The sequence below is a fragment of the Carassius auratus genome, chromosome 5, assembly GCF_003368295.1.
Source record: "Carassius auratus strain Wakin chromosome 5, ASM336829v1, whole genome shotgun sequence".
Taxonomy (NCBI): domain Eukaryota; kingdom Metazoa; phylum Chordata; class Actinopteri; order Cypriniformes; family Cyprinidae; genus Carassius; species Carassius auratus.
The window spans coordinates 23,313,977-23,386,065 of NC_039247.1; the positions used below are offsets into that span (position 1 = coordinate 23,313,977).

At 36.1% G+C, this 72,089-nt stretch overlaps 3 protein-coding genes and 1 pseudogene across 8 annotated transcripts; all 4 read right to left on the reverse strand.

Annotated features, from left to right (window-relative positions):
• Positions 1-549: 549 nt before the first annotated feature.
• Positions 550-9,958, reverse strand: LOC113081801 (high affinity cGMP-specific 3',5'-cyclic phosphodiesterase 9A-like; annotated as a pseudogene).
• A 958-nt stretch (positions 9,959-10,916) lies between these two features.
• LOC113081807 (glucose-6-phosphate exchanger SLC37A2-like) lies at positions 10,917-21,517 on the reverse strand. The gene is made up of 18 exons (XM_026253754.1): positions 20,893-21,517; positions 20,106-20,187; positions 19,818-19,908; positions 19,282-19,360; positions 19,058-19,193; positions 18,556-18,632; positions 17,139-17,305; positions 16,791-16,828; positions 15,684-15,821; positions 15,176-15,266; positions 15,000-15,062; positions 14,807-14,892; positions 13,531-13,579; positions 12,926-12,999; positions 12,659-12,737; positions 12,337-12,434; positions 12,120-12,184; positions 10,917-11,278 (listed from the first exon to the last, which is right to left on the reverse strand). The coding sequence occupies exons 1-18, from the start codon at positions 20,946-20,948 to the stop codon at positions 11,263-11,265; spliced, it is 1,485 nt and encodes a 494-aa protein (XP_026109539.1). The 5' UTR covers positions 20,949-21,517; the 3' UTR covers positions 10,917-11,262.
• A 987-nt stretch (positions 21,518-22,504) lies between these two features.
• Positions 22,505-29,995, reverse strand: LOC113081822 (coiled-coil domain-containing protein 15-like). Of its 6 annotated transcripts, none has more exons than XM_026253757.1 (9): positions 29,413-29,994; positions 27,639-27,754; positions 27,421-27,537; positions 27,173-27,331; positions 26,410-26,530; positions 25,639-25,742; positions 24,749-24,943; positions 24,477-24,625; positions 22,505-22,676 (listed from the first exon to the last, which is right to left on the reverse strand). In XM_026253757.1, the coding sequence occupies exons 5-9, from the start codon at positions 26,524-26,526 to the stop codon at positions 22,627-22,629; spliced, it is 615 nt and encodes a 204-aa protein (XP_026109542.1). In that variant the 5' UTR covers positions 26,527-26,530; positions 27,173-27,331; positions 27,421-27,537; positions 27,639-27,754; positions 29,413-29,994; the 3' UTR covers positions 22,505-22,626. The 6 variants fall into 6 exon arrangements, with proteins under 6 accessions (XP_026109542.1, XP_026109541.1, XP_026109557.1 ...); XM_026253756.1 differs by having other exon boundaries at positions 27,639-27,766; positions 29,138-29,994; XM_026253772.1 differs by having other exon boundaries at positions 25,639-25,736; positions 27,421-27,766; positions 29,138-29,995.
• Positions 29,996-33,070: 3,075 nt separating this feature from the next.
• Positions 33,071-39,890, reverse strand: LOC113081874 (hepatocyte cell adhesion molecule-like). Its single transcript, XM_026253779.1, has 7 exons — positions 39,493-39,890; positions 35,639-35,980; positions 35,268-35,549; positions 35,061-35,154; positions 34,884-34,969; positions 34,139-34,209; positions 33,071-33,797 (listed from the first exon to the last, which is right to left on the reverse strand). Exons 1-7 carry the CDS (start codon positions 39,578-39,580, stop codon positions 33,468-33,470), a joined length of 1,293 nt encoding a protein of 430 aa, XP_026109564.1. The 5' UTR covers positions 39,581-39,890; the 3' UTR covers positions 33,071-33,467.
• Positions 39,891-72,089: the final 32,199 nt, after the last annotated feature.

A 72,089-nucleotide genomic window follows, 5' to 3' on the forward strand; every position in this document is an offset into this window, starting at 1 on the left:
TTTTCTGTTGGAGTACATTTTATTAATAGCTGCTCTAGTGAAATCAGTTCCTGCAAAACTCAAAACACCAAAGAATAAATCAATTTGTGTAGTCATATAATGCCATTATCTGATAAAGTATCTTCAAGTTAAATATCTCGACTGCTCATTTCCGAAAGGTGTTTATTTTATTGTAGCCTGTGACAACACAACAATATCTGAGGGTCAAGCACTTCATTTCAATAGTGCAAATATATCTGTGGAAAATAATTTGACCAGCAAAGCCAACAGAATCAGTCATTTTGACGGCCTTTTTACTATAGATGACTGCCTTTTCTGGACATTCTTGATGTTTCCACACATAGTGTGGGGTCCAACACTCTTCTTCGGAAAAAGGGTGCTTGGAGAACCCAAACAGTTCAAAACCTCAGTTTTCAGGAAACTGGGAGCTGCATCAGCCTGAGAACCCTAGAGCAAGAGAATGGGAGAGTGGCTCAAAAAAGTTTTTTTTATTTTTTATTTTTTTTTGTCCATACAATGACATGCCTGGACAAAATCAGTCCTACATTTTTGGAAAAACATGAGGGTAAATGATGAATAAATGATGACAGGATTCTCATTTTCATCTGTTATTCAAGAATACTTGATATGAATGAAGTTTTCATGCAAAGGTCACAAATAACAGGCTCAAATCTGAAGAATCTTAAGTAAGAACGACAATCTTGAAGCTGTTTTGATAAACAACAAGTCTGGTTGTTGTTCCTCCATACCATAAAAGAAGCAGGTTTCCTATTTCTTTTTTCCGCCTATAGACATGCTCTCTGTTTTCTTCTTCTGTGCCTGAAAAGAGAGTACAGCATAATGCAAAGGCAAAATAAAAAAGAATCTTACACCCGCAAAAATAAAGGTCTATGGTTTCACAAATAAACTTTAGCATCCATGGAACCTTTCCTATGAACAAAAGGTTCTTTAGATTCTTTTTACATTCTTCACACTAAGAACAAAAATGGTAGTTTTAAGAACTGTTCACTGAAAGGTTTTTTGGGGAACCCAAAATGGAATCACTTTGAAACCCCCCTTTCAGAACTTAGATTTTTATGAATGTAGTTCTTCTGATTTGTGTTTTGGACACAAGGCCATTTACAAAGTTTTAGGACTTTCTCTACATGCACGGTCTTGTTACCTCTGACATTGCATCATCCATCTGCTTGAGCTCTTCATAGTGATCACGGGAGTCCCTCAAAGGCTGAACCATGATCTCCTCAATCTGTGGAAAGAGCTGAACACAGACACAGGGTCTCTATGTTATGCAATTTCAGTTCACATGTCAGTCTCTATAACGCTTGTACAAACCTTCATGACGGTCTCAAACATTGGGATGAGGACGAATTTAATGAAGCCAATTTGTGCCGTTGGTTTGGTGACTTTGTCACGGTCCATAAATGGAGCCACAGGAAGACCTTCTGTCTTCTCTCGGTCACTCTGCCAAAACAAACCAAAAAGCAAGCCACGCTATATGGCTTCCCAAAGTCTGATCAAATCAAAATCTTCTAGTTCTGTTGGAAATAATCAGAAATTAAATATTTAGGGTGTCCATACTGATTTAAAGAAAAACTAAAAATCGTACTGACCCCAAAACTTTTGAACGGTAGTGTAAGCATATTATGAAATAATAGAAGTGAAATAAGCTTACTACATTTATTTTCAAAGTGCTTTCATGAAACTGCTTGTATTGCAGTACCTGCATGAAGTACTCCTCCAGGAGACAGTCCACCCACGGCTCTGCCACCTCAGTGGGTCTGACCTCATTGGAGATGTCACAACACTTGATCAACACCATCTTCAGCTTCAAAGACACAGAATTGAGTGTGAAGTACAGAGCCAACATGTTTTTAGAATACAGTTTAAATCAAAACATACGCATTTAACATGCTCCTCATTGGTAAAGTCAAAGCGGTCCACTTTCTTTTTGAAGGAGTCCAGTATCTCTCCATGTCTAGCCATATCTGTCCCCAGAATAAGAGTAATGATCGCCTACAACAGATACAAAAAAAAAAAAATGCATGCAGGATTTTTTTTGACTTTTAGTTATAATGCACAGAAGTTACAGTCTATCTATAGAATGCCAACAATTGCAATAATTTGTATATTTGTTTAACATAGACTACCACTCAAAAGTTTCAGTCAGAATTTTTTTTTTTAAATACTTTTGCTCGGCAAGGATGCATTTAACTGATCAAAAGTGAGAGTAAAGATTTGCAGTGCTTTTCAACTTTCTGTTCATCAGAGCAGCAAATAAGCACATTAGAGTGATTTCAGAAGGATCATGTGACGGTGAAGACTGGAGTAATGACTGCTGTGCTATCACATGAATAAATGACAATACATTCAAATAATAAAATGCATGTGCCATATAAAGTGTATGTATGGTGGATCGGAGGTACCTGTCGTATCTGTTTGAAGGAGTCAGGCTCCACATTGGCAAATATGTTGCACTCAGGCATTGAGAGTATCTGGAAGGCCACAGCACAGTGATGGTTCTCCAGAGGAGAGATATCATTATAGCGCACGGCCAGCTCAGTGCGAGCATTAATCTGATACCTGATTACAGAGGGCAAAACCTTTATCAATTCCTATTGTATAAATGACATTTTACATCATAACTGCCCACATACATTCAACTAGTCAGTGGCAAAATAATAACGCAGACAGTGTTGTCAGTGGTATTGTTCTCTCAAAGACTGGATATGTCAGTGATATATACGTACGTGTTGTTGTATCCCGGGTGGTCCAGGTCATGACACACGGCTGCAGTCATCAAAATACACATGTCTGTCATGGTAAGCCTCTCCTAGGGAACAAAAGTAGCATGTTGACCTGACAAATGCATACGAGCGCTCTCTCTGAAGGACAGGTACACGTGTGGCCATGACCTCACCTGAAGGTTACACAGATGGATCATTCCATACATCATCTGGCTAACACAAAAGCAGTGGCGGAAGTTGTGGAAAGGGTTGTCGCGGTAGTTTTCTTGAATCGCAAGCTTTATTTAGCAGGGATACAGCAGGTGAGATAAAAAGCCTCGTACTCCGCATCATTCAGAAATGAAAGGGGTCATATGATGCAATTACAATTTTTCCTTTTCTCTCTGGAGTGTTACAAGCTCTTGGTGCATAAAGAAGATCTGTAAAGTTGCAAAGACTAAAGTCTCAAATCCAAAGAGATATTATTTATCAAAGTTAAGACTCTGCCACGCCCTTCTAAACCGGCTCGTTCAAACACGCCCCCACATGTCTATGTCACTATGTGGAGATATTTGCGTAATGCTGCACAAATGTTTATGCAAAGAAACAAGGCATGGTTTCATTAACCGTGGTAATCAGCCAATCACAATGCACTGGGTCAGTTGGCCAATCAGAGCAGACTGCGCTTGTCGGAAGGAGGGACTTTGTAGAAAATGATGCGTCTGAGAGAGGCAGGGCATGGGGACCTACTATAATGTACAGTATTTGAAAAGTAATATGTTTTTTGAACATTAAAGCATGCCAACATATTCTAATACACAAAATAAAAGCATCATACACCCCCTTTAAATATTCAGGAAAGCTCATCTTACCAGCCATCTTTTGAGAGTTATGGGGTTCATGTTAAACTCCTTAACCAGTCCAAGGTCATGATACATATACTCCAGACAGCTTAGCATCTGTATACACCATTCATTTAATAAAAAAACACAATTAACCACATGACCTGTTTGTCAGATAAACAACTAATGCTGATAACCACACACTTCATTTTTTTACAAAGAGAAATTGCTAATGAGATCTAATTCATATCCCAATTTCTGTGCTAGAAAACACCTCGGTGAAGTGTGTAATTGTATTGATGTGCACAGGTAAAGTACATCAAATCTTAAAATATATATATATATTTAAAAATGTACTTGCAGATAATAGTAATGTTTTAATAATATTTTGTTGTGCTTTAAGAAAGTACACTTATTTTAATGTGTACTTGATCATACTTTCAGTTGTGGTGTGTTTAAGTGTCTTTAAGTGTGATTAAGTGTTTATTATCTGTACTATTTTGGTTGATAAAAAAACAAATAAACAAACAAAAATTCCACAAAAAACTTATACTTAAGTGAAACACAACTAATAACTCCAAGTCTCTTAAGCCATGAAACAGCAATAATACAACATTTAAAAAATCCTGAATATTGCATATGCTGAGGATAAAATTTTCTTCAGGGTCATTGCCCAGAGGATGGCCGTGTTCCTGCAACTAATGCGTACGTCGATACATCTGTACAGAAGGCAGGAATATCAGGATTTTCTGGCTGCTTGGAACATTCCAGCATGACCTGGCACCAGATCCAAATGGCCAAAGTGGAGAAAAGGGATCTCCATGTAGTTTTCCTCGACCTCGCCAATGCATTTGGCTCTGTGCCCCATGAACTCCTGTGGTCTGCCTTCAGATTTTTCCACATACCGGACACCATCACAACCCTGGTGAAGGCATACTACCAGGATCTGCAGTTCTGCTTCACCACTTCAAAGTTCACCACCTCATGGCAGTGCCTGAATGTAGGTATAATGGCGGGATGTACCATTTCTCCGCTGGCATTTATAATGGCAATGGAGGTTATCATTAGATACTTAAAATGTGTTGCTCGTGGAGAGCGAGTCGACTCTGGTTTCCGCCTCCCTCCACTCAGAGCCTACATGGACGATATTACAACACTGACCACCACTGTTCCATGCACCAGGAGACTACTCAGAAAACCTGAGGAGAACATCCGCTGGGCCCGTATGAAGATCAAACCATCCAAGTCACGCAGCATCTCGATTGTGAAGGGAGTACTCTCTGACCTGAAATTCTTCATCAGAGATGACCAAATCCCAACAGTGTCTGAGCAGCCAGTAAAAAGCCTTGGAAGGTGGTATGTTGCAAGCCTGAAGGATAAAGACCAGATGCAACAGCTGCGCAAAGACATCAGTAGTAGCCTACAGTCCATCGACAGCACCCAGCTACCTGGAAAGTTAAAGGCCTGGTGTCTGCAGTTTGGTCTCCTACCCCGGGTGTTGTGGCCCCTAGTAGTGTATGAGGTTCCAATCTCAATAGTGGAGGAGATAGAAAGAGGTGTCACAGCCTACCTAAAGAAGTGGCTCGGAGTTCCACGATGCCTTACCACCATAGGCCTCTATGGAGATGGTCTCCTCAAGCTGCCCCTCACCAGTCTAACAGAGGAATTCAAGTGTGCAAAAACCAGGCTCCAGATGACACTGAATGAATCTCGAGACCCAGTGGTGAGCAACAATGCACCGACCTTGGCAACCGGGCGCAAATGGAGGCCAGGAAAGGCAGTCCAGGTGGCAATAGCAGCCTTCAGACATGCTGACATTGTGGGTCATGTTCAGCAAGGAAGAGGAGGCCTTGGGCTAACTAGTCGTGCTGTTTGGAGTAAGGCCACTGCACCAGAGCGGCGGATGATGGTAGTGCAGGAAGTACGCCATCAGGAGGAGGCTGCAAGGTGGGCCAAGGCAGTCTCTCTTGACAAACAGGGACAGTGGACTCGATGGGACAGTGTGGAAAAGAGGAAGATCAGCTGGAGGGAGCTGTGGGCCATGGAAGCGAAGCGGTTGAGCTTTTCCATCAGAGCAACATATGACGTCCTTCCAACACCAGATAATCTTCACCAATGGTATGGTGAAGATCCGGAATGTGCCCTATGTTCCATGCCAGCTAACCTCAGGCACATTCTCAAAGCGTGTAAAACAAGCCTCACCCAAGGACGCTACACTTGGCGTCACAACCAAGTCCTAAAAAACCTTGCGTCTGCCCTGGAGGACAAGTGAGCTGCCACCAACTCCCTACCACCCCCAGCAGCATCACACCCCTTACAGACGACTTTTGTCCGCGAAGGGGCAAAACCACAGAAGAGCAGCTCTACACCATCAGAGCGAGACCAGCTGCGCTTGGCCCGCGATTGGAAAATGCTAGCTGACATTGGTCGGCAACTTGTGTTTCCTCCAGAGATCGCAACCACCACCCTAAGACCTGACATGGTGCTCTGGTCCCGTTCGCTAAAGAAGGTCTTCATTATTGAGCTCACAGTACCCTGGGAGGACTCGGTAGATGAGGCTTGTGAGCGAAAACATCTGCGCTACGCCGATCTCACTGCCGAAGCACGGCATCATGGCTGGAACACAGAAGTCTGACCAGTGGAGGTGGGCTGCAGAGGTTTTGTGGCAACATCTATGACCAGACTGCTTAGAGACCTGGGAATTAAGGGCCAGAGCCAGCGTTCGGCAGCCAGAGCTGTATCGGAGGCAGCAGAAGGCAGCAGTCAGTGGCTCTGGATGAAGAGGAAAGACCCCAGCTGGGCCCCTAACTGAGATGGTCAGGAGGTATGCGGTCAAGAATGCTTGACTCAGGGAGGAGGACGCCCCTGCCATGCATAGTCCCAAGGGATGTTGGCTATCAACAACAAGGCAACTCCTATGACTAATTGGGTATGGGACGCAAGCGTAGGATTGATCACCCTGTCGCTGGCCGCCTGTGGGAAGGGTGTATAGTGTGAAAGGCCGAAACACCCTAGGAACCAAAGGTACACTACTGATGATGCGTTCTCAAATTTCTTCAGGCTCTCTGTTCATGAACTCTTGGAAATGCTTGCACAAAGGATAGTAACATCTTATCCTGTGTTCTTTGAATCTGTTAGTGGGAGCTTGTGCAAAAATAAAAACATGCATGCCTTAAAATATCTTGACACAAAAAAAGATGACAAACCTCAGTGTTCCCAATGCCATACATCAAAGGTGGGCCTTTTCAGAGTCTCTATGGTTTCCTGAGAAAGTGTGTACTGCAAAAACACAAAACAGAGTGACAAAACACAGAATTACATATGATTGCAACAGCGCTGCAATGATTTTATCTGTTTGCAGTATGTATCCCCCAGAAATGTATTTATTCATTTTACCTTTGGGTAGCTCGGGACATCTCGCCTGGGAGACAGTTTCTTCCCATCATCAGAAAAGTTATATTTGCAATTGCAGTTTGTTCTGTTTGAAAGAGACAAACAACCAATTAAAAAGTAAAGGAACATAGACTCCTAATGAAATTACTGTGCAAAATAAAATTAAATAAAATAAAACAGCTGTTCTTACCTCACTCCTCCTCTAGGGGTCATTTCATCCCTTAATTTCCTCAGATCATTTTTACACTTCTCTATTTCGACCACTTTAAGTCCTTCCACTGTAATGACACAAAGACCTTTAGCTCACAACATCAGGAGTGAGTTCTGACATGCATGAGCCCTCAGAGCATCACTCACGCTCCACTCTCTTCTCCAGCACGGCCAGTCGGTTGGTCACTTCAGTCTTCAGCTCACTGATCCTAAAAGCCCTGAAACAAAAATTGCATTCATTACCATGTATGCATTATGTAATTCCACACACTTATCTGAATCATAACATGACTGATATGACATGGCTCACCTGCTGAATTGCTCTGTCACTTGTGACAAAACGTTCTGGAAAATGTCTTCCTTCTCTTTTGAGAGAATAAAAAATTGTTTGTGTCACTGTCATTTTCCTTATTTCTAATCTAGTTTTACTTAACACATAAAATCAGCAATTTTCTTTTGCCTAATTCTGAACGATTTAATGAATAAAACTTTTTTCATACCTCCTCCTTGGTTTGTGGAGTGAGGCATAACCTTATATAAGTTGCTTGAAACGAAGAAAGAAACGATGCTTCTTAATTATTCATTAAATTACAATAATAAAATAAGTATTGTAATGATAACAAGAAGTTGCATTCTTTTTACTAAGTTGAACTCTTACTTTGGAGAGTTTGCTGGCATGCTGGGATCAATAGAGACCAGTGCTCCTTCTGAGTCGATCAGAAGTATAGCTGTGTTTCTGGAGAGACACAACAAATTCAAGACACATTTGGGACAATAATCTGGACTAGACACTTCATTTATGAGACTGACCTGGCAATATTTGATGATGAGCAAAGAAGCTCCTTAATATCACATGGGCTACAGTGTCGACTGAAAATCACCTAAACACATGAGAGATCATAAATACTAAATAATAACCAGAGGTGTTGACATACGTCATTATAAGACCGTGTCTCTATTTTGCCCTTGGCAGGTATCACAGGTGCTTGTTTGTGTCAAAGGCATCTGTCACTCACTATGACCCTCAACATATTTTTAACACGAGTAGTTATCCTAATAAGGGTGCTTGTCTCAAAACACATTAAACAAATACAGTATGTAAGTATAATAACATTCATATTATTAAAATGTTGTCTCTATTATACAAGTAGAAACACTACTGTTCGAAAATTGTAGGTGGATATTAAGATTTAAGAAATATTTACATTTCAAATAAACACTGTTCTTTTTCACTTTTTTTATTCAAATAATCCTGAAAACTGTATCACAGGCTCAGAAAAATATAAACCGTTTTCAGCTGTTTTCACAAGAAGAAGAAATGTTTCAGATTTCTGAAGGATCATGCGACACTGAAGACTGGAGTAAGTTCATCGCAGGAATAAATGACATTTTAAACTATATTCAAACGGCAAAATAAATCTTATAATTTCATCATAGTTTTATTGTATCAAATATATTCGGCTCCGGTGAGCATAAGAGACTTCCTATGCTCAAAAACAGCACAAATCCCACCGACCTCAAACCTTGGAAAAAACTATTTGGACATTTTTGCCTAAAGGTATTAGACACAAAAATATCACAACAATGGCATTTATCATAATGAAAGCCAGGGCAAGCATACTTTCAACCAGAACTTGACAATATTTTAAGATAAAACAATCAAAACAGTGTTCAAATGTAAGAGAATTTGTGCAGGGACAAGTTCTGTTTGTCAAACCTTGGTGAATCATATCCCTATAATGTGATGAACTACTGTGGCAACTTTTAGAGAATCACTTGAAGTTGTTACCACACCAGTCTATTAGAAATTACTGTAAAAATGATTCCAAAAAAAAAGCTGAAGTAAGTTCAGAGAACCTCTAGCATAATTTATTTTCTAACCCCATCGGTGCATTGCATGCATACATTTGTAGGTGTGCCGCCAAATAGGTTCATTGAATGTTTGGTTGAATACCTGACATACCTAATCATGAATTAGCAAATGCATAAGCAATTAAAATGCATCTTATTTTAGTGGTATCTTAAACATACAGCTCTTATGTTTGACTCACCCTTTGCACTTTTCCATCCACATCCAGATAAATAGTTTTAGGGGCATAAGACGAAGAACTCGACCCCATGATGACCTCTGATGCTTTGGCAATAGATACACAATCTATGGCTAGCTCCTTCTCTGGACCAGCATTTAAACAGAAAATAATTTTTCCTCCTACACAAGTAATATGCAACTACTTATTTCATAGGATATAGCGTAGATTCAAGGCAGTAAAACAGTATTTGTAGGATAAGAGTTGACAGTACAGTGAGAACTGTTGCCTCACCTCAGCATGTGTCATTGAGTCTGTGCAGCCGCTGATTCAGAGATGCTGATGGATGCGGTCCCTTCAGCAGGAGACACAGCTCTGCTCTTTATAGGCTGTCACTCACTCTGAGCGTTGCCAAGGAACTGGAAAAGCAGAGAGCTGACTATGTGCTCCGTGTCATCTTGGAGGTGACACACGTATCCATTACAACCCTGTTCCTTTTGATGAGACGTGCAATATCTACCCAAACCTATTCAATAAAGCATGCTTGTTATGTTGTTAATACAATTATTTTAGTGAATTCAGTCTTCGAATTAAATAATCATAAAGGTACACTACCGTTCGGGATCAGTAAGATGTTTTATGTTTTCGAATGAAGTCTGTTGTTCATTAAGCCTGCAATTATTTATAAAATACAGTCAAGACAGGAATATTATTACAAATTAAAATAACTGTTTTCTATTTGAATATATTTTAGAACATAATTTATTCCTGTGGTGGTAAAGCTGAATTTTCAGCATCATTCCTCCAGTCTTCAGTGTCACATGATCCTTCAGAAATCAGTCTAATATGCTGATTTGCTGCTCAGTAAACATTAATTTGTGCTGCTTCATATTTTTAAGTATATTTTTTCAGGATTCTTTGACGATTAGAAAGTTTAAACGAACAGCATTTATTTGAAATAGAAATCTTTATAACGTTATATCCCCTTATTGTCATTAATTAAATGTGTCCTTGCTAAAAATAAATGTAATTTCTTTCAAAACGAAAAAAAAAAAAAAAAAGCTTACTGACCATAAAGTTTTCAATGATAGTGTAGATTTTAATCAAAAATGATATTTTTCATAAATGTCAGGTCAGGGCAAACTGAAAATGTGTTAATGTATACTGTTACAATTCTTTAACTCTTCCATTAATTACAAAGTTGATTACAATTTCTATTGTTAAAAACAGTGTTTTACTTTTATATGTTGCATTTTTACTGTTTAAAGAGCAGTTTTCAGTGAACTCTGGATTTAGTATCGTGACAACTATAATATGACAACATGACCTTTTCTATAATGAAAAACTGCTTTAAAATAATGGAAAGGAGCTGTGCGCTCAAGCATTACTAAAGTCTCCAGAAATGATTTATCAGAGAGCATTATTCTGCAGAAGACTGTTAGCCTTTCACACACATTCTCATTTTGACATAAGCTGATAATATCTATATACCCTAAAGCCAGAACACCAGCTACCAGTGATGTGCTTCCAGACATACGAACCCTGAGAGAATAAAACCCCAGAGGCTCTCTTGGGATTCTTGGAGCTACTCAGTATTTTAAGGAAGTTAAGAGGGATTAAGTGTGTATTCACATGAACACGACCTCAATATCTACCGAAATACATAACAATAACAAACAGGACATGTGCTTGAACAGGAAACGTACGAATGATCACGCAGATAAAAGGACAGAGCACTGATGGCATATTTTAATGCTAGAAAAAAAAGGTACATTTGTATTGAGCTTCAGTTACTGTATTAAAATGATGATGGTCTTGTGTTTGTCCCACTCAGGCCACGTGTAGACGAGGGTGTGTGTAACTCTCCTCCTCCTTCACTGCAGCAGCTGAGCTTCGTTTCATTATCAGTATAAAAGGATGAAAGTCTCATGTTACAATTTTCATATAAAATAACCCTTGGGCATAAAAAGGCTTGGTGTGTTGGATCAACCCATGTCCCTTTTTTTGTCGTTTTGCTGCAGGGAATTTTCCGTCACAGGTGTGATATTCTCTTGTTCGACGGGCGGCTCAGATCTCTTTGAACCTGAAAGAAAAGAGCAGATGAAACCAATGCAAACACATGGTACAAAATTAAACGCTTCCCTTTTAATCATCCGATTCTGTCAGTGTAAAATAAACTACTTTTTTTTTTTTCTTGGACAAATGTCAAAAGCGGATACTGTAAACCTTTTCAACATAATCAAATAATGTCAAAACAACATCACACAAAAAAAAGCACAAACCAAGTTTTTTGCATGGAAAATTAATAACCAGATTTTGTTCGAGCCAAAAATATACTGATAATAATAAAGGTGTCAGAGACCTAATGATATTGCACTTGAAGTGCATACATCATTTTCCACCTTGACACACAGATCTGCCAGTCTTTTGGGAACACACTGAAAACGAACAAATCCCAAGGTGGGTCGCAACCTCTTAAAGTAATTGTGAATGCCTTGCAAACACTAAAAATAGCCTCCACTGAATCATATTGAGGGCAGGAAGGCCCAATTAAATCAACAACAGGGTCTCTTTGGTTATTACGCTCTACATTTTTGGATGCCACTAATATCAAGCACATGTAATGGCAATCAGCCCAAGCATCATTCAGCATATTTAAAGGCCACTAGCTAAATATAGAAGGTCAAAAATAAACCCGAATAAGCCTAATAAAGTCATCTGCTAATAACGTCATAGCATGGAACATTTTGCCACCCTTTTTGAAAATAAATACAGTACCGGTCAAAAGTTTTTTTTTTTTTTTTTTTTTTTTTTTATATGTTTGAAATGTCTCTTATGCTCACAAAGGCTACATTTATTTGATTAAGCTTCTTACATATTTCACCATACATGCAAATAACAAAAGTGTGTTTAAGGATATTCACCCTCTCTGCCGTGAAGAGTATCCGCACCATCCTCTGACCTCCTTATACACCAGCCTGGACAATAGCTACACAAACCAGAACAAGAGGAGAACTTGAAAATAACATGTCCATCATGATAGCAGAAAAACTGCAGTTATTTTTTGGATAATATTATAAACAATAATGGATCAATATTAATGATAACACAGATAATAATACACATGAGCTGAAGTCTCACCAGACAGGCCAGCACATCAGCAGCAATGAGCATGTAGAAAACATTATTCCAACCGGTGGGAGAAATCAGACCAGCCAACAGAGGCCCAATAGCTGCGCCTAGAGGCCATTAAACACATTACACAGCTTGTGACAGCCATCACAGGACAGTGTTACGTTTTCAAAACAAACACTGGTTTCTGAATGTCACATTTTAAATTGCCTGTCAATAACGTTTTAAATACAAACTTTTAATATTCACTGCCAGATAATGACACAAAGTGCATTACATTTTTGACTTTATTAGTTCAGTATCTATAAAAAAAGCCAAATTCCCTGCATACCTATTGATCCGGTGCCGTCAATAATAGCGGTCACAGTGGACAGTGCTCTAGAGTTCCCTCTCAGGCACTCGTGGGTCCCCTAAAAGATCAGAAAACATTATGAAATGTACAACACAAACCACTCGTTGCATTACAAAATAGTTTATTGATCAGTTATTGACAGCAGGACTTCTAAGTAGCAGCCAGCGTATCTGTTTTGATCCTTAATTTAAGACTTCACAAACGTCCATGTGAAGAGCACATGGAGGAGAGGAGCCCAGCACTTACTAGGTCAGCTGATACAGCAGTGGTGATGAGGGCATAGGGTCCATTCACGAGAGCACCACACCACAGCAGCATGCCTGCAGGTCAGAGGAGCACATACAGACACTATAGTGACATGCTGAAACTAATATTACATTTCTTATTTCAAACCACCCATAAAAAATAATAATAATGTTTTTAAGTCCACTTAAAAGATATAATTTACGGGGACATACTTATTATAGATGCAGTTAAATACTGTACGAAATCATGGACCAGTGGCATGCAACAGGTCTTCACAACATGAATCATATTGTGGGAATAAATAACGACGTCTGCGCTATATTTGGTGGCTGCCTATGATGGAAGACAAAACTCATCACACAGTTTGCTAGCCGTTTAGCCCTCTTTCTGAGCATCCCAAGATGTTGAAGACCTCTTACAATCAGCCTGTGTGTGTGTCCTAAGCTGCCAAATATGAAATGGTCATATCTCTGAAATGGTATTTATGAGTGGTTGGTATTTAATGACTATAGTTAAAAAAGCTTCCTCCATAGCAGAGTCAGAGGTGGATGCTTCAAAACGTCCAAAATGACCAAAACCTTAAACCGGCACTGTATATTACTCACCAATGGTGGTCGGCAAGCCATTCTGCCCAATTTTATTGTACAGGAACAGCTTCAGGAAGAAAAACAAACATGAATAAGCAGCAGATCTCAAAGGAAAGAGAAACCCTTTCATTTATTTTCACAGGTAAACTCAAGCTTGAGGGTTTTGTGTGCACGAGATCACAGATGTCTGTAAAGACTCTCAGCAAACCTCAAGATGTTCTGACAGCACTTTAGATTCTGTGGCTGTGAAATAGCCAGGCTTGGTTTTTTTTTTCTCAGGCAAATAGTACTCTATCTGTTACAACAAACATTTAGAGGGAGACATAACTGGACATAACCATTGCATATTAAAACTGGAATAAACTCCCAAGTAAAAATTTTACGGTGCTGGGAAAGAACATCTGAAAATGCATCTGTTTTAAAGGGGTCATGAACTGCCTTTTTAAATTTACATTTTATTTTATTTTGTACTGTTCTCTAAGGTCCACTTATAATGTTAACAAAAGTTTTCAAATAGCATAATAATTTGGAAGTAATAGGCTACTTTCTGTTAAAAATGCACAAATGCTTAGTACAAATCAAATGATCTGTAACAACAGACAAAGCAATAGTAACCACGTAATAAAAACTGTTCCTCACACTCATTTGGTGTGACATTACTCTCTGAACCAAAATAGTGGGCACAGAATCATTGAGCCTGTATGTACATTAATCTGCGGTAAAATGAACTGAACAAAGGATCAAATTCTAATGGATGTCGTCTGGATCTTAAAAAAAAAGTTAATCCACTCTTTTCTAATGTTAGGATCCGAAGGAAGCCAATGCAAAGACTTGGCACTGTACAGTGTCTTGTCTTCGGAGCCATCTTTATTGTTTGGTTTCTGTGTAGATCTGCGTTTGTCTCTCTTGTTAATTACACTACATGTGCGAATCAGTGGGCGGGGCTAGCCAGGTAGTGCTGTAGAAGCAGGCGTTGATCATCTTCTGCGGACAAAGTTTTTAGCCACACTATTACGTCATAAAGTGGCACATTCCACAACATGTCGTTTTGGCAGATTGGCTTCAATATAAGCTGTTTTCAGACTAACGAAAAAGTCTGGCGTTCTGAAACTTACAGGATGTTTTTATAGTACAACGACCCCTTTAATAATGCTTTTAGATACTCATAGTCATAATAAATTAAATCAATCTACAATATCTTGTTGAAACAGATTTTGTGGTAATTTGGGGTACATTTTTCCTAAAGTCTGAGCAAGACACACACACACACAAAAAAAAGAACAGTTGGACTCACCATAGGAGCAGCAATGATCAACATGGCACAGCAAGTAGTGGCTCTGCCTCCACTGTAGTCTGATATCACTCCAGCCAGGATGCCACCTAACACCGACAAAAACAACCTTATAAAACCAACATTCTCAAGAATCACAATTAGATACGTCTTATGGCTAAAATAATTCAAATATCTTAAAATACCACATGCTTACCCACAATTCCTCCAACATCAAACAACGTAGACAGGTCCCCAGCTTCTTTAGGGTCAAAATGAGCTAATGAAGAGAGCAGACCCAGTGACTTGTTGGAATTTGAAGGGAATTTTATGACAGATCATTTGTGCCTAAGATCCGAGTGAATATGAAAGAATCTGAAGCATGTTTCTTACCGACATTAGCGATGTATAAAGGAAGCCAGTAGAGGAAGGTGTAGCTGACCAGCTTAGCAAAAAGCAAACACAGAGAGAACTCCACCACTCCCTGCAGCATAAAGACGGCACATTTTACAATAGTGACAGTACGATATTTACATTGGACCTGGCAACAACTGAATCTAACTGTTAGCATTCTGTACCCATCTGTAGCCAAATTTGCAACATCATATCACCTAATTTCTGACATTACTCGTTAGCATGAATTGCTTATTTTGTAGCATTCCTCATACAAATCCAATAATTGTCGTTTTTGGTTCAAAATGACCTAAATAGAGTATTATGGTTAAAGACCATTACGTAAGACTTTTAATCTTTTAAGAGAAAAATGATATTTAGGTTGAGAAAGCAAAAGCATGATTTGTGATCCAACAGCCCCAGACTGCTCTCTCAATCTCTCAAAGATAACGTTACGTTCACTGACTACCAGCTGTGGGTGTAAAACTGAGAATAACCGGTCACTCACAGGAATCCTGAGTGCGCCGCAGAAGCTGATGGCTTCTGTGTGATCCTCCGCCGGCTCTACGGCTGTGGAGGTGTTAGTGCTGGAGATCTCTTCATTACTGGACGCGGTCCTCAGTAGAGGCTCCTGCTCCACACTCTCCTAAACACATAAGAGCCTGTTAGTGTTACATCAATGAAGGTAAAACTGTGTGTGCTAGAAGAAAAGCAGTTAGTGACAGTACTTTAAGTACATATTCTAGGCTGGAACACACGACACAAATTTTGCACATAATATGTTTGCCCCAATTTACTGTCTGGAGGAGTTGATGTTAGTTGCTGAAAGACACAGCCTGAGCCTGCAGATTTTTGGCAATCTGAGTTTCGGAGTGTTTTTTTGTAGGATTTTTGAGCTGATTTTAGAATACAGGCTGTTTTTATTTGCCATCTGTCTCTTATCAATGAGGCGCATGTTTCTGTGTGAATTTATTGTGTTTAAAGGTCTGATGGCTAGAGTTTAAAATTGGTTCAAAATTTTAAGTTGTCCAGCATTTAAACATTGAGACCAACATAGTTAATCTTATAGAGCAACAGAGTTCAACAGACAGCTTTATCATAGTTCTTATCACTCTTGCAGATCGGTACACAGATCAAGATATCATTCTGTTCACGATTACTTCTGCTTTCAATTCTCAGGTCCTTCTCAACCAAATTCACTAGTGTTGTGAACTACAGGTGCACAGAATGACAATGTTACATTCACTGACTCAATTCTCCTGTTGCAAATAAGAGGCCAAATTTCCTGCTGTTTTCAGTTTGGCCAAAAAATTTTTTATTTATTGTTACCAAATGGCTGTAAATGATTGTTAGCTAGACTTTTCACACAATTAATTAGGAAATAATGGCAAAATAGTTAAATCTGTGTTTGAATGCAATGCAAATTCAGTGCTCATGAAAATCACAGAAACACAAAACACAATCTCTGCTCACATATGAAATATCTGGGAGGGCACCACCGGCTTTTAGCTGGTTATTCAGGTTTTAAGTGACGTAGTGGTATTGTAACATATGCAGGTAGAAGAGTCACACTGCACAATATTGTGCAAATTTGTTTAATTGTAAGTGAACTCACATGGTGTTGTGGTAGAGTACAGTTCACATCTTCAGGTTCTGTAAAAAACAAACAATGTTTATACGTTCTGCAAAATTAATCTTGAGTTTGTAAAAAATACCTTTTATAACTGCCAATTAAGTTATTAGTGTGTTGTCTTTATTTATTCAGTTTTTATCACAGAATTGTAACTAGTAAAATAGTAATCAGAAGTTGTTACAATAAAAAAAACACACACCCATCTAGGTTGAAGTAATGGCAAATTTTGTTGTAGAAACTAGTTTCGGTTTCCTTTCTGTAACTGTCTTTGTAAACAGCCTGCCTGCATAAACAGGCAAGTTCCCCGTAATTCTAACATGTGTGACTTACTTTCAACCAAGAATAAAAAGCAGATGACTCCAGCAGAAGCGATGATGATTCCAGGCACAATGAATGACAGGCCCCACGAGGACGACACATAGACCCCAGCGATGAGGGAGCCCAGGATGTTTCCTACTGAGGTATGAGAGTTCCAGATCCCCATGATGAATCCACGCCTGCATGAACAGAGCATCATTCAGAATTTCTGAATTTTGAACGTTCTATTTTGGAACATTAAAGTCAACATGAAACCAACTTATAAATACATTTACATTACATTTATTCACTCAGCAGACGCTTTTATCCAAGGCAACTTACAAATGAGGACAGTGGAAGCAATCAAAAACAACAAAAAGAGCAATGATATATAAGTGCTATAACAAGTCTCAGTTAGCTTAACACAGTACACATAGCAAGGGGTTTTAAATAGTATAATAAATAAAAAGAAAACAGATAGAATAAAAAGAGAAGAGTAAGATATCGTTAGAGGTCTTATATATATATCTTTTTTTGAGGGATGGGACAATCAAGCGACATTCACTTGCAGAATGCAAGCTTCTAGAGGGCACATAAGTCTAATATATATATATATATATATATATATATATATATATATATATATATATATATATATATATATATATGGTTGTATCACGTGTCTCTTCATTTCAAAAAACATAGAAAAAGTGACTGTGCAGAAATCAAGAAGAAACATTTTTTTCTTCTTCTTATTATTCATCTTAAAATTGTTGTGGTGCTTAATATAATATAATATACACGTCACACCTCTGTTTATCAATTTGTACTGGCTTCCAATAGCTGCTCGCATAAGATTCAAGGCATTGATGTTTGCCTACAAAACTACCAATGGCTCTGCACCCATTTACCTAAAGTTGTTACTAATCTAATCTTTTTGTATTCTATTCTCTTTTCATTTATTATGCAATTGTGTGTGGGGGGGGGGGGGGGGGGCAAAGACCTCTAACACTAGCTTACTCTATTCTTTTTTAAATTCTATCTGTTTTCTTTTTATTTATTATATTATTTAAAATCCCATGCTACGTGTACTGTGTTAACCTAACTGAGACTTGTAATAGCACTTATATATCATTGCTCTTTTTGTTGTTTTTGATTGCTTCCACTGTCTTCATCTGTAAGTCGTTTTGGATAAAAGCGTCTGCTAAATTAATAAATGTAAATGTAAATACCCAGTTTTCACCATGCAATCAATTTTTGATGGATAAAATCAAAACCTGCCATGCATTTTGTCACATTTGACACATTTGTCATATTACTGTAGTAAATTTAAAAAGCACATGTTTATTATATTAATAATGATGATACTAATAAAAAAGTGCAGATACAATTTTGCACTGTCAACAGCTCACAAACTGAGCAAGCAGCAAATAACACGACAGTCACTTACTTTCCCTTCCCAAACCAGTTCCCAACACAAGCTACCACCGCTGGCCAGCCTGTAGTCTGCACCAGCCCATTCAAGGCCTGTAAAGGAAAAAACATAGCAATCAGCAAGTCTGGTGAGCACATGGGGTTGACATGTTCAAGAAGCAAAGTAATCCGCCTGATTCAGTCATGTGTTATCCATGTGACTCACTCCAACAAGACTCAAGGTTTACTACCAATGAACTCTGGATCATTAAGACTGGACTACTATGGGCTTAGAAAAGAAGAAAAAAAAGACGATGTGCTCATCTCAATCGTGCACTGATAAGGTTGTTATTTGATAATATGCAAAATTACTTTAAATTTCACTTTGAAAACTCCCGACAAGAAACGTGCCACTGGAAAAGAATAACTTCTGTATTTTTGGTTTCACATTGTGAAATTCTGGTACACTTTAAATTAGGTCCTGATTGACTGACATCTTTGATGCATAGGTTTTGATTTATAAAGAAGAACTAACTTACCTGAACTAAGCAGTAATACCACAGAGCGTGGATTTGCCAGTAAAAGCCCAGGCCAAAGAGAACCGTGAAAAGGCCACTGAGGATCATCCCTGAGCTCAGGTAGTAACGCAAAGGCAATCGCTCTCCAAACATCCCACTGTCAAAACAATTTCAAAACCAGGTGCTATATTTCAAGCAGAACAAACTAACCAAGAAAGTCTAACCATGAAAATCCAATATCGTACCTAAAGAACATGCCAATAGCATAAGCAACGAGGAAGCAGTTGTCCAACACTCCAAATAGGTACTGGTAATTGTTCTGGTCTGAATTAAAAAAAAAGAAAAAGAAAAGAAAAAGAAATGCATTGATGGGTTAATATGAACTACCATTGAGAGTTGAGACTCAGTAAGTTTTTTTTATTTATTTATTTTTTTACAATAATATATTTGTTCAACAAGGCAAAAAACATATATAATCTTACAAAAGATGCATACTTCAAATAAATGCTGATCTTTAGAATTTTCTTTTTGAGCACCAAACTTAGCATATATAAAAAAAATTATCATCTTTGCATTCACAGGCATAAAATGCACTTTAAATAGAAAACAGATAATTCAAATTGTAATAATATATGTCACCATATAACAGTTTTTCTCTCTTTTTTTTCATACATAAATGTGAGCATAAAAGACTTTGGCAGTGTATGGACAGATGAAGTGCAGGACACTGACAGATATGGTATAAGCTACGTAAACAAAATATTTTAAGAATCAAACTCACCAAAAGGAGCCCAATCGCACCAGGTGTCATTGTCAGTGATGTTGAGGTCTGCTGGATGAACAACATAAGAGCAGTTTCTGTGCAGCTGGCTCTGTCACAACAACAAAAGATGCAAAAATTTTATTATTTAAAATTGTACACTTTACTTATTACATACAAATGCAATCATGTGATTTATATATAACAAATATGATTCAGTCATGTGATTTAATAAAAAAAAAAACTCAGTTGCAGTTCTTCTTTTCAGGTTAGGCCTATCATGCAGCTAGATCATGTTTATTTGATTACCTTGACAATACTGATAGGCTTTCGAGAGAGGTGATAGGTGGTATAGAAGACAAACGTGACGATGAGGATGAAGAATCGGTACCTTGTCAAAAGAAATATGTTATTTAATAAAAAGATTCACAAGTCAAAAAGCATCAACAGTGGATAAGCCTGGCAAAAGCTGGAGGTTTCTGCAGTATTAAATAAAACAGTCAGGTACTGATAGACACGAAACCACATTACATCTACAGGAAAACAGCCTCGCCGAAGGCAAACACACAAACACTGAATGATTTATACAATTTTTTTTTTACATTTCCTGTGGGGGAAGCAAGCTTAACACGGTGTACATCAGTTTTGAGGGTTATGCATGCTGCAAACTAAGAAACCACTAACATTTAGTTCACAGTACTGTGCTTTAACTGATTTCTCATTCATTAGGTAACTTGGTAAGTTTATATTCATAAAGCATGTTTAACTTGTGATTGAAGGTTCTTAACAATTAAATCAAAAATTAATCAACAAAAATAAATTGTATATAAGTTGTGTGCATAGAAATTGTGTCTCAATTCCCATAGTAAGCAAATTAATTATCTTTTGAGCATATATTTAACACATTGAAATGTATATTAGCGCTGACTGAAATGATTAACGAGGAAGTTAAGTAGCTCTAAAAACAAAAAGCATTATCAAAAAATCAATAATAACGTCTGTTACAATAAAAAAACCCAGATGATGGGATAGAGTTAACATCACTGTGCATTTTGTGTGTTTAAATATGTTGTGTTTGCATGGGCCTGTTACTCACCAGCTGTCTCTAGAGAAAGAGGTGATGAGTTTGATTCCCGGGGCAAGCGATCTCATTTTTACACTTATTGTCTCGTTGCAAAAAAATAATAATAAAAACTCTAACTAAAAAAAAAAACAAGTGTAACTAAAATATCACTGACTTTCAAAATTATATATATACATATATAAAAATCCCATTACTATTTCTAATAACGAAAGTTTCAAATTAAAACCAAGAACAACTAAAACATACAACGAAACTAGCTGACTAATCGTTTTGTGTCTCTGATCAGTTTGCGCTCATTTCTCACGACCTAAAACTACAAGTACAATCTACAATCATGCTGAAAGCCGGAATCCTGTAAGTTGCATTTAAAGTATCGCAGACGTGTTGTCATGTCCCACTTCCAGATGTGGAAACACCTTCATGCGCTCTAAACTCCCAAAGATTTCCATGGTTGCCTCGGCCAGTGGTTCGTCTGACTGAAAGCCGGGTGCTATTAATACCGGCTTGTCTGGTCTCAAAAAAATCACATGAGGATTAATTGATCTTTAGCTCGTCCCGTCCTGGTGTAGCGTCTCCATTTTCCAGACGGGGTTGCGACAAACACCAAACTGGATCTGGCGGTGTGGACACGTGATGCCGAGTGACGTCATCGGGCGGAAATTAACCCTTCATTATACAGCTTGTTGTCATCATACAAATGGGTTCTTTTTGTCACCGGAACCAATTTGACCTAAATATTCTGTTTATTATTTAGTGAATATTATATATTATGAAGTATCGTCAGATTGTACTATGTTCATTTTCTATAATTTAGAAAAAATGTCGCATGTTAATGGTGACATGGTATCCAGGTAAAGCAATATATATATATATATATATATATATATATATATATATATATATATATATATATATTTAGCAAATTTCGTTGTAATGGTTGTAATTTTAAAAATATGTATTTTTATTTCGTATTATTTAGTTAATTCTAATTTCATTAACTCACGAATCATCTGCAGTTCCCTCAGGAACCGACAGGGGCTCCTCATTTGAACCCTATTTTGGCAAACCCTGGTCTATTGAGGTTTCGGTCCTGTATTACAACACTGCCAGTTAGAGTGATTTTAGCAGGTGTAAAACCCTTAATTATGATAAAATAACTGTAACACAGTCTTGAGTGCTTATTTCCCTTTTTTTAAACACACTTCATAAGATAAAATAAAAAACACTTTAGTACAGTGTTCATGCCAAATCTGTTTGTGCAAACCTGTAAATACACTGCACAAGTATTTTCAGTTCATGAGCATCTGCTTACACTGAAATACCAGTATGATAAAGTTGTTACTTATGCAGTATATCAAACTGAAATTTTTATGTATCAAACTAAACATAACCTACATTTGACTAGAAACTAGGACGTTGCTTTCTGGAATGGAAATGAATACTTCTTATTTCAACAGACAAAGACAGAAATGAATGTGACTGCCATTCTGTTACTGACCTTTCAACTCTGAAGCATATAATCAGGGACTTTGCGTATAATGGCTGAATAATGTACAAAGGTCACATACACATTTAGGTGCATTTAGATTAAGAAAACCAAGTTATGACACAATAAACAATCACAGCAGTTCAGTAAGGTTTATTAAAAATTTAAAATGCTGGTTACATAGAAATATGTTAGGTATTTTAAAAGCATTTATAGTACAATAAAAAAAAATATTTCCAAAAATATTGTCCAAAGCCTCCTTACTTCAGATCACAGCTTAGTAAGACCGACTGCAGAGCCAGAGCATAAGCTGCAGAAAACAATCATAAACGACCAATAAATAAACTCAAAAGTTGAATGAATGTCGGTGTCAAAAAAGTTGAGCAATGTGGCCAAGATTTCCCTTGCAAAGAAAAAAGGCCCTATCATACACCTGGCGCAACGTGGGCCAAGGCGCAGAACAAGTGTTTTTGCTAGTTTCAGTCTGATCCAGTTCTCATTTTCCCATCCTGCACCGCATTGTTTAAATAGCAAATACCTTTGCGCCCATTTGTGCACCCACTGGCTGGTGTATTCGGGCACATTGTTGGCGCGTTGCTATTTTGAGAAACTGAAGATAGACTGTGCTATAGACCAACTCAAACCTGGTCTAAAGTATGGCGCAATATTTCTTCTTTGTTATTTAAATAGCGCGTTAGAAATATGCGCCTATAGGCAGGTGGTGCACAATGCATGCACACCTTGCTTGTTACACACAGGGAGGCGCAGCAGCACACAAACATTTGTAAAAATTACATTCCGCCATGTAAATAACAAACCCGTTAAAATAGGGCCCAAAGTGTGCTTAATTGCACTGAATGTGCACATGCAGTGTCCTTCGGTTCTTAAAAGTATATACTTGCATTAGAACACTTTCATGACTGTTCCTTAACACACTTAAGTATACTTTTAAAAGGTTTTTGAAAAATTATTGGAAATTTTATTTGAACACATTTTAAAACATTATGTTTTAGTAATATTTTGTTGTGCTTAAATAAGTACACTTATTTTGATGTGCTAAAATGCTAAAGCACATTTTAAGTACTTCACTCTATAAAATGCTGGGTTGTTTTAAACAACTTTTTGGTCAAATATGGACTAACACAATTATTGGGTTAAATTTTTAGATTTTAATTTTATTTAGTTTTAAATATATATTTTTTTAATTACATTTTTATATTAGCTTAGTCCATATTTGACCAAAAACAACCCAGCATTTTAGAGAGTTGATTAAATGTAGTGTGTTATTCAGTATTACAATTAAAGTTAATACATTTTAAATGTACTAAACGTCATTACAAATGTCTAATTACAAATATATTTAAATAAGTAACATGCATGTTTAAATAGATGTGATATGACAAGTATATTTTAGTCCACCATATGCTTCTCAGTTCATTCAGCAGTACACTTTAACCAAATTTCAAAGATAAACAGTTGAATTAATTAAGTAATTACAAACAAAAACATACATTTAATATTAATCTAACCATAATACATTTTCATTTAATTGTATGTAAGATTCAATTAAGTGTCCAAAAAACATTTGATTCAGTTTGCACCCATGTATATTCTTTTTAAGTTATAAGTATGCTAAAGTGTACTTTTTTTTCACAAGGTTATTTAAAACTTGTTTTCATCTTGTTATAAAATAAGGCTGCTCCTGTGATAAACTAAATCCATGATTAAACTTCACACTGTCTAGTTAAAGTTGTACTATGTCATGGAAAGTGGAAGAACAAAAGACATCAGTTGCAACAGAAACCCCACATGCATTGTCTGTCAAGTCATGGTACTGTGAGTAAGAACATTTACGACATAAAAACAGATGCGATACGACAAGTTTCCAGTAACACAATCACAACCAATCAGAAAATTGTTGATGTTCAGTTATGAGGAGCAGGATTAATGACCAATGATATTGCTTAGGAACCAAGCAACAGAGAAAATATTGTGTCACTTGTTGCTTGTTAGGACAAAACTATCTGAATTACACAATTGCACAGTGTATCAAGACAAGGTATTTATCATTATCCTAAAATATGAAATGGGCACAGAGTGAGCAGTTTACCTTTAGGATTGTTGTAGAAGATGCAGTTGTTGGCGCAGGTGTAAGGATGGCTGTCCCAGAAAGTGTCTCCACAGCAGCACAGAGGAGGGAGTTTGACTTTATCCTTCTCCAGCTTCTCTTTCATTAGAGCCTGCATGGCTTCTATGTACCTGTCACAAAACCATCACATAACACAACAGGATTTGTGTGTGTGTGTGTGTGTGTGTGTATTTACGGTGAGAATGAACATCCCCATAAAAAGATAACTTGTGCCACATATTGGCAGTACGTACCATTTGCTTTCTTTGATGCTCTTTGTTTTCTCTTGTCTCTCTACCTTCTCTGCTGCCTCCTCCTCATCAAGCCTCAATCGCTCCAAAATCAAATCCTCCCTCTCAGCCATGTCTTTTCTTTCCTCCTCCTGCTGTCGCTGCCTCTCCATCTTCTTCTCCTCCGCTTTCCTGAGTTGTTCTTTTTCATTCTTAATCCTACACGCAGAAAAAATATTCTCTGAGTTTAAAAAGAAAGTATAATATAAAGTGCAACACGAAGGGACGAAAAACGAAAAAAGAAAAAAGAAAAAGTATGTGCTTCAATAGTACAAAATAAATGCTTTTTTAAAATTAAAATAATTGTAATAAAACAGTTCAAAAATTATTTTAAATTTAAAATTAGATTAATTGTACATAATATGTGCACATACTTAAAAAATTAAGTTTGATACAATTTATGTTTTTTTTAGTAAATTCTAAATCATTAATAAAGCGTATTCACTTCGACATGTGTCTTATCTTGGGAATCCAACCTTTGAATGTCGTATTGCTAATGTCAGGCTCTACCAAGAAAACGTATAATAGGTAGAAACTTAAAACTATGTGTGCTTGTTATGGGAATGACATTTAATTGAGTAATAGTCATGCCTTTTTATACTGTTTTTTGTGAAAAAGACCTAGCAATTATTCAAAAAGTCTTATTTTTTCTCCACTATAATCATTTTACAGTAACTAGTCAGTCATTTAAACTATTTACTGTAGCCTGACAACAGCAGAGAAACCAAAAGAGAAGTGAGCAACCATCATGCGGAAAGGAATGAAAATAGACATCTTTTTTAGTAGCAGTGAAATAAAGAACGTGAATGTGATGCTGTTATAGAGAAGATACTTGTGAATGTGTGAGGTTTGACCTTGCAGTTCTCTTCAGATGGTTCCCATATCTTCTGTGCTCCTTCACTCGCTCTCGCTCAATGTCCATGAAATGCCGTCGATACACGGGGAACTGAGACTGCCTCTGAAACAACACAGTGGGCGGTTTAAAGAAAACACAATTTTTATTTTGTTGGTAAGAAAAGAGAGAACAAAAAAAAAGCTTCGGAGTCAGCTGTTTTTTTGGAAATATAAATAATATATTTATTCAGCGAAATATAAATAATACATTTATTTATGCATTTAACTGATCATTTTATTTAACATTCAATTTAATTTATACATTACATCTATTCAACAGAAATCAAATAATTCAACTTTTTTATAATTAATAATTACAATTTTATATTTGAGTAAATAAATGCTATTTTTTTTATTTTCTATTCACCAAAGACTCCTGAAAAAAAAATATTATGGTTTCTATAAAAATATAAAGCAGCACACTGACAAAGTTTCAACACTGACAATTCAACAATGTTTCTTGTGCACCATATTAGAATGATTTCTAAATGATCATGTGGAAATGATTTTTATTTTGAAATACACAGTAAAATAATTAAACTGTAATAATATTTCACAATATTAACTTTTTTTTTTTTTTTACATATGCTTGATCAAATAAATACATCTTTGTTAAACATAGGAGGCTTCTTTTAAAAACTTTTTTAAAAATCCGAAACGTTTGAATGGTTTAATATGCTTAAAATCAGATATTTACTTTCATAGCAGCAGATATTAAACTCCACACTGACCTCCCTAATAAAAAAGGAGACACCGTTGTAAATAAAGCAGCTCCTCCTGATTCTCATGAGGCCAAAGCACTTGGGAAGCTCTGTAGTTAGTGGTGAAGCAAACAGTGGCTGGCTCATATACCTGCAGAGACACCAACATGGACAGGATTCGTGAATATAAAAGGCATTGTGTTACATTATGTAATATCATCATTTGTTGAACATGTCATAAACTTAATTTGGTGTGCTCAAACAGCGCTGATTCAGAAAGTATATCATTAATCTGAAGCAGGCACTTAAACAAGGAGCTGCATGAGCTACATGTAAAACCATCAATCAGTTTTTTACACGAAGCAACTTATAATATTGTTCTAATGGATCTTATTAACTCTCCATTGTCTTTTAAAGATCCTATTCCACAACCTCAGATATACTCAATATACTGGTTCTTCCGCAGAAGCACTTATTGCCAGGTAACTTATTTAAATTAAATTAAATGTATGCATTTAGCAGACGCTTTTATCCAACACAACTTACACTGCATTCAGTCTAACAATGTTCCTAACATGTGTTCCCTGGGATTCAAACCCCCAACCTTGCACTTGCTAACGCAATGCTCTACCACTTGAGCTACAGAAACACTAATATAATAATATAATAACTTATAAGCAAAGCCTTACTTTCCAGTGTACTGATAAAAAACCTGTGCAGTTATTTTTTTACACCGTATGTCTATGGGTGCGCCATACCAGACTATTTTTAAGGCCACACAAGATCTTCTTACCATATCGTTTTGAAAAGTTACAGTCTTGCTTCTGTGGTGATGCAAATCAAGAGGTTGATCATGTTGCCCCAGCAGCATCTCATCTTCCACTTCCTGCTCGTATTCCTCTTCTCCATAATTTGTACCTTCAGCATCTCTCCAAGAGTGTGATTCTGGCTTCTGTATATATAAAAAATTGAAGATATTAATACTACAACACTGAACGTTCAGGTTTCAGAAATGACCCAAATGCATCATGCATGACTCACATCTCTAGTAGGGGACAGTTTCCATCTCCCACCAGGCAGCTGTGAGGATTCATCACCCTCCTGAACTCTCTGACGAGCGGCTAGTCTGTGTCTCTCATGCTTCCTGACTTTACTGACCTACACAAACGTAAAGTAACTCACCCTCACAGCTACATTCTGTCAAATCACAAAAACAAAATGATCCACATAGATGTATAAGGATCATGCTCTGTAAATACCCGTGTATTATGTGTATGGCGATGTGAAGAAACAGACTCCGTCCTGGGACTGCAGATTGCTCGCTCCCCATGTGTCCAGGAAGGGAATAAACTGGTTTGAGGTGTTAGACGATGGGCTGCACAAATAACTTTTTGATTGTGGGTTTTTACGCATTTGTTAGGACAAATTTGGTAAGCAAAACCAGTTTTTTTAAGAATAAGGTAACATGACTTTGTCAACCTTTTACAGCCATTCAGAAAAAAAAAAAAAAAAAAAAAAAAAAAAAAAAAAAAAAAAAACTAGCTATTCTCATACCATGCACACTGCCGTTCAAAGGTTTGGGGTCAAACGTTTTTGCAAAAATTACTTTTATCAGTGTTGATATTAACTATTAAAAATATATTTCAATATCTGAAATTAAAGTAAAAAGTAAAAATAAAAAATTACATGAAACACTTCCAATAAAAAAAAAGGAATTTTCCTGTGGCAATATAATAAATATCTGAAAATTACTAAAATTTAAATAAATATAAATGAAAGAAATATATAATATATAAACAGACTAATAAAAATTATAAAAGTACATAAAAAATTACCAAAACTAAAAGTACAAAAAAAAATACAACTGAAAATGTAAAAATGTAAGCTAATTAAAAATATGAATAAATGCTGTAAAAGTATATAAATAATACTAAAATAACACTGACTTTCAATCAGTCGGGAAGTGTTATGTTGATCAAAAACGACAGTAAAACATTTATAATGTTACAAAATATATATTTTTTAAATACAAAAAAAAGTTCGCTGGTAACCCCCATATTGAGCAGAACAAATGTTTTCAACACTGATAATAATAAACTAAATATTTATTGAGCATTAATCAGCATATTAGAATGACTTCTGAAGGATCGTGTGATGCTGAAGACTGGAGGAATGATGCTGAAAATTCAGCTTTGTCATCACAGATACAAATACATTTTAAAATATATTAAGATTGAAGATATATTAAGAGATAAAATTGGTATAATAGTTCACAATATTACAGTTTTTGAACAAATAGTGCAGCTTTGGTAAGCATATTATACTTCATATACAAATATTAAAAACAATCTTAGACATCAAACCTTTGAACAGCAGTGTAAAGTTTATGATAATAGCTTATTTAATATAACTAACTCTATTTCCAAAGAGCAAAAGAAAAAATATAAAACTATAATAATAGTAATAATAAGTATTGGCCAGTGGCATTTTAGTATCACATACTATTATAATTTTATTAAAGATTTTGAATTAGTTTTTATATTTCCACTTTTATGTAATTGTGTTCTGTTTTGTCATTTGTATTATTATTATTGTTGTTGTTGTTATTATTATTATTATTTTAAACTTTGTCCATAGTTTATTAATTGTTTCAGTTTTAATACTTCAACTTTAATGAAAAATATAAATCTTGCCTCAGAAATTAGATTAAATTAAATAAGCTTAATGTTTTTTGGGCAGGGGGTGTGATTACTGTTACCTTTTTTTTTTCTTCCTATAAATTTCTCTTCTAAAGTGGCGCAGCCCTAAACAGTTGCTTTTAATCCTGACCCACAGCTATGCACATTTGGCTTGTCTCCCTTATTAAATACACCTTATTCAGATCACCAGCTGGTTAGGAGAAAGATCCATGAACTGAGTGTGTCAAATATTTTGGAGGCAGAGGCAGAGGCAGAGCCAGGGGTCCCCATGACAAAGATTAAGAGTCACTGGACCAAAATCACCCTGGTGTGTGTAAACTGGTGTGTGAAATACCAGCGTGTATCGTAGTGCCAGTCAAAGAAGCTCGTTTTCAGCACATCTCTGCAGCTTTATATTAGTGTCGGTCGGTCCTCCTCACCACGGTATGTTCCAGACCCTCGTCTCCGCTCTCTACCCAAACAGAGCCACATCCGGGTTCCTCTCTGCCAACACTCTCACAGCTTTGGTCTTTCTCCTGTTTCCAGATGTTATCCTTTTATTTTCTTTGAAGAGCTTATTTTGTGTTATCGAAGAGCCAACCCTTTCTTTAGCTGGTTTGGCTTGATTCATTTAAGTTTAAAACCTGGTAGATATGAATTGGTAATACTATCATTTATGGCTTTTCGGAAAACACTGATGTTCAGACCTTATAATGGTACAGCGGCTCATAATGTTGCTAACGTTACTGGCCTAATGCAAATTGCGTTAATATTTCTACTGCTGTAACGTTAGCTGTCAGAATGAAAGCTACCGTTGTCAATGACGCTAAAAGAAGCGCAAACTTTAGATCCGCCTATTTATGATTCTATTGGCTACAGCCTGTAAAGATAAAATTGTATTCGTCGAAAGTAAAGCCATTCAAAACGTGTGGCGTGTAGGCCACGCCTGATGTGCTCCTAAATGTAGGTTCGATGGGGAAAGGAATACCTGCTCGTTTTAGTTCCGTAATAAGTGTAAATTTATTACCAGAGCTGAGCGAATGTCAGTGACTAAAATTAATTATGGTGGTTTTACATCCCTCAAATTCTTATTATGAATTTGATTTATATTGTGTATCAATTTTCAACGTTGTATTTATTATTATTACTATAAGATATAACTTGAAATGGTCATGCTGTTATAAAAATTGTTGTTATGTAATGTTCCTGCTAATGGAAGTCCGTTTCTACCACGGAATAACATTATAAAAATATAACTTTTTAACTTTTTATCTTCGCAACTGCGAGTTTAAAGGGATAATCCACCCCAAAATGAAAATTTTGTCATTGATCACTTACCATGTCGTTCCAAACCCGTAAAAGCTTTGTTTGTCTTCGAGACACAATTTAAGATATTTTGGATGAAATCCAGGAGGCTTGTGACTGTCCCATTTACTGCCAAGGAAAATGGACTGTCAAGGTCCAGAAAAGTATGAAAGACATTGTCAGACGAATTGTTGAATAAAGTTGCTATGTTTGTTTTCTTTGAGTAAACAATGTATTCTCTTTGCTTCATAATGTTACGGATTAATCACTGATGGCAGATGGACTAATCTGATAACGTCTTTCATACTTTTCTGGACTTTGACCGTGTATTTTACTTGGCAGTCTATGGGACAGTGACAAGCCTCCTGGTTTTCATCCAAAATATATTAAAATGTGTTATGAAGACGAACAAAGCTTTTATGGGTGCATTTTGGGGTGCATGGAGTATCCGTTTAAGTCGCCTTAGTTTCCTCTTTAAAATCTGAATTGTAAAAAGTCTTTCTTTCTTTCTTTCTTTCTTTCTTTCTTTCTTTCTTTCTTTCTTTCTTTCTTTCTTTCTTTCTTTCTTTCTTTCTTTCTTTCTCCAACACTTAGTCTTTTAAAAATTTTGTTCATGCCTGGAACTGTTTCAAGGCATTGTTTCTCCACAGGGTAATCTATTAGCATTCCCTGTGCTTATTTGGGTTTCTGTCTCCAACTTATACATTTATGCATGGGTATGAATCAACACAAGACCAGCCTGCTCCCTTTACAATGCCTGTTCTCAACGGCCATGCCCATGCATAACAAGGAGCCTACTGTCTCTTTTGTGTGAATCAGCATGCACATTGTCTCTCCCTTTTCACGAACAGTATGAACTTCAGTGAGAGAGAGACGATTACATAATGTTCAGATAATGAGCAGGAGAAAAACAAGACAAAATCAAATATGTAAAAGATTGCATTCAGGTCTTTTATTTAACAACTTCATTACAGAACAACTCCGCTTCTCATTTACATTCACTAAAATTAAAAAGGAAATAGAGAAACAAGAAAATTAAATACAAACATCACTGTTGGCTTGACAAAGCCTTTCCTTGAAATTCCAAACTCTAAGTGTGTAGTTTGAATACTGGGTCAGTTTATACAGACCTATTTAGGTGGCTGATAGGGTATTGTTAGGGCATTGCTTGAGAGTTTTGACTGGTTGTAGAGATTGTTGATTTATTATTTTGAATTATTTTAATATTTCTGAGGTCACACACGCACTGAGGTGAGTGCCGCAGTATCTAACCAACAGTCAATGCAGTGTTATGTCACAAAAGTTTGTGAGAAAGACTGCGAGGCTTAAGTGCAATTTGGAACAGGGCCTATAGAAGGCTCCATACCATAAAAATGGGTCCGAATGCAATGATAGGATGTCTTACCTCCACTCATAAATTCACACAGCTGAGAGCGAGAGCTTGAAGCATGGCTATAATAGCTGAGTAATATAAAAGTGTGTTTAGCCGGTGTGGAAAAAGCATGGGGAAAAATACTCAGATTCCTGTTTCTGAAGTGGAAGCCAAAAGAAGACTTGAAAGACATGCCCAAATACAGAGAGACAAACACAATGTTAAAAAAGGGTAAACATTGGTGTTTTTACAATATGGAGGAATGTGATGGAATGTTTGGGTTTCAGTCGATACAACAAACTTGTGTGTTTCTTCTATTTCAGGTAAGTGAAATTTAAAACTTTTAGCTCAATATTATAACTTAAAAGGATTCCTATGTTGAATCTTTTGTTGAAAGTTGCCTACTTTTATCTGTTGAGACATGCCTTCACTTTTATAGACCCATATGAGCTGTGTTTATCGTGAGGCGTGAAGGGTGCGAGTGGCGTTTTGCAAAGGTTGTCTGAAAACGTGCTTTATTTTTGTAGTTCTGCTAGATGACACTAGAGCAGAACCTGCTACCCTACCTTAAACTTGGGCTGTAACTGAAATCCCGCACTTCCCTTCTGTATAGTGGGCCAAAAAGTGTTTTGCGACAAAAGAAGTATATCAAATTCATAGTACTCATTAAGGTACAGGCAAAAAGTCCACAGGTGACCTGCTGCTTCTGGTGAGATTCTGAAGTGTGCATACAGAGGACACTTCCCTGTCCCATGATGCCATGGGAGAGGATTTGTAATGGAATGGAACTGATGCTAGGACATGTGAGTGACAATGACAATATAGTGAATGTAGTACAAATACATTCCAGAATACATTCATGCGACACACAATCTACTATAGAACATACTTTTATGCAGTCATGGAGTAATTACTTCAGAATATGTACCTTATTGAGAGTATGGGATTTTGGGCCTTAATGTACTAAAATAACTTTAACTAAGAGTGAAATAAAATTCATAGAAACTAAAGACATATACTAATTACATGACAAAATGAGATCAAATTTGCTTATAATTTTAATTAAAATGAAAACGTGAAATACAAATGAATTCAAATGTTTCAAAAAATGTAATGGTCTCTCACTAATACTAAAATAACACTGGTTACTAGGCAGTGGAGCAGGGTTCCTCAAATCTTGTCCTGAAGGGCCTATACCCTGCAGAGTTTAGCTCCAACCTTGATTAAACACACCTGAGGAAGCTCATCAAGGTATCAGGATCATTAGAGAATCACATGTTGGTGAGATTTATTAGGGTTCCAGCTAAACTCTGATTGGATTTGAGGAACCCTGTCCTCGGGTGTTCTGGCTGGTTGCTAGGTAGTTGCAAAGGTGTTGGCTGGTTGCTATGTAGATGGCCGTTAAGGTGTTCTGACTGGTTGCTAATGTGTTATGCAAAGTATTTAATAAAATATTGGTGGATAAATATTTGGTGGATATGGCTTGAAAGCTTCGTCAAGCCAACGCAATCACATTGAAGTACCCAGACGGAGAGTGAAGAGGTCCTAGCGTGTGAAATTAACTAAACAATCCAAAAGTGCTTTTAAAACGTGTCTTAACATGATAAAGCTAAACAGGTTTGTAGCAGAAAGATGTACATGTACATTAATGCAAAAGTATTTGCGCAGGTCAGTACAGTATCTGTCTTTTTGCAGCATGTGGGCCAGTCGGTAGACGTGGTCAATGCTATCATCTATGTTTTTGGGGAGCCTCTGGGTTCCTGTGGAGGGGTGGATGGATCCTCAGGAATCCTGGCTGGAGAAAAGGACGCAGTGCGCTGAGAGGCTTGAACAGACCCTCGGCTGCTGGGCGAGGAGGGGGCTGGTGGGCTCTGACTGTGTCCCTTCCTCCGTCGATGGCGCGGTGGGGATTTAGTGTGGGTGCGAGGGTATCCGCGAGAGGAGCGCGCTGGCGGCTCGAGCAGGTCGGATGGAGGAGGTACTGAGCTGCTGTAGCTCGGTGGGCTGCTGCTGTTGGAGGTGCATGTTTCACACGTTGACGCTGGTTCGCCAGGAAGAGAATCCTGAGGATGTAAATTAAGTGCAGACATTTACAGTCTTCACACGCCTACATCAATGCACTTTCATATTATGAAGGCGCGGGAAACGTCTAGGCTGTTTTTGTAGCACAGAAATATGATATTCTCATGACCTATTCTGCTGTACAGTATATTAGAATATGTGGTGAAAGCATGAATATTAATGTCTGATGTAAAGAGATGTTTGCAGTCAGGGTTCATGCTTTGCTCTCTGACTCACAGACAGCTCTACTGAGGTAATGAACCACTCATCCACTTGAAAAGCTATTCTTAAACATGAAGCAGGTGTGCTGGGAGAGGGAACTTCAATAATGATGTCATAATACCTTCTCTTTTAAGATGTAGAGTGATACAGGATTCCTGCGCTCGTGATCAGTCATTACTGGGATGGCATCATCTAGAAACATAAATGAAAAAATAATAATATAATATAATATAATATAATATAATATAATATAATATAATATAATATAATATAATATAATATAATATAATAACATTAATTAAAATAAAAAAATACACGTCTGCTGAACACAATATTTTATTACATTTTTTCTCTCCAGCATTATGCATCCTTTTCATTTTTTTTAATAATGTACAATTATAGCGCTATACTTTGTATTATATTTCCTTTGAATCAAATTACTAAAAACTAGTTAATGCTGCTTTGAGGGTGTTTCTAATACAGTGGCTGTGGGAGTGATGATAAATTTGCCATAATTATATTATATTATATTATATTATATTATATTATATTATATTATATTATATTATATTATATTATATTATATTATATTATATTATATTATATTATATTATATTATATTATAGAAAGTTTAATAAATATACAATTAAATAAAAATCTTTAAAAGCAATAAAAATACAAAATGTAGGTCTGTTGTACAGTATTTAAAATAAAAACTGATGCATTATTATTATTATTTTTTAATGGTATCAACAATACATTAGAACATTTATTTTAATTCCTAACAAAACATAGTTAAGCTTAATTAGTGAGTCTGTTTGCCCATTATGTATTTACAGTAAATCATAATCAGCATTATTACGTACCCTCTGGCTTGACGTCTCCATACCTGATGTGATGATTTTGAGAAATGGCTCGTGGTTTAATAGTTTTGGACTTCTGTTTTTTTGATCTGTTAATGAAAGTATTGATGGTGACAAACAGTTTACACCAACACTGTTAACTTGAGGATGGACGAGGGGCAAAGAAAAAAAAAGTCATACTTTTTAGACGGCTTCCAGCAAGCACACACAGTTACAAGGGTGACAAGGAGGAAGATGCCAACTGTAGACAGTATGATATAAAGAGAGCTTCTTTCTGGAAACAGGAGAACATTTTCAACCGTTTTTACTTCTTTAAGAACTGCAAACATGAGACAAATACTGTATGTACTGAATATGTAAAATTATGTTCAAAAACCCCATTCTTACTGTAAACGGTGAGTCTGACTGGTAGACTTCTCATGCTACTAATAGGGTTCTCCACCATGCAGCTGTAGACGTCATCATCAACCATCTGAACACGGGTGATGGTCACGACCTTCTGATCCGGGGACAGCAGCAGACGGGTCTCGTTGAGTAATGGATGACCACCTTTAGCCCAGCCGTAGGTGGTCTTAGTGCCTGTTTCATGGGTGCAGTTCAGTGTGAAATTCTCCATCAGTTCCAGCACGGTGGAGGTGACCATGTGGACATGTGGCTTAGAAATTGGCTCTGTCAAAAAATCAGGTTTGATTTTATTGCTACACTATAAGTAGATAGATGATGTCAGTTAGGATTGTGCTATGTTAGATTTTTCTTACCATCGACTGTCAGATCGATGCTGCTCTCTCCAGTGAAGGTGTCATCGGTGATGGAGATCTCTACTTCATAAGTGCCCTCATCAGACAGCTTGAGATTATGGAGTAGCAGCGTTCCATTCTCAAACACAAGGATGCGGTCTCTGTATTCCGGTCGCAGGTTTCCAATGATCTCCGTGCCAATGGACTGGACCACTGTAATAGGTTTGTCCCTTTTCAGCTGCCATTTGATTACAGGAGGATCCAGACTGGTGCTTGAGTATCGGATGGGGAGCAGAGCTTCTCCGCCCACCGTCCCTCTGATTAGAGACTCGAGACTGGTGATGTTCACTCCCTGAACACATGCTGTGACATGAACAATCGAATTCAGACATCTGATTTATGAGATACATGTTAGTTTGCCAAAATGCGAAGAGATCAAGTCAGCACCATTGACGTAATTATCAAATCAGTTCACAAACAGTCATTTCCTGAACTGTTGACTGCACTCAAAAAGTAAGGTATTTAGGCCTAAATTTAAGATTTATCATATGTTTTATAATAAACAAACAATAACACTTTATTTTAAGGACCAGTTCTCACTAAGTAGCATGTATATTACTAGCATATTAACTGTTTATATGTACCTATAAAGTCAAGTCAAATTTGTATGCACTTTGTATGCACTTTATACAATAATGATTATTTCAAAAGCCCATATTATTTTCTTATTTTCCCATTCTAATTTTACCCATACCTAAATTTAACAACGACCTTTCTGACTGTTAATAAGCAGATAATTTCTTTTTTTAGAAAGTTTTAGAATAATATACAATAAAGTATAACCAAAAAGCTTAAACTTAAATGTAATGCATATTTGTGTGACATACATTAATGAAACAGGTAATAAACAGGTCAGATTCCTAGTACTAATAAACTGAATGTGTTTATATCAGGTTTATATGTTTGTCATCAATAAATCGAACTTGTTATAATCTCATACATTTTAACTAATTGAAAATTCCTTGTCAAATCATTTTAATGGTCATACCTTTTAGCTGAATAAATTAATAAATAAAGAGTAGTTAATTATTACCTGTGTTAAATATGACTTATACTATAAATCATGCAATTTTTTATTAAATTTAGCATTGCATTTCTTTTGCCATATTATAGAAGTAGTGACAAATCTTTTATTCTGAATTGTGACACATCTTAGTCAAACACAAAACAAAAAACAACAACAACAAAAAAAAAAACATTTATTCTTTTTATTATTATTTATTTTTTAAAGAATTGTTCACAGGGCCAATGACATGCATTTAGACAATAGATGAATTTCTATTTTATTCCAACTTTAGGTTGTGTTCACTTTAGGTGACGGTTAGTGCATGCAGATTTGGCATTCCCCTTATTATAGTTTCCACACAGGGAAGATTACACTCAATTTGTCAGTTTGGTAAGGCTCTCACCCTGCCTTCTTTCTGACTTCACTGCAATCTGGTGCATGTAAAGCTATAATAACACTCATCAGATCACATCGAGGGCAACAACAGAACTTATGTAAAGACACTTTTTACAACTCTTTCAGATTTTGATGACTAATATCACAAAGTCACAAGCTAAAAATGAGTCACAGCTCTTTTCTGACAGGCTCACAGACAGCAGGAAAAATAATGACAAATAACAAAATGTAACTAACTCTATAATCATGCATAGTTATTAATGCCATGCCATTTAAAAGTTTAGGGTCAGTAAGATTGCTTTAATGTATTTCGAAGTAGAGTTTCATGTACACCATAGCAGCATTTAAATACTTTCTTATATATATATATATATATATATATGTAATTTGTGTTGAGGCGAAAGTTAAATGTTCCTTCAGAAATTATTCTAATATGCTTTAGAATAGGCTTAATTATTAAACATCAATGCTTCATTCTTGAAAAGATTTATTTTACTTTACTACTGTACAATAAGTAACATTTAAAAGCTGTAAGTATTCTAATGTAAAGCATCAAAGATTCTTTTTTTTTTTTTGTCTGATAACCAGCAGAATAAAGCCTGTGTGGAAACAGCTCATCTCCTTAGTAACTGCATACAGTGGGAAAGGCCTGCCAGAGATGTGCACACAAAAGCTTGAATTGTTTAGCCCAATTTCCCGGAATGAAAAGGTCCTACAATCAGTGTGATTAGATAAAAAGTGACACACGGGGCTCCTGTGACTCTGTTGAGGACAACATTGGCCAATTGTACAACACAAACAGCTTTTAAAGCAGTCGTGATGCGAGGATAGGAATGGGTTTCATGATGTTGTAAATAGCAATATAAAGTACATTGTAAGTCGTCTTTGTCCGTCTAGTAACTTACTGTCTTAATGCTGATATCTTCTCTGGCAGTGCTTCAGACAAGCACAGCATTACATAGAAACCTTCAAAAACAACATTTTTATTTTACTCAACTTTTTTTTCGATTTTCATTTGAGTGTGGTATAGCAATCTTAATTTTTTTTTGTCATACTCCTAATGTATGAAGGTGACTGCATTATATAACCCAATATCAAATCCAATGGAATTTATTTGACCCTGAATAGCCTGACATATGAAAAAATTGTCTGAAAAATCTATTTTTGTTTACTTTTCTCTATCTTTTTTTTTTGCATGCATGTTTTTCGAGTATAATGTTTGATACATCATTCTTTTATGATATATATGGAGGAAAAAAAACACATCAGTTTCATTCAGAGTCTGAACTTGTGAACATACTTGTAAATATGCAATTGGTGCAATTGTTGATATTTACATGTCCAGAAAGTAAGATGAAATTCTGAAAACTTGTAATGTAAATTGTGATACCATATAGCAGACAACATACATAACATGCATAGACATATCAGTTATCGCTCTATATATGCCAGTATGTTTTTGTAAGATTATATTTAAATTCCTAGATGATCAATAGTTTTTATTTTGGTGGGAAATATATGCAGTGCAATGATGACTGAGAGGCAAATAAATGTCCTCAAAAACTTGATGAATAATTATTTTTGAAAAAAAAAGATGGATGGACAGTCAAGTTGCTTCAGTAAAAGTAAGTTAAACATTACTAACAATATAAAAGTTATTGTCTCATTTAATATATATATATATATATATATATATATATATATATATATATATATATATATATATATATATATATATATATATTTTAAAGATTGAAAAAGATTTCACAGCAAAAGACGTGTACAAATTTTAGAAAGGCCTTTTACTTCCTAAAAATGCCCGTCAGACAACAAAGGGCATGTAGAATATTGTGTCAAACAGGTTTTTCAGCAAAGTGTTGATCATTTAGGGCTTCAGACATTTGCATATCAAATATGATACAGTATGCTTTATAGAGTTTTAAAAATGCAAGAACACTTTTTTAAGCATAACATTTCATAAAAAGCGATTTGTCTAGTTTCAAATGATTACAAAATATATATTTTGTTATTAAGATAAAAATAATTGTTACACATTCTGGCTGCCAAACACCTGCTAAAAATCATATTGACACCAGGAAACTGTTTAAAAGATTTTAGAAAAACTCAAAAAGGGACTCTAGTTCAGAAGAAAGGTGTAGCATTATTCGTTTCCCACTTTATTGGAGATTTTGTTACCTTATGCTATGAAATTCATCCATTATAATAGAAGTGACAGAAGTGTCCAAAATGGTCTAAATTCCATATTTACTGGTCTACACATTACAATATGCAATGACATTAAAGTTCTTGAAATATTTTACACTTTGGTGTACCAGCCATAACTACGCAACAAGTTCTAGATCTAGGACAACAACATTATCATTCGCTAAAAAGTTACATTTGTCCCTCTTACCTGAGTGAATCAGAACGGCAAGGATCAAGAGGAGAGGAGCAGCAAAAGCAGCTGATGCCCGAGAGAAAGCCTCCTTCTGTGCCTTCATCTTGGGTCGAACTTTCACAGTCTTCCCAAAACAATTAGCATGATTTATTCACAGAGCATGTCCCCCACCTCTGAGTCCTGTCATTCCTTCTGAGGCTGGGCAATGCCATGCTGCTGACAAACACACACTCATAAACACAGCCCTGCACACACATGCATTCTCACAACCAGTGCACTATGATGGCATGTTTGTGAGTCAGTGAATGGGTCTGTTTGTGTAGGGGAGAAGGGGTGCTAATAACTGTGTGGGGAGGATGTTGTTTCTTCATGGCCTGACTGTTACTGTATTTCACAGATGATTTTTTCTTTCAGTAATTAAGATAATAATATAATAAAATAACAGGGTTCTTTAAAAAATGATAATGCAACATAACATCTCATGTTAGATTAATACAAATGAGATGAAAGAAAATAATGGAGAAATAACAATGACAAAACAGCATTGACAGTTTTTTAAAGGGATAGTTCACTCAATTTTTTTTTTATTGTTTACCGTGCCTCATGTCATTCCAAACCTGTATGACTTAATTTTTTTCTTCTTCTGTGGAACACAATAGAAGATATTTTAAAGAATGTTGGCAATCATACAGTTTCACAACAGTTTCCATTGACTTTCATTGTATTTTGCCCATATTTTAAGCCAAGGGGAATAAAAACTGTTTGGTTACCAACATCCTTCAAAATATTTTCTTTTCTGGACAAAATTAAAAATATAATCAGTTTTTTCTCTGTGAAAAACATTGTGAATTAATTTGCAGCACTTTATTTGATTGAATCCAGCACACGAATACACAGTCTGCTTAACTTTTGCTGATTATTAATAATTTCCTGTATATTATGTAAAGCTGATACATCTTTCCACCTGTCTCTTTACAACTTTGTTTCTTTGTTATAAGCTGCATTAATCTCTGTGCTTGTGTTTTATTAACTGAATCATGTAGTAAAGCTTTTGATCTGTAAAATTCCCCAAAAGTTTAAATATTATTTCTATAACCTTTTAAAGACTTTATGTAGATGGGATTCATAGGGCACATTTATTCAATGCTGCCCTCCACTGGTTTGAAAGCACTAAATTGACCCCTCCTTCTCTGTCCCAATTCAAAATGGACAGTGGCTCTTAAAGGTCAGATGAAACTGGGGGCAAATAAAATAATATAATATAATATAATATAATATAATATAATATAATATAATATAATATAATATAATATAATATAATATAATATAATATAATATTATATAATATAATATAATATCTTTCCTGGACAGGCACTAGAGGCTAGAAGCTACTAGCAAAGTGAACCATATCAAAATTTACATTAACATTTATGAGCACATTTCCCTTTCATGAATATCCTTACAGTATAGGAAGTAATGAAGCCAGTGACTAATTCATTTTGCATCATATACTGTAAGTCAGTGTAGGTGTAATGACCTCTTGTCCTTAACAAGCTTGTATATGTCAGCATGAACATGGTTTCTGTAATAAACAAAAGCCATATTTACCAACAAAAACTGAGAGATGAAAGGCGAACATATGAGCCTACAGAAGCAGGAGGCAACACTATAGCAGATTTTGTCTGTGTTGCCATTGGAAACCTGAGTGAAATTCATATTTCATAACTCTCCCACCCCCGGCTGAGTCCCTGGACGTGTCAGAGCGCGTGGGAGTTAACGTGGGCGTAAAGTGGGCTCAGAGGCTCCAGAGCAACTTAAGGCTCTCATCCCACAGCGCAACACAGCGCAGGATATTCAGTTACTACTCATGGATTCAGACATGCCAGGGTTGTTGCTATGCTGAATTCCTTGAGTTGTGATTTGCTTTGATATGAACTATGTGCCCTTAAGCACCTATTTTTGAGAATGGCTCTTGAAGAGTATTTTTGGATCGGAAAATAGTATTTTTAAAGAGGTGTGTTGATATGTGAAAGAAAAGGAAACAACATTTTATTATAACACACATACACTTCTGCGAGACGCAGTAAATTTTGTTCATATCATACAAAGATGATATGCCACATCACACAGAGAAACTCTCTGAACTCTTTAAAAAAATGTCAGGTAACCTAAATATGTGCCTAATGTAGTAATATCTAAATTAATTGGTTCCCTTTCGAGGTGGAACTTTGACAGTGTATCATGGAGTTGATGCTATGGGGAACACCATCCGCCTGACTGGTGTCTGAAGCGTATGTGACCTCATGTCAACATTCACTGGAAATAATAGTCCATGACATCACAAGCGGAGCACCTGTGAGTATAAAAGTGTGTCTGTAGTACACATAATCAGCTTAAAGACGTTTGTTTGTAGCCCATGTTATTGAAGAAATTGGAGAATTCAGTCAGCAAGTGTTTCAGAGAAGTGTGTGCCTCCATGTCTCGCCATATGACACCTGAGGAAACACACGATTTGGTTAAACTGTTTGCTAACGAGAGGAATATTGCTCACAATGATGAAGCTCTGCTTGCACTTTGCTCTCTGAGGAATAGGGAAAAAATATTTTCTGCCAAGGCACCTTGAAGACTTAGACTGAGGGGATATCAGACGGAGCTGGGCAAAGGTTTTCAGAGTGTGGCTGCTATTTCTCAGTCCTCAGTTACTGGCTTGAATGATATTGTGGATCAGGAGGCACAGTATCAGGAATCCACCGATGCAGTAGAAAGCATGCTGCCGCGGTGCCATCTCTCTATGAGGAGTAGGGTGTGATTGGAAAATGGATGCAGCAAGCTCTCTCCTATCAGCCGCACATGCGGGCAACTGTTGGATTATATGGCCCGTGCGCACAGCTACAGTAGATTGGATCTGTGTCAGGAAGCCGTGATTGTCCCTCCCCCATGAGCCTGCCGTTTCTCCCAGGTGCTCACACAGAGTTGGAGAGATTATGAAAAAAAAAATACTGTAATCTCTTCTTTCCCTTTCAGCATTCAATTTATGCAAATGTGGAGGGACTGTGCGAGCTGGGATATGTGAAGATGTTGAGGAGATGCTGGCTAGCTATTTCACTGAACTGCACTGCACCACAGACTTTTCCTTTCTTCTTGATGCCCTGGTCTCGCCCTCTGGACTTGGATCTCCAATTGAGATGGTCGTAGGACAGTTCAGAGAGGTGAGGACACAGCAACTAAGCAGGGTGCTGGAGGCACAAGAGGTTGTTAAGTGCTTACATCAAACTTCCTACTGGATTAATGATGTAAGAGACGTAAGGTCCCTTGTCTAATATTAGGTACTAATATGTACCTTTAAGATACCGAAAAGGACCCTTTAGGTACAAACATGTACCGTTTGAAAAGGTACTGCCCGTGACAGCTTTTGTACCTATATTTCTGGGAGTGTATGTACAGCACATTGGTCAGCAGTTGTTTTAAATAGTGCTTTATAGATAAAGTGACATTGACACTGACATTGAATATTGGTGTGAAGGTTACATGTGGTTCAGACACCAGTCACGTTGATGGTGTTAGTGTCAACTCCATGTCATAGTGTCTCATTCCCCTTCTCAGGAACCTGAGACATTTTATATCAGTTTTGTGTTTTTTATATCATTTTATATCAGTCAGTCATTCTGTCAATAAATCAATCTATTAATCAATCGAAACACAGCACTGTTCCTTTAAAGAAGGGGTTTTCAACCTCAAATCCAGAGACTCTCTGCCAACTTCTTCACATTGTGACTATGTGACACAGAACCCCTGTAGAAACTTTACAGGCTCCTGTTAAAAAAATGCTGGCAGCACATTTTCACTTTTTTACCATGAACTTCTATTTACATTTGCACCCTGATTTTTAACCACATTTAATGTCTTTTACACACGCATAGCTTGCAGCAGTCTTGTACCACAGCTCTATTTTAACTGCTTGATTCTCACTGAGGAGGTTGAGTAGATGTAATAAAAAGTCTGTCAGGGGACAGGGCAAGAAGAGATAATTACAACATGCTCTACTTTCTCCTGCCCATTGTGTGGTGTGTACTGTAATTAAAACATGAGTTCTACAGGCATTCTTTCACAGCCAACAAAGAATGGGAAGAAAGAGATGTCAGCTAAACGACCCTCTGGTAAAATATCTATTTGACCAAGTTATGTTAATAACTATGACATTTACTGCCATCTGACATCTAAAAATGAAAACAATTAATGAATTGAGCCAAGATATTTAAAAATGACATATTACATACTATTAATCACCTTGAGATTAGCCTCCTTTGAGCAACAGCAATTCATGAAATTTGGCATATTTCTGTCTGGTTGTGTGCATGTGTGCCATGTTTTTTAATCACAAGATTACTGGAAATGATGGGTCATTGTAGGAAAAGGATTTATATGAAAACATGATTTTGATTCTTGCACTTCTGGTTCGACAGTTATGGATCAAAACAAAAAATTGCCTTAGTATAGCACCACCTAGTGTCGGGTGGGAATGTGTCTGTGCACCTGAGTAGTGGTGCAAGAGCGGGACCATCCTACTATGTTTTGGGTCTTTACGATTTATGGTCTCTTACCACAGACTTTAGAAAAAGATGGATGATATGGCTCCTCTTGCTTCAATTATAGAAAAGTGTAGCCAAAACGTCCAAGTGTAGCCATCAAAATCCTGCCCAAATGTTTTATTGCATAAAATAACTAACTTAAAGCAAACTTATAAAAAAAAAAAAAATTTGCTATTACCAATTCCTAGAAGCAAGATGTAAACTCTGGTGAACTAGAATGGATTATGGAGAGCGCTGTGTGGGAGTGGAAACGACAGTAGCTCACAGAAGTACATTTTTGCCATTTCATCTTGTTTTGCCCTCCAGTGAATAGAACATGCAGACTGAAAAAAGCATACAGGCCGACTGCAGTTGGTTCGGTTGAAATTCAGTTCACTACTGAACAGAAGCATTCATAAAGAAGCTGAATAAATGAAGTTCCAAATGTAGGTTCAGGATGAGCCTAATCTTTCAGACCTGTCAATCATCATTGCGAGCATAAAAGCAGCAGCCACTGAGCCGTCCCATTATTTACCATAATACACCTGAGTGGCCACCTGACTAGCAAACAAACAAACAAAACAACAACAAAACATTGTAGTCTTCTGACAAAATATTTATTTAAAGAAGTTACCAAAATAGTATTTATATAGTACCATAGGTTACGGTAGTGCTAAAAAATATATATTTCAAAATATTTCAATAAACAGATAACAGAGTGATACTTAAACAACAAACCACTATTACAAAACCACAACAGGAAAATATTATCTTTATATTTAGATATATTTTATATTTAGATTATCTAGAACAAGATAACACGTCCCTCAACCCTACAAAGGATAAGCGGCTTGGAGAATGAATGGATGGATGGATAACATATTAATGTGATACGTTTTTTGGTCGGACATTACAAATAGCCACCCCTTAGGATTCTAGCAGGACTGGATTTTACGATTTTTGCATATTTATGCTCTATAGTCCTGCAAGATTGACATATTTTTAGGCTAAAACAATTGGTTGCTTTAATTTTGTACATTTAATTTAATGTTTCAACTAAAACGCTAAATAATATGTACATTGCTTTAATTTTGTACACTTATTTTAATGTGTCAACTAAAACACTAAATAATATGTAAAGTATTTGATTATCTTATCAAAATACTTTTATCTTAACTTTAGTGTGTTATTCAGTATTATTTAAGGTTTATAGATTTTAGATGTACTAAATCCAATAAAACTAATTATGAAATTACATAGATACAGTATTGTTCAAAATAATAGCAGTACAATGTGACTAACCAGAATAATCAAGGTTTTTCGTATATTTTTTTATTGCTACATGGCAAACAAGTTACCAGTAGGTTCAGTAGATTCTCAGAAAACAAATGAGACCCAGCATTCATGATATGCACGCTCTTAAGGCTGTGCAATTGGGCAATTAGTTGAATTAGTTGAAAGGGGTGTGTTCAAAAAAATAGCAGTGTGGCATTCAATCACTGAGGTCATCAATTTTGTGAAGAAACAGGTGTGAATCAGGTGGCCCCTATTTAAGGATGAAGCCAACACTTGTTGAACATGCATTTGAAAGCTGAGGAAAATGGGTCGTTCAAGACATTGTTCAGAAGAACAGCGTACTTTGATTAAAAAGTTGATTAGAGAGGGGAAAACCTATAAAGAGGTGCAAAAAATGATAGGCTGTTCAGCTAAAATGATCTCCAATGCCTTAAAATGGAGAGCAAAACCAGAGAGACGTGGAAGAAAACGGAAGACAACCATCAAAATGGATAGAAGAATAACCAGAATGGCAAAGGCTCAGCCAATGATCACCTCCAGGATGATCAAAGACAGTCTGGAGTTACCTGTAAGTACTGTGACAGTTAGAAGACGTCTGTGTGAAGCTAATCTATTTTCAAGAATCCCCCGCAAAGTCCCTCTGTTAAAAAAAAGGCATGTGCAGAAGAGGTTACAATTTGCCAAAGAGCACATCAACTGGCCTAAAGAGAAATGGAGGAACATTTTGTGGACTGATGAGAGTAAAATTGTTCTTTTTGGGTCCAAGGGCCACAGGCAGTTTGTGAGACGACCCCCAAACTCTGAATTCAAGCCACAGTACACAGTGAAGACAGTGAAGCATGGAGGTGCAAGCATCATGATATGGGCATGTTTCTCCTACTATGGTGTTGGGCCTATTTATCGCATACCAGGGATCATGGATCAGTTTGCATATGTTAAAATACTTGAAGAGGTCATGTTGCCCTATGCTGAAGAGGACATGCCCTTGAAATGGTTGTTTCAACAAGACAATGACCCAAAACACACTAGTAAACGGGCAAAGTCTTGGTTCCAAACCAACAAAATTAATGTTATGGAGTGGCCAGCCCAATCTCCAGACCTTAATCCAATTGAGAACTTGTGGGGTGATATCAAAAATGCTGTTTCTGAAGCAAAACCAAGAAATGTGAATGAATTGTGGAATGTTGTTAAAGAATCATGGAGTGGAATAACAGCTGAGAGGTGCCACAAGTTGGTTGAATCCATGCCACACAGATGTCAAGCAGTTTTAAAAAACTGTGGTCATACAACTAAATATTAGTTTAGTGATTCACAGGATTGCTAAATCCCAGAAAAAAAAATGTTTGTACAAAATAGTTTTGAGTTTGTACAGTCAAAGGTAGACACTGCTATTTTTTTGAACACACCCCTTTCAACTAATTGCCCAATTGCACAGCCTTAAGAGCGTGCATATCATGAATGCTGGGTCTTGTTTGTTTTCTGACAATCTACTGAACCTACTGGTAACTTGTTTGCCACGTAGCAATAAAAAATATACTAAAAACCTTGATTATTCTGGTTAGTCACATTGTACTGCTATTATTTTGAACAATACTGTATGTTCTACTCTAGCAAGTCAAAAAGCACTCTCAACTTTAGCTAATTGCATTTAAAATACATTTAAACAATAACACTTTTTCATTGAATTGCAATTAAAATACAGTTAAGCGACTGCAAACATGACATTCAGTTTGCACTTTAATATTCTTTTAAAGTTTTTTTTACTGATGGCACATTTCTAATTGTGCACTACTGTGATTTCATGCACCAGCCATGCAACTGCCATTGAAATTAATGGAAATGCTAAGAGCTTTTTACAGGTATTACAGACCTCCTTGTTTAAAACCCTGAGTAGTAAGTTCAATAATGCAGTCCAGTGACATTTACATTACATTTATCTGTATGCATTTCACAGATGCTTTTATCCAAAGTGACTTACAGCGCATCTGCACTTTTATCAGTATTTATTTTATCAGTATGAGACCTTGGCACCACTAAAGACATGCTCTACTAGTTGAGCTACAAGAACACAAGCTAAAAATGATGTATTTTACTAAGAGATGATCTGAACACAAATGCACACACACACACACACACACACACACACACACACACACACACACACACACACACACACACACACACACACACACACACACACATAAATAAATAACTTCACACAGGCAGGGCAGCACACAAGGAGTGCATTTGAGCAAATCCATTTTTAATGAGCATCTGTGCTATTTTAAGGATACAGTCTTACTGTCTGAAAGATTGATTAAGATATGGGAATATTTCACTGAATCACATGGATCTGACACAAACTGTCTGGAAATATGAACAATATTCTCAGTGTATTACACAGCTTGCATATATTCACCATGTAAACCACATCCTTTGACTAATTAAAAACATATCTGAGCAGTTACTTTCCATCAGCTGTAATTAACGCTTTTATTACCTTCAACACAAAAATGCCAATAGTAACAGGTCCAATGAACACAGAAAGCTGATATGTGGAACTTAATTAGCTTTATTTAACAGCCATTAACAAAATTTATGCTAGAAAAAACATTGACTTTTAGTAAATGCATATACTTGTATATTGTAATATTCAGTATAGCCAAAGAAGTAAAGCACAACTTCAAAATAAATAAGAAAAATCTCCAGACAGGGTATTTGGCTTGCCTTGCTTGAAGCAGCAAGGAAAACACTTCGGATTTGAAAGCTGACAGATCACAAACAAATTTCTTAAAGTGAATCAAATTTATAATGTCACACTGTGAACCTGTTTCAAGTCAGAAACAGCCACACAAATGCTAAAGGAAGAAGAGGAAAGTGTTAGAGAGGAGTCAGGTGGCAAACTGCATGTAGTTGGGATGTTGATGCTTTCGTATCATACACTGAAGGGTTCTTGTTAAACAAAAGAGCTCTGGTTATTGCAGTGATGTGCTATCGGGCAGTGGTGATGGTGGTCCTCTTAGCTACTTCTGCTCTCGTTGTTTCTGAAACAGATGACACAAAACTCCTGAAAGATGCTTATGAAAGGCTGGCATTTGCAGATGACTGTGTTGTGTATGAATGATGCATGAAATAGAGCTGCTAAATTCAAACCAAGATATGTATTGAAATAAATCTTTTTCAGAAGGCATTTCATCAAAAATCTGTAAAATGCGAAATTATTTTTGTTTAAAAGATTACCATACATATATGCAATACAACTGGGAAGGGTGCTCACATGACATTAACTGGGTACCATCTGTAGTATTGCTTAGCAACAAGCAATTAAGGCAGTATTGCTAGGATACCATTTTAAACATACTGATGTCTGCTGGTTTCAGACACGATTGTGTAGTTTCCAAATAAACCTTTAATGGTTATTGTGCTTTCAATACATGACAGATTACAAGATAATTTAAAACTGATTAGGATATCGATCAGCCTTAATTTCCCAGAAGTGACAAAATCACATATATATTCAACCTTAAATAAGATAGTGACTTACAGGACTGGCTGATGGATTAAAAAATTAAACTTATGAGCTAAAATTACAGCTGTATTTCTTTCTGCCTTGCTCTTAATGGACAGTTTATAACTAGTTAAAGGTCTTGTGCTGTTTCTAAGCAAGATCGGAAGTGAAAAGATGTGTTTTCTACATATAAAAATGTTTTAAGGGGGCTAAGCTTAAAAATGTCTTGAGGTCATGTGGTAATCATGCAGAATAATAATAATAATAAAAAAAAATAATAATAAAAAAAGGTCGGCCATTGAGCTATTGCAAATTAATGCACACCCATGGAGGTACTAGATATAACACAATGCAGACTTTAATAAAGATAATTTTAGTAGTGATATAAGAATATTTGTAATTTAAACACGTGAATCTAATCTGTAAATCATAGTAGATTGATAGAATATATTATATAATTTAATTCAATTTATATAATTAAATTTAATTCAATTTATATAACTAAAGTCAGCCCTGGCAAATGTATGTACTTCGAATGCTACTAACCTCATCTCTAGGCTTGTCATCCTTCATTTTCTTCCTGGTCATGTGACCTCGAAAACCAGCTTGAATCTTAACAGCAGCCTTGTTTGCAGCTGGGTCATCAAGGGGAATGTCCATGATGTCCTCATCTTGTGGCTGAGTGCATCCTTCCTACAGTTGAGATAAAACACAGTCAGCCATTTTAGCTATGACTACATGACAGATGAACAGTTACAGATCCGTGTCATGATCTACACCGAAGTGTCAACAAACTGTCACAGTGTAACACCACATGATACCAATCTGTATCAAGTGTAAAATTAAGGCAGATTGCAGAACATGTCTCTAAAAGGAATCCAGTTAATTCCTGCTTCAGAGATTCCTCTATTAACCCTTTCACAATGGACGTGCTTTGAGGAATATGTATATATTATGAATATGTAATGACATTATATAAGTATGGATCTTGAATACACATTAGGATATTTGAGGTACCAGAAGGTGCCTATAGAGCAGGGCTCCTTATCTCTGGACTCTGGATTTGATCCAATCTGGCTTAAAGGGATAGTTCACCCAAAAATTTAAATTTTATGTTTATCTGCTTGTTCCCAGAGCATTCAAGATGTAGGTGACTTTGTTTCTTCAGTAGAACACAAACAGAGATTTTTAACTCAAACCGTGGCAGTCTGTCAGTCGTATAATGGAGGTAAATGGGAACCATGGCTAAAACATACAATAAAACTAAACATAAACACACACAATCAAAAGCAGATTACACCCTGCGGCTCGTGACTATATATTGATGTGTAAAGACACAAAACGATCAGTCGGTGCAAGAAACTAAACTGTATTTGTATCGTTTTTTACCTCTGATTCACAAACTATTAGAACTTGAGAGCATTCTCAGCAGCAGGTGCGTGAGCTTCTTTCTTCTTCTTCTTGCTTTATGGTGGATCGCAGACTTAAAAGTGCATTACTGCCACCTATCACTCAAATGAAAAATTGACACTCTAACTTCAATCTCTATTAAGAGTGTAAATGGTCCAAAAGGTCCAGAGCAGAGGACCCCTGCTATAGAGGTTCTTTCAAACTGATGAAATGAGAAGCGCATTAGAAACATTTTTGCTGTGAAGTTGTATGAAGTGATTTGTACAGAAACGTATGACTTTCAGAAAAAAATGAAACATAAACCCACCTTTAAGTGGGGTGTACTATAAGCAGATTGTACAAAAATGTATTAAATTGTATGAATTCACACGAATTAGCCACCAGTTTACCAAAAAGTAAATTTTGCGAATTGCGATTACAGTGTGTTGGTTCTTCTAAAGATTGTGGTGGAATGTGTGGAGTCTTTTCACTTTTATAGTGTTGTTTGCAAGAGTGGCTAATGGAGAGTATTGTTGTATTCATGTCAAAGCCTAAAGTTGGCACTCACTTGCTCCCAGAGGAATTGTTTAATGGTACTCTTCACCAGCCCAGTTTTTAGTGAAAGTCCCATTAAAAAATTCCTTTGGGAGCAACTGTGCGTGCTGGCTTTAGGTTTAGATATTGGTAAATGTGTTTTGAATGAATTATTTTTGGATGAGTGTGCTTTTCAGCATTTGTGATTCATAGGATTATTATACTGCCTTATACTGTATATAAGAAAATTATTTTGCCCATACTGTATAATGGAAGTCAGTGGTCATCAAAAAATGTGTTTACCAAAAATCTTCAAAATATCTAATTTTGGAATGACATGAGGTTGAGTATATGATGACATAATTTTCTTATTTGCGTTAATTATGCCTTTAATACTATTCCATTAAGTTATAAGTTTCTCTTTCTGAAATGTTTTCTCTTTCTCTAAGAATCAAATTGAAGTACACAGTAACTCAAAGGTAAATTGTTATGTTTAGGGGAATGTACATTAGTTTTTTTTATTTCTTTGATTCTTTATGCTCCTCATCCAGTGGGATGCAAGCTGTCAGTGGTCCCTAGCGAGCCTCAAGTTTCCGACCGCTCGACTCATTTTCCCTGCCTGCTGGGAGTGCGTCACAGCCAAGGGACTGAAGCTGAAAGCTTTCAGAGCCTCACAGGCTAACAGTAGTGTGAAGATCCAACTGAGTGAGGTGTAAGCCTGACACTCCTCTGAGGTTTCTGCACCTTTATTTAGGGATAAACAATGGTCTATTACACATCAAACAAGGATGTAAGCCTAGGGCTCCTACTGTGATCATTCTCCATAAAGACCCTTAAAAACAACCTTAGATATTCTACCTTATATGCTATTAGATTTGCATTCACACCAAAGATAATCAATTACTTTTTTTATTTTTATAATGTATCTAACAACACAGCTTTATCAAGCACGACAGACACTGTTCCTGAGACCAATCATCAGTCAAGGAACATCTTGTGTGAGCTTTACTTGTGAGTATGTCTCATCAGAAAGATCTCCCATCAGTTTGGAACATGCAAAGGACCATCTGTCTCATCATTCACAGCCACATCTTCAAATTATACACAGATAATTGGTGTTTCTAGAAAGTTCTGAATCCTCCCACAAACACACAACAATCCCACGCAATGGATGACTTGTGTAACCAGCCGACTGCTTGTACACCTGCTTAGAGGTAAAACCAATGTGAAGGAACAATTTAGCCAACTTGACATTAACCACTCACAGCTTTCAGTCTCTAGTTTATTTAATAATTGTAATATGATTGATATGTAATTTGGAAATAGTAGCACAGTGATTGTGTTTGAGCTTGTAAAGATGAACTGATCAATCATTCAAGTGTTCTATCTTTAGATACAGACATGTCAGTTCTGAAAATCAGCACTTATGAATGCCTGACGTCAAACCAGTGACCCTTCTCACCACACACAACTGCACACACAGCACCTCTCCTTAATTTCAATCCCATCACGCAGTGAAAAGCCTGTGGAGAAGTATTTATCTGAGAATTAACATTACCAAATTATTCTCTGTATACTGTTATAATTAACGGACTAAAAGCTAAAACACGACCAGTTCTTGTTGCCATAAACTGTGTTTTTATATCCCTCTGCCAGGATATTGATACAATTATTTAAAATACACTATGTTTAAAATCCTCCTACACCCCACAGCAGGTTCTCTGTTAAATCCTCTTACTGTCGACAGTCACTTAGATGACGGAGATTTTAGCTGATTAATCTAGCTCTATAATCATAATGCAGATTCTCTCTCAACTTTTAATTAATTTGTAAGTTTAATATTTTAATGTAATCAATGCCAGGCAGTTCCGTAAATCCTAAAATATTAACTCAACTTAAATCGTCCTTGCTGGACTATGTAACAAACACAATTACAAGTGCAGTTGTACCTTAACTATTTGGAAATCAGAAACAGTTGAATTTGTAAACAACAGACTTTTTGGAAATGTATCGAAAATCACGAACATTTCTCTATAGCACATACACTCAGTCTGTCACAAATGACCGAAATCTTTAATAGGCATAATTCATAAGTTTATTCTTGAAGCTGTTGCTACAAACATAAACACGGACTTCACTTACGTTTCGACAGTCCATAGCGATTTGAGATGACAGGTTTGTGGAGTTTGAGATTTGTTGTCCAGTAAAACTATGACTGAAGAATATATCAGAAAAGATGCTGCCTCTCTCACTCTCTCTCTCTTTCAGTGTGTAGAGCTCTCTGAACGCGCTCTGGCTGTCTGGATGATGTGCGCTTCAGCTGAATGGACCAATCAGAGCGCGCGACACAATCCACATCACAGACGGGCTTTCGTGGGGATTATTATCGATTAAAAATTAAGTATAAACACTGTATAAAACTTAATTTCGATATTTTTACAACTATCTCTCAGGAAAAAAAGAAGAAAAGTAGGGCTTAACCTTAGTTTCAGCCAAAACTAATAAGTAATAAGTGTAAGAAGCGTTTACCGTTGATATTTAATGTAATATATATATATATATATATATATATATATATATATATATATATATATATATATATATATATATATATATATATATATATATATATATATATATAAATATATATATATATATATATATATATATATATATATATATTGCCAGGGGTGGCAGATATAGTTAACACATTTTGTTTCATAATATTCACGTTTGCATGTGTTTTTCTCCCTCTTCTTCACTATCTGTCTCAAAATCGCATACAACAAATTTACAACGTATCCCTATAACCTTAAATAAATACATATGTGCTGTTGTAACAACCTTCACCACTACCAGAGGCAATTTAGGGCATGTTATAAGATTTGATACATTTATTGTGGAAATAAAATAAAAAGTGATGCCAATGCACCACCCTCCACCCTCATTTCATTCTAAAGATTTTGTTTCAAAAACGTAAATAAATAAAACATTTTTAATTAAACAATAGCAAATTAAATTAGGAAACAAATACATAAAACATAGGCTAACAACTCCAAAAACACAACAGACAGCGTAGGTGTGTGTTAGTCACTCTCACAGTTGTGTGAAATCTCTACCGTATACACTGTCCAAATCTGTGAACCCTTGGCGGATCCAGCAGATGCACTGAAAAGTGTTACAACCCTCCCTGTCTGGTCAAATAAGATATTTCTAGTTGTGTTTGGATTTAAATGAACAGCTTTTGTGGATGTTACATAACAAATCGAATGAGAGAACCTGATGATTCAGATGCTAAGAGTTCTGTCTTTCAAAATCCACAAGCATGCATGCAAATCATATTATAAATCTGACATGAAATGACAGTTTCTTACCCCAGTATTGCTTTTATTGTCCCATAAACCCTGTATACTTGGGGCCCAAGATTTTTTAATTTTTAAAAAACTTTTTCTATTTTATACTATATTTTTTGGTAATTAGAAAGTTCAAAAGTATGCATCAATTCTGTGTGTCTTCGCTGAATAAAAAGAAGGAGACAACAAGAAGAAAAATCTTACTGACTCCGAACTTTTGAACAACACAGTGTAAATATCATGGTAAAGATTAAGTTCCACACAGTAGTAAGCCTGTTAAAGTATGGCATCATCTGATTCCATCAGTGTGCCATGGCACCGCCACAGTAAAAAAACAAACCTTTATTTTAATATCCTAATGTATTATTCTATGCTGACAGTTAATAATAAAAGCTGACTTTAGAGCACTGTATCTCAAATGGCATGCATAAATCCAGTTAAACATATACAGTACAACTGCTGGTGCATCTTGTTTAAATGAAAGCTTATTTTTTTTCTTCCTCTTAATTTTTGACATACAAGCACATTTGCTCCTTTACACATTTTTAAATATATAATATACAATTCAAAATACTTATTAACTAAGAACATTATATATTTACATTAGCCACAGTGAAATGATGACAATGAGAACTTTATTATTACAGCATCTTTATGTATAAACCATGTACACAACTGCCATTGTTTCCAGCTATTAGTGTCCCTATTATGTTGTATGACTTTGACTAAAATAGCAAGTCGAACATTAAATGCTCTAAGGCTGAATTGTCTTTGAGAAGGAGGCAGACATGTCAGGCCAGAATCCTTCAGGCACACATACATGTGTGAAACATTCTTTTAGGCAAGCTCATGTCACAGACCCCTATAATGGATACAAGCCAATGTGTCTGTAAAGAAGAGCACTACTCAGTGTTCATTCTGAAAGTGTCACTTCATCACAATCCTAAATTAATTCTGATTTAAGAAGCGTCAATCAAACATCTGAAAGGCAAATAAATTGTAACAAAAGATGTCACTCTGTATTTTAAAACCTTTGTGTTTTTGTCATTTAATTGATATGGTGATTTGGCATTACACCTCCCCACTATTAACACATTTATAAAACATGCACATGCATAAACACACTGTGCATTATGAATTAGTGACAACAATGATGCACAAAGCAGCTTGGTTGATAGGTCTGAAAGAACTTAAATCTTGTACCCATGCTTATTTTTAAATAAATAAATTACATTCAAAAGAAAAGTCTATAAAACAGGCCATGTTAATGTGATAATTTTCCATATTGATTTTCCACACATGTTTTTTCCCTAATATTTTGAATGATGCATTGCATTGTGCAGTTTTTGTGTTGTGTTGTTTTATGTTTATATTATTTTAAATATAAAATTATATAATTTAATATTATTGTATTAAATATACATATATATAATATATCCTATTTTTTAACTTACATAAAATTGATATGCAATGATTAATACATATTTTTTTAAATAACAATATTTAAACATAAATCATCAAGTACGTTACTTTAGGCCTTGTATCTTAAAATATGTTTTAGTGATATTTATGAGTAGACTGCCACCCAGTGGTACTGTTATGAAAAAAAAAAAAACTATAATAAAACATTGACTTTTTATTTTTGAACTGTAGCAATCCCAGGTAACCCCTGTCTCAAAGTATATAGCATCTAATATGAAACATTAATCTGGTGATCATTATTCTGATGATAAATATTATTCTTGTCTTATTACCCGCATATGGATACAAAAAGACTGCAGCCAAGAAGAAATAAATGATCCTTTGCAGAACCTGTGGGTAAGAGTTAGGTACTCAATGAATAAACTATTATCATCTCAAAAAATACCCATGTTATTTGATAAATGCTATTTGAACTGAAATTCTCAATTAAGTGAATACAATTACATACTTTACCTGACTGATCTACCTTGCCTTTTGGTAATTCAGCAGAGAGATCTAAACATATTACAAGATTTCACAATGTGAGTTAGTACGAAACTTGATACGGTTCATGCATTCAATCTAGGAAACGTAACAACCTTCAATTAAAATATATTAATGTGAATGTTGATTTAATGTGCCATCCTCACCTTCCTTCTGGTATAATTCAATGCTGAAGTCTGAGAATTCATGAGGCTTGCTCACAGAACAGACATGCCTCCCATAGTCCTCCTGCCTTACCTCAGCGATGATGAGAGTAACATTCCCTGGGTGGTAGTGCACTGCATATCCAGCCGTGCAGTTGCTGTACGTTTTGTGCTTGATCAGGTGACAGAGGAGCTGGTTCCTGGGACTTCTCCACTGTAGGGACAAGTGCGGGATACTTCCTTGTGCCTCATATTCATATTGACATGGCATTTTCATCAACCAACCGGGAGGAGACCAGAGCTTAATGGCAGTCACTGTGGGTTATAGGGAATAGATAAGCCCACATAATCAGTGAGAATTCAGTCTAAAGGTAATAGGTTAAAAAGACAGAATGACTACTGATAAACATGTAGGATAAAAAAAATGCAAAGAAATTAAAATGTATTGATATAAAGCAATAAGTGAGCAATTAATCTGTATAGAGTGTATAAAATAAAGATGTTTAATTTAAGATTGTTAACTCACCTTTTAGAATGAAGTACAGCATCAAGAATCTCAAAGTTTGGTAAGCCATTTGACTAGTTCCTTCAAAGACCCATAAAGGATGTCATCACATTTAAATGTTTAAAATAAAAAATTTTTTAGAGTTTCAAATTTCTTTTGGATTTCTTTCAACTCTTCACTCTCCAGCTTTAAAAAGAGTTAAAACTGGAGTCACTTTTGTTTTCTAAAGCCTGCCCTTACATGACTGTTTCTATGTTGTATAATTTGATCCAGGGTTCTTCCAAATGGATATCAATGTGTCTGCCCCAAAATGATACACGATATTAATTGACCTCATTAATTTTATGGGGTTTTGTCGTGAAATATGAATTACATAAATACATATATTCTGTCATGTGAAAACTTGAAATAAAATCTCTCTCGCTTTGAGGCACTTCTTTTTCAGTTGAAAACACAAATACATACAAAAGCACAGACATAGTCATTTCTGTGTATAGACAGTGTATTGCTGACTCTTATGACTTTCTGTTGGTGCTCCAGCATTTGTTCTCCTGAAGACTCTGATTTAACTTTCCACAAACACAGTAAAGCAGGGACACTTATAATGTATTTAACAAATGCCATGAGGCAAAATATTACGCATGGAAAGATGCACAGTTGTGCAAACAACATTCCTGTAAACATCCAAGTGGCTCAATTATGAGTTTGTCACATTCAGGTGCTTTGTTGTCGAAAAGAACAGGAGTCATGATGGAAGGCCCAGTCATGAGGTCATACCTGCAGAATTCTTATTTAAGCCAAAAGTTATAGAAGATATTTAGCCAATATCTAACAGGTTTTGGATAAAATATAGCACCCCATTCACTAGTAATCATACATGTTTTCTAAATTCAACTTGCAATATGCATAAAAAGGTTATTGATATACTTAAATATACATGACTGTAATGGTATACATTCCAATAGTATGTGGAGGCAGCATAAAGCTTGCATGCTGTTTCCTGATTCTTAGCTGAATGGTTCTTTTGAAACCATTCTTTTTTTTTTTTTTTTTTTTTTTTTAGCAAATATGGATAAACCCATGCAAAATCTAGATAGAAAACTGGACTGCATTATAGATATCTCGAGACAGCATAGGGGAAGCACTATAATGTCTGTGCCACTTCAAAATGCATATAACATTCTCATGCCAACGGACCTCATAACCCAGTGCCCACATTTGTTATTTTTATCTCCCACATGTATTTCTTTTAATTCTGATTTGGGGGGATTAATAAGGGATGATATTGCAGGTTTTGTTGGCCTTGCAATCCAACTTAAAACAGCTGGTAGAGATGCAGTCAGCGAGGAGTCTCTTGTTACAGTATCTGGCTGGTATCAGCTAGCTGGCACATTACAGTATTAGCCCATCCTAGAATGCCTGGTAAAGATGCAAGCAGTGGTCTGTGAAGCATCTCTTTGTGTCTGGCTAGTATCAGAAGTATGTTGGCACACTGAAGTCTTTGAATCCCATCCTAAATTTGACTGAAAGAGATGCAGGCAGTGGTCAGTGAAGCTGTCCTTTGCTGTCTGTCTGGCATAAACTGCAGTTGGCAACACAGGCAATGTGAGATGGGTATTCCAAGGGAGAAGAAGAGAAAACAAATAAGATAATGATAGTGTGAATGATATTTTTTTCACATATTAAAATTGGATCTTGCCAATCGGCACTCAACAAAAGGAAAATAAAAGCCCTCTACTCATCCTTCATTGTGTTTGCAGATACTGGCGCATCGTTTCTCTCCATCCTCCCCACCACCACCAGTTTGGCACCATTCATGCAGGGGTAGGCTCCACCCTGCCTTCATCTTTGGCAGGAATAGCTGGAATCTACAACGTCTGATTCAAGCTACAGATGGGGCCTACGGCAAAATAATTCTGTTCTTTGTATTGGTTTTGTAAATAAATACTCTTGAGATGTATCTCACCTCCTGAGTCTTTCTGGCAGAACTTGTAAGAACTCTGAAAGCTGCATTTTGAATCCACAGAAGTTTGTGTAGAGAAACTGACAGGATATCGGTTTCTATCAATATAAAAAAAAAATAATAAAATAAAAATAATAATATATATATATATATATATATATATATATATATATATATATATATATATATATATATATATATATATATATATATATATATATATATATATTAACTAGCTTTCTAATCTTTTTATATTCTATCTGTTTTCTTTTCATTTAGTATATTTTTTAAAAGCCCTTTCTATGTGAACTGTGTAGACTTGTTATAGCACTTGTATATCATTGCTCTTTGGTTGTTTTTGATTGCTTCCATTGTCTGCATTTGTCAAGTCACAAGTCTGCTAAATGACTAAATGTTAATGTAATGTAAATGTAATGCATTTCAATAATCGATAGGTCATGAATACTGGCAGTTTTTTTTTTTTGTATCAGGTATGGAGAGCATGTTTCATAAATATTCGTAATGTGGAAGTATGTTGTAAAAACACTGGGAAAATGTTTTCAAGAATTGCTGTTAAAGTTGACACCCAGATCTGATGACATTACACTTCCCCCATTCAGACTGTCATCTACTGTAACAGCTTATCATTAGACATTTTGGTCTAATGAACAATACCGAATTATGTTGTAGGAAATTACTGGTATTCCAGTCCCTCCATTATCACTAATACACTCCACACTTACAATTGTTTTGATAAAGATTTGATAAATGCAGCAATGGCTGTTCACAAATGCAAACATAATTTTCTGCAAGAGGATGTAATAGTCTATTGATCTATCCATGGCCTGTAATTTACCAAGTAAAAAAAGGATCAATTTGTGGTTTCTTGGTAGAAGCTTTAATATCAGCCAAGTTTTTTGGGACATGGGAGTTAATAAAATTTAGAAAAAATGAACTTTGCAATCTTTTTCATTACTTATTTTTAAAATGAAATGTGATTTTTTTTTTGTACTAAACTGAATTTACAGTAGCAACATTCAACACAGTGTACCAACAGTCAGTTCAGTGTACCACTGTTTTGCAACCTTGGGATGTTATGAAACATTAAATTTGCAGTTTAAAATATTTGTTGAATACACTTTCAGAAAAATCTGTCACTAGGGCAGTAACATTTCAAAAGTTACTCATATGTACCATTTATGTATCAACATTTACCTTTAACGTATACACCATTTAGGGTAAGTGACAGCTTTTGTACCTTTTTTTTCTCACTGATTATTTAAATAAATAGTTAGCAGAATATAATATATGCCATGAAATAGGGTATACAGTAAGCATTATGCTAGTATTCCATCCTACAAACACTGATGATTTTGCATGCAAAGGTAAGCAGAATCATATCCTTTGAAGTCAATGACAAAATGTTATTTTAAGACTCTTATGATTCGCGCTGCTCATTTATTCCATAATAATGATAATATTTTAGAAGAAAACAACAGAAGACCTAAGACAGAGCCTTGTGGCATGTCACTCATTTATTCCGTATCTTTATCCACGATGCAAACGGTGCCTATTAAATCTTCAAAGCAGTATATTTTGAAGTGAGATTAAATCGCTATAGCAGCATGTGGGGCCATAGGCCCCAGCTAATATCTTCACAACTGTTATTAGATTTGACTGCTGTGCTCCATTACTCCTAACCCCCTAGAGAGAAGGACTGAGGGCAAAAGAGCTTCTACACATCTACTAATGCACACACATGCCTACAGTCATTAGCTGTGCTAGGCTGAGAAACTGATTGTAGATATCAGTCATTTCAGCAATGAAAGCAAACCTTTCTACTGGCTGACTTGTGTGGTGTGACTGAGATGTGCAGAGTGAAAGATAGCTTTAAAATTAAAATATGTAGCTAGCAGGCCATTTAGCTGGACTCATAATGGTGTCGTACATCCTATTCTCCACTGGAGGGCAAAATACACTCATACATTCTGTAGATATCAATTTTACAGTGGTTTGTTTGTAGAAGTTTTGTCAGGTAGTCGGTGGATGTTCCTTAGGATAAGAATAGCCTATTTCAGTCTATTCACATTTAACATGCATCAAGTTTTCTTAGAGAGACATGAACACATCCTCAATCTATGGATGCTATTTATCTTGCTTAATCTAAATGTAATCCTGCAGATGCATATGGATAATGCATTCTTAGTGACTATAGCCTATAAACTTTCATCAACTATTGAACAATAGTTTAGCTTGGCTTATTAAATGAATTTATGACAAAGTGCACACACAATATAGAAGTTATAGTAGGTAACCTGTGTGTCAGAAGCAAATTCGGTGCTTCACAACTATCAGATGTAGTTTGAATAAGGGTCTGGTTTCATGACAAGACCAACAAAGTCTATTAGCATTTAAAGCTTGGATGAACAGATCAAAGCTGTAGCAAAATAAGCATGTTGACACTGGATCTCTAACCATTCCAAGTAAATGAAAATCAAATATTCCTTTCTGTAATTGTTTTAGGGAGAATCTGTAAAAAGGCTATAGAGGCTATTGTAGTCATGGCAAAAAGGATGGGTGAATATATGATCTGCATGTAGAAAACAGTGCAGCATAGATATGTTCCCAAGAGCTTGTCTAAATATAGTGAAAGCATTTTTTAAAAATAAAGCCAGAAATGGGCTGATTTTCCCAAGGGAGTGAGTCCGTCGTGAAGAGGAACACTTTCATAGCATAACAAGAAATTGCGTTTAATCACAGTCACTTGGCAAAAGTCTGTTCTACAGAAGTGGTTCTCAACCATGTTCCTGGAGGCCTCACAACACTGCATGTTTTCCATGTCACCTTAACCAAACACACCTGATTTGGATCATCAGATCATTAGTAGATACTCCAAGACCTGAATTGGTTGTGTCAGACAAAGGAGAGATTCAAAATGTGCAGGGGACCTCCAGGAACGACGTTGGTTCTATAGTACATTATTGATCTATTGTTGTTAGGGCTGTGAAACTTTGGCAAGGCAGCGATTCAATTCGATTACGATTCATAGGTTTTCGATTCGATTCAAGAACGATTTTTGCAAATTTAGAACGATTCAATTCGATTCGATTCACAATTAAATTCGATTAGATTCGATTATAACGATTCGATTCTGCATTCTTTAAGTGCATTCACGGGATTATTTAAATGCTTCTTCTAAATTCTTTAAATGCTTAGTCAGGGGGCAAATTACAGTAGCATTTATGGTTAACCTTTTGTCCATTGTTAAATGCTAGTTTAATGATGCGACATGGCATACGTAAAAATGTATGTAAACCAAGTTTTTAAAAAAGAGCTTAAAGAGTATTATGTATAAGCTAATATTTTGCAAAATATTAAAATATTTGCAGGGAATTATCTTCTTTTTTAATTACTTTTAATTAGCTGTAATGAATCAAATACACTGCTGGACAATAATCAATCATTTGTAATCGATATTTTTTTTCTAATGGCAATTTTATGATTGTTTTATATACTAGGCTACATTTAATTAGCAATTATTTAAATTTCATGCACAGAATAAGGTAGAAAATATACTTTATAGTTTCTGTACTGTAATAAATGTAAATTAGCACTGCATCATTCATAAATTGTTTGTGGTTTTTTTTTTTTTTTCATCAGTTCATTCTGCTTTTATTCAGTTTAGCTGCAGATATAGCCTGGCACGTCTATGAGAACGAGATCGCTTCTCTTTCAGTGTGAAAACGTCTTCATCTCTATTTAACTTTTCCTCTCCATCAGCGATCGATTCTGAGAGAAAACGCGCCAGATGTCTGTTTGCTAAGGAAGTAAACGCTACTTTCATGCATCTGATTATCAGATAAATCTCGCGCTCTTATTTCAAGGTCGTTGTTAATGCTGTGGTTAATTTTAAAAGTTTCCTTCGTATATTCGGTTCATCCGCATTGTTTAAAAACATTTATCATTCAATGGATCTGTGCGTATGATTTAGACACTTACATTTCTGCTCCGTCCATGCAATAAATACAGCTGTCGACGTCTCCGGCACTGGCCACGATCACACGTCAGCTGCGTCAGAGACGAACGGAGTGCGAGCGCAATCCTGTGACAGTCTCATCAGGCGGTAAACGGTGGAGCGCTTGAAGGACAGAGGCACGATTCACGAACACTCTTCAAGGTCTCCATTAATTCGTGCGTGTAGTTATTTAATGTGTATACATTTTGAAAGCATTGAATCGCTATAGAAATCGCTATTCATTCGATTCTTAGCATTTTGAATCGATTGCTGTTTAAGATCGGGCGATTCACGATTCAAAAATCATGTTTCAAGATCGATGCATATGAATCGACAGGGTTTGTAATCATTGCATCGAGAAAACGAGTGAATCGTTACACCCCTAATTGTTGTGTTGCATTATATGTAGTACTTATGTTGCATTCTAGAGCCTCTTTGAAACACATTTTACCTGGCTAGTATGTTGCATTGTTTCTTTAGTTTAACTTTTAAGTAACCTGAGAGGATGACTTACTAAATTTATTTGACAGGTGGATTTTGAGAATGGTCATCCATGATGCAAGGATTATAATTGAATATGCTATTGAACTAGGCTTACACATATTTATTAAATGATTTTACCTCATTATGCTTCGTCATATACAATTGACACATGTTACTTAATATTACTTAAGTGTACTTAAAGCTGCAGTAGGTAACTTTTGACGCCATAGCGTTTAATAAACAGAACTGCTTGCGTCTTGCGGAAGAACATCGTAGCCGGAACTACTTCTCTCTGTTTATGTCTATGAAGAATCACAAAGGTACTGGGTTACTCCGCCGTGGTACCCCCTTGATCTAAAATAGTCCGAATATAAACACTTATTATAGGTGCACCCTAGTGATTCAGGACAAGCTAAAAACACGGTTTGGAAAATGGATTCATGGTTTACTCGCTTATTATATGCATTTTTCTACATTTTGAACACAAACAAAGTTACTGACCGCAGCTCTGATTGGTTGTTTCTTAACGGAAGCGGATGACTTTCTGCAAATGGCAATAGGACCACTGGGAGGAGCCAGAGGAGCTTGATTTTTTCACAGATTATCTCTCTCATATTTTACTGTCAGGACATAATGACAGGTTTAACAAATATGTAAAAAATATATTTTTACAAAATTTACCTACTGCAGCTTTAAGAACTTAATATTAATGCATCCTTACCACTTTTACTGCTGGAAATATTAGAACTATTGGCATGGGTAACAAGAGTCCCTTGTGAATACATTTAAGCATTTAATTTTAAAAAGAGTATTTATTGTAGAAATAATATACTTAAGTGTAAGCAGGATGTAATTAACTTAATTGCATTAATGTTACTTAATTTCAAGATGATTGAAATTAAATGAAAATGTATTATAGCTTAAACGCATACTAAATCCCTATTGGTAAACTTTAGCCCCGCTTACAGTATATAGTACTTAAAAATAGTTTTATATGAAATTTCATAATGACTTTTCTTGTTGTGAAATGTGAAATATGTGAAATATGGTTAAAGTGTACTGCTAAATGTGCTGACAAGCATTTACTATAAACTAAAATATACTTAAATGTAATTCCTATATATTGAAACATTTATGTAATATATTTAAATATATTTGTAATGGTGATGTTGAAGTTTAGTACAGTAAATATATTAACTTTAAATGCAACATCAAATAACACACTACAGTTAAAAATATAAACAAGTTCTTAACATATTGTATGCTTTAGTATGTAAGTCAACACATCAAAGTAAATTAGATTATTGTAATGCTTTATTGGGTGGTTGCCCTGTGCGCTCAATAAACAAACTCCTGCTGGTTAAAAATGCAACAGCTAGAGTTGTTACTAGAACCATATGACCATATTAACCCGGTTCTGTCACCTCTGGACTGGCTCCCTAATGTACAACGAAAACATTTTAAAATCTTGCTAAATATTTATGAAGCCCTGAATGGTTTAGCTCCTCAATACTTGAGTGAGTTCATATCACATTATAGTCCTTCACGTCTGCTGCAATCTCAAAACTCTGGCAATTTGACAATACCTAGAATATCAAAATAAACTGTGGGAGGAAGATCCTTTTCCTAATTAGAGCCCAAACTCTGGAACAATCTACCTAGCGTTGTTGGGAGGCAGACACACTCTGTCAGTTTAGATCTAGATTAAAGACCTATAATTTGGAATACACTAAATAAACCATCAAATTTCTATAATCCAAATCTGTTTAAGGATTTTTAGGTTGCATTAATTAGGTAAACCGGAACCTGGAACACTTCCCATAACACCCTATGCTACTTGCTACATCATAAGAAGAATGGCATCTACGTTAATATTAGTCTCTTTTATTCTTATTCCAAGGTCCCCATACACTCTAAAAACTGCTGGGTTGAAAACAACCCAATTTGGGTTATTTTGACAACCCAGCGCTGGGTCAAAAAGGGACGAACCCAGCGCTGGGTTGTTTTAACCCAACCAGTTGGGTTATCATATTTAACCCAGCCTGCTGGGTTGCCTTTTTTATGGTTTAAAATGACTATATTGCAGGGTTTAAAAAAACAGAGCGGGTGTTTTTTTTTTATCACTGTATTTCAGAAGGAAAACTACTGTATTTAGAAAATGTTCAATATCATTTCGCATGTGCTTGATAAGGCAGCGTTTGTGAGCTCAGCACCGCTCTGCAGCCGTTACCGGAGAAACCTACCTCTCCCGCTCTTAGCGCCTCCTGCTGGCAGAAAATAAACTCGCAGAGTGCAGCCATGTGGGGAAACAATGCATTTCTACGTTAAAATTAACCCAAATTGAGCTAGGCATTAAACCTACAAATGTTGTTCATTTTAAATATCACTTTTACACACAAATAATAATTACCAAAAGGAAAATATTTATTAAAAACAAGAGAAAAGTCAAAAAGTAACATGTTAGAAGAAATGCAGAAAAGGATGGCATTAACAGCTACAGAGTTCATAAACAAAGCATTGAACATTTGATGAATATAACTTAAGATCAAATTGGACTTTGTTCAATTGTATATATTGTATAAAAATATACGAAAACACCTACAATAAATTTACAATTAGTTTTTTTTCCAACTATTCTGGCATGACAGTACACAAATAAATCACAACATTAACTTTGATATTATAACCTTTAACAGACGCGCGTGCGTGTGTGTGTGTGTGTGTGTGAAAGAATGTGAGCAGGTGTATGAATGACAGAGTGTAAACTTTTCTACTAAACAACACAGAAAAAGCATTTAACTTTTTTTTTAACAAATTATACACTTACAGTTTGTTTCATTGTCCATGAATACAGATCATGCATCACGGTCAATTTTCATGATCTCTTTAGCATAACTGATGTAATCATGAAGAAAACCCATCAGCACAGCATCTGACATCTTTTACATCATCCAGGGCCGTGTCCTCCTTTAAAACCACCGCTGCATCAGTTTAGGGGAAAGAAGATTCTCCTCTCTGACCAGCATTCATCCCAGTCACCGCCTGCTCTTCATCAGTGGCCTAAGAGAAACAAATTTGAAAAAATTAAACATTTAATTAAACTATCCATTTTCAGGTAGAGGTGTATTCACATCCGTAAGGATAGGTAAATAATCGGTTTTAAAGTTTCAACACTTTGTGCTGTTGTTTAATGTCTCAGTCCACCACAGCTCTCATGAAGGCTATAATGGCAGCACTAGTGTGAGGACATGCAATATTGTTTGAATAAATATTGCTTTCAGAAAGCTTCTTTACTGAAACATTAAAACAGACATGACATTCACATACCTCACAATATTCATGTACATGGAGGGCTGCTCTTCAAACCGTTAGTTCACCAAATAATTAAAATGTTCATAATTTACTCTCCCCATGTTTTTCCAGACTCATACAAACTCTGTTAATTTTTTGGAAAACATATGAATATATTTAATATTCTCTTTTTGTGTCCTCCATTGTTGGTCTGGGAGAGCAGTATTTTATTTTGAACATACATGTTTGCTATCATATAATTTAAGATGTATTCATATATAAATATCAGAATTTACTTCTACAATAACTCTATATTTATGAAGCTTGAAAATACTGATTATCTAAACTATAAATGGATTAACAAATATTATGAGAAAACTAAAAATATATTAATTTATGTTGTAAAGACAGACAAAAGTCTTATAGGTTTGGAATGACTTGAGGGCAAGTAAATGATTTTTTGTGTGAACTTTACCTCTAAGAGCGCAGACCAAGAATAATGACTCTCCAAATCAGACAACTCCAAAGTTGGTTTGAGTTCTGCAATAAAAAACACAGACATCAATGGTTTTAATGAAATGAGCACATAATCACACTGTTGTTGCATCAAAATGTGAAGTAAACTGGCAGGAGACAACAGAAACATTTACTTTCTAAAAATAACTTACATAAAATCTCAAGGGAATGATGATCTCCCATGTCTCTTGCTTTTAACATCTACAAAAACAAAAAACAAACATTATTTTACTCTTAGTAAAAAAACAACAACTGATAACATGAAATTATGAGGTTTACTTGCCTTAAACGATCTTTCCCTCTCTTCAGAAGAAGCTGAGAAAACCACCTCCTCACACAAGCAGACTTCTGTGTCCTTAACTCCAGTTAGTTTGAGTTCTGCAAAGAAGGGGCATCAATGGTTTCAATAAAAAATTAACATATACATACATACATATATAAAATCACATTGTTTTTGCATCAAAATGTGAAGTTAACAGGCAGGACACAACAGAAACATAAATTTTCAACAAAAAAAAAGTAATAATAATTTAACTTACATCAGTCTCAAAAGAATGAAGTTATCTTGTCTCTGGATTTCAACATCTAAAAAAACCACACACATTATTTTAGTCTTAGTAAAAATAAAGATAACTTGATGTTATTCTGAAGTTTACTCTCCTTAAACCGTCTGTCCCTCTCTTCAGAAGAACACCTCCTCCTCATCCTCACACAGGTCTGTGACTCCTCACACAAACAGCTTCTGTGTCTTTAACTCTCAGCGCGAGGACAATGAAGACAGGAGCTGGACAAGTCTGAAACATTACATGTAAAACATACTTTTAACAGTTACCACTTCAACAGCCTCAAAATAATTATGCTAGTCTTTACTACACAATGCCGTTTCCTTTAGGAGACAAACATACATTCAGTTTAACCGCGAAAAAAAAAGACAAATTCACATGAGCGTAACCGTGACCATAACCGTCTGTTAACGCCTCAAAGAGAACAGATAATGTAAAATCTTATGTAAATATGACAAAATACATTCACAGACGTTATATTAAAAGTACATCCTCCGTTCAGTAACGTTACATGAGGCAGTTAAGACCTCCGTGTCCGAGGCGAAAACCGCGTCCGTTTTTTTTTATATAACGTTAGATATAACGTTAAGCTCCTTTGTTTCCGCCTTTCATACAACCGGGTAAACAATAAAAGATAACTTTACATTTTGAATATTTAACGTTACTTACCATAGTCTTTCACTCGCTTCTCGCTTCTATCACGCTGAGAAAATGGCGGCTGCTCGCACTGGAGAGACGTACGATTTTGACGTGACGTGCGTGCTCTCCTTCACGTCCGCGTCCTCAACCCACCCCCACTGGGTTAAAAAAGATAGTTATTTTCAACCCAAACTTGGGTTAAAACATCCCAAAGTCCTATCCAACGGCCTCAACCCAGCAGTTGGGTTGAAAAAACAACCCAGCGTTTTTTAGAGTGTAGCCATACGGATCCAGTCTGTATCCAGACCTGATGGTGGATCAGCACCTAGAGATAACCTCTACAGCCCTGAATGTCAGAGAACATGACAACTAGATGCGTCCCAGAGTCAGATCCCCTGTGAAGACCTCATTACCTTGACGACCATCGGCACAAGACCACTGGAACCAGATAAGAACTCTGCACCTGTGTTGCAGCTTGGAGTTAAACCATGCCACGGTGGTTTTGTCAGGCCAGTGGAGAACTGGCCCTCTGACTGAGCCTGGTTTCTTCCAAAGTTTTTCTCCATTTCTTTCACTGATGTAGTTTTGGTTCCTTGCTACTGTCGCCTTTGGCTTGTTTAGCTGGGGACACTTGACTGATTGCACAGACACATTACTGAATCACCAATGATTTATTTTTGAATCAGAGTGCCATGAGAGCCCCCTCCTTAGAACATTATTTAAAATCCATGTTATGATAAGTGTGCACGTGAAGTCTGCACACTTTCTGAAATCCACACTGTGGTAAGTTTGCACGCTAGTGCTCTGCTTTCTTTATAAAATCCTATATTGTGAGAGCTTTGCACGGTTGCTTCATGCCCTTTCTTGAGTTAGTAAAAGCCCTGTTCATCTTGGGTGCCACTCCTTCTATGTATCCTCGGATACCTCTCTAAACAGTGTTTTGCTACTAGGGGTCTGTTGCGACTAGGGCTCGATTCGATTCACGATTCATAGGTTTTCGATTCGATTCAAGAATGATTTTTGCAAATTTAGAACTGATGAACTAGAGAAATGTCAAATACAATCATTTTATATATATTTAGCCTATGTATTATCATAATTATTATAATTTGTATTTATTTATTTGTACAATAAATTGTCTTATTTATTGTAAGAAATCAAATACACCGCTGGACAAAAATCATTTGTATAATGATATTTTTTTCCTTATGGCAATTTTATGATTGTTTTATATAGGCTACTACATTTAATTAGCTATTATTTAAATTTTCTGCACAGAATAAGGTAGAAAATATACTTTGGTTGCAGATATAACCTGGCACGTCTATGAGAGCGAAATCACTTCTCTTTCAGTGTGAAAACTTTTTTATCTAATTTTTACGAAATAAAATGCTATAGTAGATATTAAACACGTCCGGTGTATGTTTGCTAAAGCAACAAACGCTACTTTCATGCAGCTGATTCTCAGATAAACCTCTGCTCTTATTTCAAGATTGTTGTTAATGCTGTGGTTATTTTAACAGTTTCCTTCGTACATTCGGTCCATAAGCATTGTTAAAGCACATTTATCATTGTGGCTACACAGCGATGTACCTGATAATTCTATTGAGCTAGCTGGATGCTACACGCTTTGGGCGGATAGGACAGCAGATGACTCCGGCAAGACCAAAGGCGGCAGTTTATGCATTTATGTTAACAAAGCTTGGTGTACAAACTGTACAAAAGCTAACCTAGAGTTTCTCATGGTTAAGTGTTGACTTTTTTTATCTGCCACGGGAGTTCACTTCCACCATTATAACTGCAGCCTATATTCCACCGGATACTAATGCCAAGCTGGCTATGAACGAACTGCATATGGCCATTAGTAAACAACAGACTGCTCACCCAGAGGCTGCTTTTATTGCTGTGGGTGATTTTAATCACTCCAACTTAAAGACAGTGCTCCCCGAATTCCATCAACATGTTTCATGCCACACTAGAAAAGACAAAACTTTTTGATAATGTTTACACAAACATTGATGGAGCTTACATCGTGACCCCCTCCCCCACATGGGGCAGTCTGATTGCATTTCTTTGTTTCTCACCCCTAAAGCCTGAATTATACATCTGCATCAGACCTACGCCATAGCCTTTAAGCCAGGGATAGGCAACTCCGGTCCTGGAGGTCCACAATCCTGCAGAGTTTAGCTTCAGCCCCTCATAAAAACTCACCTGCCTGTATCTATTTAGTAATCCCAAAAACACTGATTACCTTGTTCAGGTGGGTTTAATTAGGGTTGGAGCTAAACTCTGCAGGATAGTGGCCCTCCAGGACCGGAATTGCCTATCCCTGCTTTAAGCCATAGGCTTAGCGTCAGTTTAAATTTTTACTTCTGCATCGTTGTCTGTGTCGACGTGCAGTACACGTGCAATCCACTAGTCTGCAGTGTACACATGCATGTTGCTGGTATAACCTGTAGAAGCATTATAGCCGTGATGGTGGCAAATAAATATCAAATCATTAAATAATTATTTATAACTACAAAAGGGGACAACAACGGAACTGGAGAAGATGGCATTCTTTACGTCTCCACAAGGACTTGTATCACAGCAGATCAACACTGACAAAACTCAAGTACATATGGAAGGAGGGGTTCTTGCAGACCAATCACAGCACTTGCAGTATGCATAGAATTGATGCGCTGTTGGATATTTGGAGGAGTGCACGTCAGGCTACGGCGTAGGCTATGGTTTAGGATGTGCGTCTATGCATAGGCTACGACATAAGTTCAATGCAGAAGTATGAATCAGCCTCAAGTATTCACCCCTCATCAACCATTTGAAGCCATTAGTAGCCGCTTTTCCACTGTTGAGCCAAAACCGCACTTGCTAGCGCGTTCCAGTACCAGTTGTGTTTCCATTGTCTCTTCCGGGGCTTGATCATGCCTCGTCGTTGCTTCCTCGGGGCCAACGGCCCGGGTTTTTTGACCCAATGAAAACCTTGGGCCAAAGTGGGCCAGCTAGGGTTAGAGGAGTGGTTATGAACAAATATGGAGTTTCTCTGCGTCTGGAGAGCATCAGCAACACTAATCATTTCATAAAGCTAACAGCTATTAACATTAAAAACTTTTTAAAGTAAGAACTCACTTTCAGTCAGCAGCGAGTGTTTAAAATATCTTGATCCAACGTGGATTACGATCACCTTACAAGGCATAAATATTTATAAGCAATGTAAAAGACTATGCACACTAGCCATTAACATTACCATATTAAACATGGTAAATGCGACCACTTGAAAACATCAGCTTCTTATTCACTAACAAAATTGTGTATTCATTTAGTAACATATTTTGTCTGTCATAAGTCTTGTCTTGAGAGTTTAGCTCCGCATAGCCTATGTCATAAAAAATTTAACAACATATTTTTTTTGGTAGCTTTTGTAAAATATGGAAATGATCATTATTTCTAAATGTGATGTATATAGGCTACTCTGACTACAAATAAAAAAAAAACTGACTTAACTGAATAAGCAAGTATAGGCTATGTTCATAACTCTTTATTTCTGTGTGACTAATTTTCAATCCTGATAAATGTATTCATTAAGATCAATTTATCATTTACTACAGTAATACATTTATTCTTTTGGATTTAAATGTTTGCCAAAGCATGCAAACAAACGGCTGCTTTTATCATGTTCATTTTGTGATCGTGCTAGTTCCCGTGACTTACTTCTTATTATTTTTCTGATAAGGGTAGTGTGATGTTGTTCCTGAGAAGCGTGTAAAGGGCAGATTTTAGTGAAGCACAGCGGAGCTCCTGGCCCGATGGTGGAAACGCAGCACTATTTTGGTCTCATTAGTGCTACAGGTCCATTTAAAGCACTGGCCCGATCTGGCCTGACA

Coding starts and splice junctions, on each gene's coding strand:
- LOC113081807 (XM_026253754.1), bottom strand. CDS start 20,948: ATGAGATCGCTTGCCCCGGGAATCAAACTCATCACCTCTTTCTCTAGA. Junction 13,580..14,806: donor TGATCATTGCTGCTCCTATG/GTGAGTCCAACT, acceptor TTCTTCCTGAAG/CTGTTCCTGTACAATAAAAT. Junction 13,000..13,530: donor TGGCTTGCCGACCACCATTG/GTGAGTAATATA, acceptor TCTGACCTGCAG/GCATGCTGCTGTGGTGTGGT.
- LOC113081822 (XM_026253763.1), bottom strand. CDS start 26,526: ATGAGCCAGCCACTGTTTGCTTCACCACTAACTACAGAGCTTCCCAAG. Junction 25,743..26,409: donor TCTCCTTTTTTATTAGGGAG/GTCAGTGTGGAG, acceptor GTGTTGTTTCAG/AGGCAGTCTCAGTTCCCCGT. Junction 24,944..25,638: donor CATCTGAAGAGAACTGCAAG/GTCAAACCTCAC, acceptor TTCTGCGTGTAG/GATTAAGAATGAAAAAGAAC.
- LOC113081874 (XM_026253779.1), bottom strand. CDS start 39,580: ATGAAGGCACAGAAGGAGGCTTTCTCTCGGGCATCAGCTGCTTTTGCT. Junction 35,550..35,638: donor CATCGATCTGACAGTCGATG/GTAAGAAAAATC, acceptor ATTTTTTGACAG/AGCCAATTTCTAAGCCACAT. Junction 34,970..35,060: donor TGCTGGAAGCCGTCTAAAAA/GTATGACTTTTT, acceptor TTTCATTAACAG/ATCAAAAAAACAGAAGTCCA.